General features: G+C 40.8%; 1 protein-coding gene across 1 annotated transcript; it reads right to left on the bottom strand.

Annotated features, from left to right (window-relative positions):
• Positions 1 to 40,120: 40,120 nt before the first annotated feature.
• On the bottom strand, positions 40,121 to 40,654 carry LOC126419436 (uncharacterized). Its single transcript, XM_050086624.1, has 3 exons — positions 40,493 to 40,654; positions 40,327 to 40,449; positions 40,121 to 40,228 (listed from the first exon to the last, which is right to left on the bottom strand). The coding sequence occupies exons 1-3, from the start codon at positions 40,652 to 40,654 to the stop codon at positions 40,121 to 40,123; spliced, it is 393 nt and encodes a 130-aa protein (XP_049942581.1).
• Between the last annotated feature and the right edge of the window lie 31,435 nt (positions 40,655 to 72,089).

Genomic DNA, 72,089 nt, shown 5'->3' with positions numbered 1-72,089 from the left:
TTTAAATCACGAAAAAACTTTTCAGCATGTTTGATGGTGTTAGTGATTTCGCCTCTTGATTGTTCATTCAACTCCTCTACCTCTGTTGTATCTTCTTCTGGCTGCACTTCTGTATACACACTGGGTCATCCATTTCACTGTATTCTTCGAACATGCACGGCACTAACAACACATTGCAAGCAACGGATGTTGAAGACAAATGCAAACTAGTGGTTTAGGAGCTAGGTCACTGCTGTTTGTTTGACCATGGTGATACATGTTCATAATACACAGAGGACTGTCCACATGAACTCTGTGTATTATTAAATTATATTGCTGTAGCCAAATAACAGGTGGTGAGCAGGGCAATACACAGTGTTCACACAGGATGTGTGCGCGGACAGTTCGCTTTCTGAAGTTAAAATCTCCTGGGTTATTAGGCTGCATCATATTTCCTCTAAAATGATCGACGTTTTGACCCCTCTGATGGATCTTCCTCAGGATCTTCCAGTGTCCACTACTGCTAGAACACTGTCAGAGATGAGTGTCATATCCCCTTATAAAGGGGAGTTCTCCTGTGTTCATGCTGGAGAAGTGGTAGTATTCGTTAAAATTCTTATGGCTACCATTAGTGGGCCACAGTCATAGGCTAATACACACACACTGATGAAGAAGAAGGGCGTAGTTGGCTAAACTTCTGTAGATACTATTGGTGGCCCATTGGATAGAAAGGCACTATTCCACACTTATGCTGGAGAAGGGTTAGTGGCTGAAATTCCTCCTACTGCTATTGATTGGCCGTCATCATTGGCTAGATTTGAAACGGACAGAGCAAGAGAAGGGGGAAGAATTTCAACCAATAACCCTTCTCTGGTGCAAGTGTGGAATAGTGTCTTTCTATCCAATGACGATGGACCACCGATAGTATCCACAGGGTTTTAGCCCCTTCTTCTGCATCAGTGTGGGAATATTAGCCTATGACTGTGGCCCACCAGTGGTAGCCATAAGAATTTTAACCAATACTACCACTTCTCCAGCACGGACGCGGGAAAACTCCCGTTTATAAGAGGACGCGACACTTGTCTCTGACAGTGTTCTAGCAGTAGTGGACACCGGTAGATGCTGAGGAAGATCCCTGTAGAGGGGTAAAAATATCGATCATTTAGAGGAAATATGACGTGGTCTAATAACCCAGAAGATTTTAACTTCAGTGACAACGGCCACGAAAGCCTGCAGACTTACATAGTCTGCTTTCTGTTTGACCGAGCCTACACAATTTACACTTCTTAATAATTTCACACAATTTACTCTGATTGTTGATATTCTGTAAAATAAAATGGAATAATGTCAAACTATTGTGATTTTTAAAAAAGCAAAAACACGGAAGGGATGCAAACACCGTACCTCCAGTGTGTTAGCTTTAGACCTTAACCGCTGTGTCGCACTCACTTGGTTGGAACATGGCTAATGTTATGTGTATTACAACGCGCAGTGAACTTCAAAATCAATTTTCTCAAAAACTAAGGCCCATCTCTAAAAAAGTGAATATCTTCATACTCAGGGTATGGCCCTATACAACATATCCGAGACCCATCAAAATCCATTATTTACACTTCTGATGGTAACCTTGTAAGCTTGGGTTGATGGACATATGTTTATTAATTTCCATTATTTCAAGGTAATTCAGGTACATATTGCCCTGCCCTGCCAGACTGACCTGAAGTGCTGTCTTTACCACTGGAAAAAAAATTGTCCAACACTATTGTACTCTTTAAATAATGTTCTTACATTCGTGGATATAAGCTTTTTGGCTACATCCTGTGAGATTTTTTGTAAGTATGGAATTGTGCACCATTTATTTCATTCTTGATGCGGTGGGTCAAGGAAAGGGCAAAGAAGTGAGTACACCTATTGTTTCTGCTTTTTGTTCTGCCAAGAACTGATGGAAAGTCAGACAGTGCAATTAAATGTGGCAGGACAGCACAGTTATCTATTATTTACAAGAGATTAATAAAACAAAAAGTGAAAGCTAATCAACATATTTGGTTCAACAGTCATTGTATCCAGGAGAATATCATTCTGTAATATGCATGTGTAAGACTAAAACTGAAGACTGCTGCTTCTAAAAGGGCAGTAGACATTGCACAAGAAACATGGATCAAGAAAGAAATTAAATAGTAATACAGCATTTGTGAACACATCCATGCACTCTTGAAATTAATGCACATATGAATTTCAGTCCTTTTACACCCAGTTAAGTTTGGTGTATTGGACAGTGAAGTTAGGAAGTTAATTTACAAAAAATTGAACGCTAAAATTATTAAGCTAATCAGTGATAAACAACTTTCAAAACCTATTAAAAGTTAAAATTTGCAGAACATGTAACTCATCTTTCAGACTTAAAAACTACAAATGAAGAACTCAGTGTACTGGGGAAAGGCTTCAAATACTCTCCACCACAAAAAGTCTCTGAAAAACAACTGGAAATAATAAAAATAGATGTAGAATGTGTGTCAGGTGAGGACATATCGATTAAATATCTCATAGCCCATGAACTGGAATATCTAACCTTGTTTGTAGTGTACAACCAGTTAAGGAACAATAAGTATTGAACAATTTCAAGAACAAAATTATTGACAGTAATGTTATAGCAATCCGATCATACTAAGGAAATGCTGTTGTCTTAATGAACAAATGTGACTGTATTAACAAAGTGGAAGATTTCCTAAATGCCACCAACTTCCAATGGATACGGAAACACCCCACACTCCCCTATAATAATAAAATTACAAGTGTTATCAAACTGTGTAAAAGTATAACATCAGACTCTGATGCCTACTTCCTCACCAATGTGAATCCTGTAGCTCCCAGACTTAAATGACCTCCCTAAACTCTATTAAGATAATATCCCACATCTGTCCTGTGGCGTCTTCATTCTCAGCACCTTGTTACAAATTTGTCAGAGAGTTAGAAAAACTGATCTACTTCAGACCTAGTTATGGGAGCCTTAATTCTTTTGACATAGTGAACAATTTAAAAGACATGCAGATCCCTCCTAGCACCAAGCTGGTTTCTTTTGATGTTATCAACTTATTCACTAATGTACCTGTTCAAGAATGCATAAACTATTCAGAAAGTAAGTTCCAATCATCCATTAAGTGCAAACCCCCGTGGAAATTAAAAATGTTTTACTTGCAACAGTTAGCTACAACTTCCTGTTACTTACCTACGTAGTTGACTTAGACATTTGTCACAGCATTGTACAAACTTTTCAGTACCACCAGTGCTTTCCACAAATTCTCTGCACTGGTCTACAGCTCGTTGTCTGTTCCAAAATGTTGTCTTCATAGTCAGCAGGTCATGTGACCAGAGATGAGCAAAGCTTAATCAGATTTTCACTGTGGTTTCCATTTCACAACTGATCGGAACCTGCTTTCTGAATAGCACCCACATATCAGAGTAAACCCAGCTGTCATGGGTGACATAAGGTGAGCTACAGAAACTTGTCTAACACAGTATTATTTCCATTTCAATGATAGGGTATACGAACAGTTAGATAGTCTAGCTATGGGATCCCCCCTTCGGTCCAGTACTTGCTGAATTCTTATTGAATGATTTTGAAACATAGTTTTTTGGAAAATAATCCACTTTCTTCCAGGGTTGGATACTGGTTTAGGTATGTTGATGACATGTTGTGCTTATAGACAGGTACTACTAAACAACTTCAAAAATTCCTCAAGCAGTTAATTTCTAAACACAACAGTATAAAATTCACAATGGAGTTTGGGGGGTAACTGCTTACATTAGTTAGATCTAACCATAGACATCAGTGATTGTATTCTTATTTTCAAGATTTTAGGATAATATTCCACCACAGGTACAGTAATACCAGCCAATTCTCAACACGCAATAACCCACGAACATGCTGCCTTTCATTCTATGATACAGTGCCTAATATCCATCCCCATGAATGAAGACAATTTCCAAATGAAAATAAATGCCATCAGACAAATAACATCAAACAGTGGCTATCCTCCTACCCTAATGGACTCCACAATACACAAAAAGCAGAAGCAATAGGCGTACTCTCTTCCTTATCCTGAATATGTAAAATTACTTGTAAATGTGGCAAATTCTATATAGATCAGTCTGGCAGGGCAATATGTACCCTCTTGAAGGACCACTACAGAAGTTGGAAACTTAAAAGGAAAACAGACTGTGCTTTGGCAGACCACCTGCTTAAAGAAGGGCATAGTTACAAAGTGAAACATGCGTATCACGTCACATCCACGAAGAAAGGAAGATGAACTATCTTAAAATAATGGAAATTAATAAGAGTATGTCCATTGACTCAAGCTTAGTACCGAATAACTAGACACCGTTCCATACTCAGCACTTCTAACTGCAAATACTACTCATAATCCCATCCATGCCATGTTGTAAATTAGTCCTGTAACTCACATGCCGAGGTCCCGGGTTCAATTCCCAGCGGGGTCAAGGATTTTCACCTGCCTCGAGATGAGTGGGGTGTTTGTGTTGTCCTCATCATGTCATCATCATTCATGAAAGTGCCAAGATTGTACTGAGCATAGGTTGGGAATTTGTACGGGCACTGATAGCCACGCAGTTGAGTGCTCCACAAACCAATCATCATCATCATCCTTTATTTCAGCTACTATAATTTCTCTGATTGTGTTAAAAAGAGTACTTGGTATAATCACAGGTGCTTCACTCCCCTGCTTAATATCAGTATTATATCTTAAATCTTTGTAATTTAGGATGTATTGAAGACCAGATTATTTTGTTCAACCACATCTTTGGAATATGTCACAAAAGTATATTTTTCGATTATATTCTTCTGCACACAACTGTTGTAATTCGTCTATAGTTCATTAGTTAATATGTCACAAATCTTGCCTTAGCTAAATAATCTTACATCACATTTACAGTGAAATAATCCCACTTGTTTTATTCCCAATTCTAACATTCATGTTTTTCATCTTTGGGAATAGAGATATTCTGTACATACACTAGTTTAAAAAATTTGATCCAACAAAATTTCACTTCACTACATACTTACCTTTGTATGTAATGATGGTGTAACAACTGAAAACTGGTTCATGTAACAAATAATAAATATCATAGAATTTTACACCAGTGTTAGGTGTGTTTCTTTCATAATGGATACGTAGTGGTAAACTTGCACACACACCTGAGACAACTGATACAGGCCTGTAGTTGATTGGTATGTCTCTAGTACTCTTTGTGTGTACAGAAAGTATAATTGTAATGTTAAGGTATTATGGGAATGAATTCTGTAGTTGCTGAAGCCATAGCTAAGCTTCTTTATACATTTAGTAGTATCGCTTCTTGAGAATCTTGCCCAAGTGAATCTCTTTCTTGTTGCACACTGTGCTTGTGCAATCACATCAGCATCAGTTGCATCCTAATTGTGTGATGCAAGAGAGCTTGCAAAGTTTACAAAACACTAATTGCTAGCATTACAGTCACTTGGGGTAATGTATTTTGTATTACCCGTGTTTGTTTCTTTTTTTCAATGTTCCATGCCGCTTCACATTTAATTTAAGTATTTAAGATGTTCTTCCCATTTGCTTTGCATTTTGCCAATGAAGTTTCAGATGTTAGATGCAGATTTTCATTTGTGTGGATTGGCTGTGGCTCAACAATCAGTCAGATTAGTATTTTAAGTATCGTAGCATAATATTATCATTAATTTTAATTCAAATGTGTCCGGGGACTTAGGTAAATAAATAACTGTTGTTTCTTGCTTAAATACTCCTATAACTGAAGGAAATAATCGACTGAAGTAATTATGGAGTTAACTAATGTGCTAGCTCCTTGAAGTTAAATTATTTCTTGGCAGGAATGGTTTTCATTAAAGTTCAATTGAGTTAGAATTGTTCATTATTATCTGTTCAGAGAAAATACAGATTTGTTTTACTGTTCTGAATGCTCTTGATTATACTCCCTTGTGTATATTGTTGAAAAGTTCAGTAGACCCCACTGAGAATGGCTTACTTCTGAATCGAATGGAAGGACTGAACCAGAGACTTCTAAGATTCTGTTTCAAGCTAGGCTGTGACTACCGGGACTTGCGGCATAGGGTTGAGAGCTGTAATGTCCCAACAAATAGGTCAGGTGTGCTCTATACATCTGAGGCTGCTACTCAGGTGGCTGACTGTCTGTGGGGTGCACACAAGAGTTTCTTAAATCAGATGACTCTCCAACCAATCCAGATAATAGCTGTAGGAAACCCAGAAGTATCAGTATAAAATTGAAAGAAATGCCTCCACAGGTGAGAGTATTGAAATCCTAATGGTTAACTGCTGAAGCATTCGCAGCAAAGTGCCAGAGTTTGAAGCAGTGAATCTCACATAATACTAGGTACAGAAACCTGGTTGAAACCAGACATTGATAGCAGTGAGATCTTTTTACAAAAATTTAAGTGTAGATCAAAAGCATAGGCAAATAGGAAATGCAGGTGGTGTATTTGTCGCAGTAGACAAGAAACTCAGATCCACTGGGAAAGAAACTGAAGCGGCATGTGAGACCGTTTGGGCAGGAGTTAGTATCAGGGGTGAGCATAAAATGATAATTGGATCCTTCTATTGCTCACCAGACTCATATCCTTCCGTAACCGAAAACCTAGAGAAAATCTCAGTTCACTTATAAGTAAAGTCCCCAGTCATACTGTAATCATTAGTGGAGACTTAAATCATCCAGCAATTAATTGAGAAAATTACAGTTTTGTGTCATAGCCATGATAAGGCTTTAATAAATGCCTTTTCTGAAAACTACCTAGAACAGATAGTTAGGAACCCCACTCATGATGGAAATATATTGGATATAATTGTTATAACCTTTAATCACTAATAAATTGTGTGGATATACAAACGTAGAACAATAGCGAGTTCCATGCTACCAACTCCGAATCTCATTAGACTGCCGTGCCGTGACATGCAACCGGCGCCGTTCATAGCTAGGTGGCGCTCCCGCACTCAGCCGAGTTGCGGAGCGCCTCTATCGCCGTGTTCGCATACTGACGTAGCGGCACTGTTAAATATCATGTCACTGTCACAACACTTTTCCCCCCTTGAAAAAAAAAAAGCACTCACTTCCTTGGAGACAAGGACAGGGCGGAGACATCCATGGCCTCTTGGGAGGCCCCGAGAAGATCCCGCAGAGAAACACGAGAGTATCGTCGAAAATGTCCAGGACGGAAGCTCGTGCGTGGAACGTGCCTCCTGAACGAGATGTTGGGTGAAAACTCTGGAGCAGCATCCATAGGTGTCATGGACCTGGGGGTGTGCTCCAGCGAGATGGGTCCCGGAGAAGGCGGCGTCGCGACTGGGGCCGGTTCCGGCGTACTCGGAAACGGTAGTGACGTCGGCTGCCACAAAACGCACGGGAGATCGGCAGCAGCGACAGGACTGGCTTCTCGGGCTGGTGGAGGCAAAGGAAGGGGCGGTGGCACCGGCATGGCCACCACTCATGGGCTCATCTGGTCATAATGGTGAACAACCATGCCGTCGTCCGTACGTATTTCACAAAGCCGGCTGCCGCGAAGAGCCTTGACCACCCCTGGAATCCATTGAGGGCGAGATCCATACCCTCGTGCCCACATGTCGGTGCCCACCGAGTATTTTCCTGCACTAGGGGACACAGTACAAGGCCTGACAGGGTGAAGCAGGTGCAGGAGAGTGCACGGTTGGCGGCCATGCAAGAGTTCAGCAGGGCTGCGATCACCCAGAGGCGTGAAGCGATAAGAACTCAGAAAATGCAACAGAGCGTCATCTGTGGAAAATTCACTAAGGAATTTTTTCATCTGACTTTTGAAAGTGCGGACAAGGCACTCAACTTCCTCATTCGATTGCGGATGGAAGGGGGGTGCTGTAACATGGTGAATCCCGTGTCCAGTACAAAAATCATGGAAGGCCTGCGCAGAGAACTGAGGGCCATTGTCCATGACGATCGTGGATGGAAGACTTTCTAGCGCAAAGATTTTGGACAAAGCCAGCGTCGTCGCCACAGTGGTGGGCGACGGACATCGAACAACAGACGGAAAATTTGAGAAGGCGTCAATCAACAGTAGCCAATAAGTGTCGAGGAAGGGGCCGGCAAAGTCAGCATGCACCGATTCCCATGGCTGCGCCAGATCAGGCCACGGAGAGGGCATTGTACGGGGTGCAGACAGTTGTTCAGCACACTGACCACACGCAGCGACCATTTGGGCAATGTCCAAATCAATACCGGGCCAATAAACGTGCCTGCGGGCCAGGGACTTAGTCCGAGAAATCCCCCAATGGCCTTCATGCAACAGTTTGAGAACATCTTTGCGAAGAGAGGCTGGCACCACGACCTGTGGAGATGCACCATCCGTGGCCAGAACAACAACACCCTCATGTACAGACAGACGAAGGCGCAAGGCATGGTAGTTGTAAAGGGGATCCGATGCCCAGCCCTTGGTCCTGTCCGGCCAACCCCATTGAGCAAAAGGGATTGACTGATGCAGGACCGGGTCCCACGCAGTAGCCGACGCAACCTGCAAACCTGTAAGTGGAAAACCCTCGACTGCACGATGTTCTTCCTCATCAATGTGGAAACAGAGTAGTTAATCTCGATCTGAAACCGGGTCGGGGCCCATCGGCAAACGCGACAATGCGTCAGCGTTGGCGTGCTGGGCCGTGGGGCGATAGTGAATCTCATATTGAAAACGAGACAAGTATAAGGCCCAACGTTGCAGGCGGTGAGCGGCCTTATCCGGAAACGACGCCGATGGGCTGAACAGAGAGACCAGCGGCTTGTGGTCGGTGATGAGGTGAAACTTAGAACCATAAAAAAAAAAAAATGCTGAACTTTTTTAGAGCATAAATGATAGCGAGCCCTCCTTTTCGATTTGAGAGTAATGCCATTGCGCATCGTTGCAATACTGATGGGCGAGAACAGCCCCTAGGCTATACTGTGACGCGTCAGTCCCCAGAACCAAGTGCTGACCCGGACGGAATGTGGCAAGACAAGGCGCCGACTGCAAATGAGCCTTCAGGCAGACAAAAGCCTGCTCACACTCGTCGGACCAACAGAAAGGAACGTTTTTGCATAACAGCTGATGCAGAGGATCAGCCACCGCCACCATGGATGGAATGAATTTGTGATAATAAGCAATCTTGCCTAGAAACGCCTGAAGTTCTTTGACCGTAGACAGCCAGGGTAGAGCGGTAATGGTCGCAGTGTGCTGACGTAGAGGACGTATACCCTCACGGGACAAGTGGAAACCAAGATACACAATGGAGGGTTGGAAAAACTGTGACTTGTTTAGATTGCACTTCAACCAAGCCGAATGCAGAACCTGAAACAGTGAACGCAAATAGCGAAGGTGCTCCTCAGTGGAGGCCCCCGTGACAACAATGTCATCCAGATAGTTTATGCAGCCGGGAACAGAAGCCGTGAGCTGTTCCAAAAACCACTGAAAAATGGCCAGTGCACTAGCGACGCCAAATGGTAACCGCTGGTACTGATACAACCCACAAGGAGTGTTGATGACGAGAAATTCCTTGGAAGACGCATCCAACGGCAACTGATGGTATGCCTCTGATAAGTCAAGTTTGGAAAAGAACTGGCCCCCAGCGAGCTTGGGAAATAACTCCTCAGGACGGGGAAGAGGATAAGTGTCAACGAGGCTCTGAGTGTTGACAGTGGCTTTAAAATCACTACACAATCGCAGACTCCCGTTTGGTTTAGAAACCACCACAATTGGTGATGCCCATTCGCTGGAGGTAACAGGAAGGAGAATCCCTGAAGCTGTTAACCTGTCTATCTCAGCCTTGACAGATGCACGCAATGCCACCGGAATAGGGCATGCCTGGAAAAACTTAGGGCGAGCTGTAGGTTTAAGAGTAATGTCGGCTTCAAAATCCTTGGCATCACCCAGACCAGCAGAGAACACGGACGAGAATTCAGAACACAATCCATCCAGCTGTTGATACGGAATATCCTCAGATATGAGGTGCACATCATCATCAATGGAGAACCCGAACAATTGGAAAGCATCATACCCGAACAGGTTTTCAGTGCCCGCATGATCCACCACATAAAATGTGAGGGGCCTAACAACAGACTTGTAGGCAGTGGAAGCATTAAACTGGCCAACGATAGGAATTTTCTGCTTATTATAAGTCCTCAGATTTTGCATAACGGGAGACAAGGGAGGGGAGCCCAACTCCAAATACGTGCGAGAATGAATGAGAGTTACTGCAGAGCCAGTGTCCACTTGCATTCGAATGTCTTTATCCAGAACATGAACAGTGACAAACAACTTATTTGTTTGAGAAAGCACACAGTTAACATCCATGTCCGATGCCTCGTCCTCGTCGACAGGAACTTTAGGGAACTGACACACAGAAGCAATGTGGCCTTTTTTTCTACATGAATTACACGTGGCCCAATGTTTTGGACATGCGGCCCTGTCATGCTGTACGAAACAACGTGGACAAGAAGTGCGGATCGAACCTGCTACTGTGGTTGCTGTTTTCGCTGCGAGCATGGCAGCCCAACGCGACGTTGTTGACGCGAGTGGACCACCGCCACATCATCGTTCCCCTGGGAAACAGGCAAATTGTCCGTGTCAAAAGTTGTCTGTATAGCGCCTACATCACACCACACGTCTATTTGCGCACCAGCAGTGTGAGACACTTCAAAAGATTGAGCGATGCTTAGAACTTCCACCAATGACGGGTTTGGCAGTTGTAAGGCACATTGCCGAACTTCTTTATCAGGAGCAAGTAATAGAATAGCAATCCCTAACCATCGAATCAGCATAAGACTCATGATGAGTGTCCGTGACAAACTGACATTTCCGACTCAGACCGTGTAGTTCCGCCGCCCAAGCCCGGTAAGATTGATGGGGCTGTTTACGACACCGATAGAACGCCATGCAGGCGGCAACGACGTGGGTGTTTTTTCGGTAATAGGTAGACAATAAGTCACACATTTCCTGGAAGGACAGAGAGGCAGGTTCCCGCAGAGGTGCTAACTGAGATAGCAGCTGATAGATCCGTGGGGAAATCCAAGATAGAAATAACGACTTACACATAGGAGCGTCAACAACGTCAAAAGCCAAGAAGTGTTGCCGCAAACGCTTCTCATAATCCTGCCAGTCTTCAGCGGCCTCGTCGTAAGGAGGGAATGGAGGCGGAGAAGAGGAAGGCAGACGATGAGTAAGCAACATCGACAACACCTGAATAGCAGCCGTCAACTGTGTTTGTTGTTCAATGAGTGCTTGCATAAGCTGTTCCATGCCTGCCCCGACACGAACACACAATTCCACAACGCAGGAAAAAAAATATCCGACCTCGTCGCCAAAAAATGTTATAACCTTTAATCACTAATAAATTGCGTGGATATATAAACGTAGAACAATAGCGAGTTCCATGCTACTATAATTTCTCTGATTGTGTTGGTATAATCTCATTAGACTGCCGTGCCATGACATGCGGCCGGCGCCGTTCATAGCTAGGTGGCGCTCCTGCACTCAGCCGAGTTGCGGAGCGCCTCTATCGCCGTGTTCGCGTACTGACGTAGCGGCACTGTTAAATATCATGTCACTGTCACAACAATAATGGCAACAAATAGACCTGACCCCTTTGGGGATGTCCACATTGAAACTGGTATCAGTGATCATGTCATGGTTGTGGCAGCAATTATTACCAGAGTACAAAGGACAACTGAAACAAGCAGAAAGATATATATGTTCAGTAAACTAGATAAGAATTCAGTAGTATCATATCTCAATGAGAAACTTGAAACTTTCAGCACAGGGCAGGAGCATGTAGAGGATCTCTTGCTCAAGTTTAAAAAAATAGTTGACCACACACTGGATAGATATGTGCCCAGTAGAACAGTTCATAAATGGGAGGGAACCTCTAGGGTATACAATCACTGCAAAGAAGCTTTTAAAGAAAAAGAGATTACTGCATAATAGGTGTAAAACACTAATTGTGTTTGCATAAGGCGGATTTTCAAAACAACCCAAATTTTCAGTCGCAAACACTGAACAACATCAAGAGGAGCTTCAATCTTAGTAAATTGAGCAAAGTGTAGGTCTATACATAGAGAGATGCTGAGTGAAATGTGTTTGATTGATAAGAGAGCAATGTGTGATGCCTTCTATGACTACCATAGCAGAATATTATCAAATGGTCTTTCACAAAACCCAAACAAATTCTGGTCGTGTATAAAGGCTGTGAGTGGTACCAAAGTAAGTGTCCAATCCATAGTGAATGAGACAAAAACTGAAATTGGGGGTAGCAAAGCTAAAGCTGAAAAGCTTAACTCCATTTTCATATGTTCCTTTACAAAAGAAAACCCAAGAGAATTGCTCCAATTTAATCCTTGTACCACTGAAATTCCGCAGCTCGTGGTCTTGCGGTAGCGTTCTCGCTTCCCGCGCATTGGGTCCTGAGTTCAATTCCCAGCGGGGTCAGGGATTTTCCCTGCCTCGAGATGACTGGGTGTTCTTGTGTTCTCTTCATCATCACATCATCATCATTCATCCCCATTATGGTCGGAGGAAGGCAATGGCAAACCACCTCCACAAGGACCTTGCCTAGTTGGTTGTGTGGATCTCCCGAATTGTTCCCTACGCTCCTCAGAGTAAGAGACTTCATCATCATCACCACTGAAAAGATGAATGAAATAAATATTAGTGTCAGTGGTGTTGAGAAGTAACTGAAATCATTAATACTGAACAAAATTCCAGGCTAGAATGGAATCCCTGTCAGATTCTATACTGAATTTGTGGCTGAGTTAGCTCCTTTTCTAACTATAATCTATTGTAGATCCCTCAAACAAAAAACTGTTCCCAGTTCTTGGAAAGAAGCACAAGTCACACCCGTCTGGAAGTAATAGAAGTGATCCACAAAACTGCCATCCAGTACGCTTTATATTGATTTATTATAGAATATTACAACATATTCTGACCTCAAACATAATGAGGTATCCTGAACATAATGACCTCCTCATTGCCAACCAACTTGGATTTCGAAAACTTGGACCATGTAAAACGCAACTCGCACTTTTCTCACATGACATACTGAAAGCTTTGGATCAAGGGAGTCAGATACATGCAGTATTTCTTGATTTTCAAAAAGCATTTGACTCAGTACCACACCTTGCTTATTTTCGATAGTACGATCATATGGGATATTAAGTGAAATTTGTGACTGGATTGAGGACTTTTGGTAGGGAGGACACAGCATGTTATCTTAGATGAACAGTCATCATCAGATATAGAAATTTGTTTGGGTATGCCCCAGGGAAGTGTGTTAGGGCTGTTGCTGTTCTTGTATATTAAAGAACTTGCAGACAATATTAATAGTAAAAATCAGGATTTTTGCAGATGATGCAGTTATCTGTAATGAAGTACTATCTGAAAGAATCTGCTAAATATTGACTCAGATCTTGATAAGATTTCAGCATATTGCAAAGATTGGCATCTTGATCTAAATGTCCAGAAATGTAAAACTTTACACTTCACAAAATGAAAAAATGTAGTATCCTATTTCTATAATGTTAGTGAGTCACTGTTGAATTGGCCAACTCATGCAAATACCTAAATGTAATGTTTCCTAGGTATATGAAATGGAATGACCACGTAGGCTCAGTCATGGGGAAAGAAGGTAGTAGACTTCGGTTTATTAGTAGAATACTGGAGTAGTGCAGTCAGTCTACAACGGAGGTTGCTTACGAATCACTCGTGCAACCAGTTCTAGAATATTCCTCAAGTGTGTTGGACCTGTACCAGATAGGACTAACAGGGGATATTGAACATACAAAGAGAACGGACCCATGAGTAGTCACAAGCTTGTTTAATCTGTGGGTGTCATAGAGAGAACTGAAGTGGAGGATTCTTGAAGATAGACATAAACTATCCCGCGAAAGCCTATTAACAAAGTTTTAAGAACTGGCTTTAAGAAATTACTCTAGGAATATACTAAAACGTCCTATGTATCACTCACACAGGGATCATGATAATAAGACTAGAATAATTATTGCACGAACAGGGGCATTCAAACAATCATTCTTACCACATTCCATACATGAATGGAACGGGAAGAATTTGTAATAACTGGTATAATGGGGTGTATCCTATGCCATGCATCTCACAGCGGTTTGCAGAGTATAGACATAGATGTAGAAATGGTAAGACAGTAATTTGTGGTGCTCGATGATCTCATTGTGTAGGGGGCAGTTGCAAATCTCCACTAATCATGTGTAAACCACTAGTAATATTTAGGGCTTTTTTCAGAAGCTTCAAAAACTGATCCAGTGCAATTAAGTTATCATTTGGTTTGACAATACATAACCGGATAACACATTATTTCAATTAACTGTAAAAACACCTCCTGATGTATCCTAACCCGTGATGCAGATTCGTCAGCAAACATCACAAACCAGATATCAGAAAGTTGTGCAAAAGCCATGGTCATTCTTGGAAATGCACTGTATTATATCCTTGAGGAAAATTATAGTCTCCTTCTCTTCAATGCTTTTAACACATTCGTCACAGTAGCAAAATAAATCAAAATTGCCTTTAATGGCAGACAACAATGAGTTATAATTCTGTTTAAGATTTGTATACATCTTTTCTCATTCACATGCTGTAACAGAGTGTGTCATCTATCTCTGCATTTTGAGTTAGCCTTATCTCTCCAAGATGCAACTACAATTCGAAAAGTAAACACATCTCTCTCACAGGTGGAATGCGGTACATAGCTGTATTTCACAACTTATCATTAAAACGACAGAGAGTTTGTTGAACGCATCAAGTGACCAGGTTCCTAAACAGATTTACATAAAACATCGTCTGTTAGCACAGACTCAGGAGTCAGGATATTACATGGCCCTCTGGAAACAAAAATATTCTATAATGACGTTTCCGATCCACATTATATTAGTTGCTTTACTTTTTCTTTTCATTTGATTACAGAATGGATTTTTGTTATTCTACTTAAGATAACAGAGGCAGCTTAGCTATCTAGTAGCAATTTCAGTGCTGCTGATGAAACAATGTTGGAATATGATTACCAAATGCTCCTTAACAATAAACGATCAATAAGTCTGTTTCCTAATATGGTGACTGATATTTCCATTCAGGCAAAGACTCCAAGGTAAACCTGGAGTAAGGTCATCCAACCTCATTTTAGATTCACCAATTACGGGTTCTCCAGGTTTAGATGGAGTCAGTTATGAAAGATACATTTACATTGCTTGATTGTTATGCAATTTACCGAAACTGAACTGTTTAGAACTTCCTCTGGATAAATTTCCAGGTTTACAACTACTACTGATACACATTATTGTATGTTACTCATTGTAAGTTACTTACTTTCTATTATAATTGCTTGCCGTAACCTATTAAGAATGACGCTGTCTGCATTGTGAAGCTGGGTGATGCAGGTTGCAATCAGTGGCAGTATATGTCGTTCTGGATCTGTGCCTGGACAGCACAATAGATTGACTGGATTGGACAAAATCATCAGTTGAACCACATAGGTATTTGCTCTCATCAGGATCAGGATGTGGAATATTGTGTACATTAAATAAAAGGAAGGTATGAATGTTGATGATCCTGTACCTTTACATTTCTTCGCCCTGAAAGTAAAGGGGTTTATGCAATGGTTTGCTAACTTGTTTTTGCACTGAAGTGATACATTCAGAAGGATGATTCCAATCTCTGTTACCTTTCCTTCCTTTTGTCACAATTTTTTCAAGACTTAACATTATGCACTGTAGTAGCTCTTCCACAGACACAAATTGTCCGTCAGGCATTGACAGATATACTACTTGAAAAATACTAACTTCGCAATAATTATTGTGCACTGCTTGTATTCTGTCAGCAGTCACACGTTGTCCTTCTGTCACTAACAGACAAACGCCATCCTTTCTGTGCACAGTTCACTTCTTAATTGCTTTACTCAGGAATTTCCACTGTTCTTGCATATTCATAACACATGTCCATATAATTGCCACTATAATTCGCTTCGAATTGTACTGCTTCTACTGAAGTCCACATTTGTAATGAACCATATAATATTAATTGTATTTAGTGGGACCAAACTGAATCTAACGAATTTCAGCTCAGCCACCATTAATTCACCTTTTTACAGTGAATAAAAATTTAAGCTCATGAAATAACTGTACACCCATTGCTATACCGATTGCCTTTACCATGCAGAAGCTATTAACTTTTATTATAGCCTTCATTTTTCTTTATTGGGAAAATAGTCGAATTCCTGTGCTTATCATATATCAGGAATGAATATTTCCTCAAGAGACTTCTATAGTCCTACTATCTTTAAGTTCTAAAGCTTTTTATCTCTACTAACCCTTTTGCACCTGCATTTTTGTAGCAACTCAGCAAAGATAATTTCTTTGCTGTCCTATCAGAATTGTGACCAATCATCCATATTAATTTTTTTATAATTTTATTTCTGTGATTTAGGACCAAAAATTATGGTGGTACATATATCTCCACGGCACCTTTGTGAGGTATTAAAACTATGGTGGTAAATGAATTTCCCTCTTCCCTTTTGTGAGCTGTTATGTGTTGCCATTACACAATAAAAATATAATGAACAGTGTTTTCCATTTTTATTGTTTGTTTTCTTTCACTTTATTTGAAAAATCAATATTAAAGCATACTTACCACTAAGTGAAAACAATCCTAGGAATGTTATCAAACAGTAAAGGTATGAGCTGATACAGGTCAAAATAATGTATATTGCAGAAGTGTAACAATGTGTTCTGACAATTGTAGTGATCCCATGACAAACAGCAGTTTTCATACACCTGGTTCAGTGTACTATCACAAGGTGTCAGGCATAGACAGAGGTGGTAAGACATATTCCCAAAAGCTTTATGGTACACCAAAGTTGGTGTAAGTATATTTCCCAGGAACTACAAATGACAGATTAATTCTACGGTAAGTATAGTTCCCAAATCCCTCCCAGAAACTACTTTGGTGGTAGCCATACTTTTCACGAACAGCAAACAGAAGCTAGAAACTGCAGATGGTGCAATGGACTGCCACTAGATGTCAGGAATGTACAGAAGTGGTAACACATATTCCCTTAAACACAGTAAAGAAATACATTTAGTGGTAACTATATCTCTCAAGGCCCATGAAATTGAATATTGAATATTGAATTGTTATTATTCAAACAACTTAGATGAATTCCAAAATATTTTCTGTAAAGAAGCATATTAACACATTTATAAACAAACAATATTTACAGGAGTACTGACAGTGATCAGCACTATCAATACTTGAAATAAATTCATCATTAATAATTTACAATTGATAATTTAATATACTAATCTGGAAACAATTCATTTTAATTTCTTCTAGACCTGTCGTCAACATTTCATTGTTTGCAATATAGTTCACATCTTCTGAACAATTTTTTCCTTTCATGAATAATATTCCTTAATATCCCATCACTCTTCCTGTTCTTGTTCCAGGGTATGCTAATGGGTAGGCACCTGGATGTGGTATTTTTGTAATTTCAGGTGACCCCACATATAAGACTTGCCATTTTTTATTTCATCTAATGTAGCCTGTGGATGAGTACGCAACAATAGCTCATTGCTCACATAAAAATTTTGGATCCTTTTTCAATTTTTGTCATATTGTCACTTATGTTGACTAGCACCATTCAAACCTTTTCTTCCCAATTAATTCCATTATTAGGTACCGTCATTAATTTATTAAGCCACTTGTTACTTTCTTCCATTTTGAACATAAGTTCTGAAGGAGTGAACTCTGTTGACGTGTGTGGCAGATCATTTATAATTTCCTCAAAATATTGCAAGTAATCAATCAACTGAGACTGACACTTTAGACATTATACCCTCATGAACCCGTTCAGCTCACAAAGTACTCTCCCTATTGAACTTGCCTAAGGATAGTACCAATATTTGTTTAATGCAAGCCTGATCAAGTGTTCTCCTCCATGCATAACTTGTAAAGTTTGCTACATTGTCAGATAATATCACCTGTGACTTGCAGTATATAATCATTGACTAATTTTCAAATAATGCTTTACTTATAGCTGTTTTAATGGAATGCAGTTTCATAAATTTAGTGAAAACATCAAGCAAACCTACTACATATTTACGTCCACTCCTAGTTCTGGGTAATGTTCCACATACATACTGGTATTAGGGCCAAGGGTTCTTGTGGTAAGATTGAATGTCGCAATCTGTGGCTGATGTTATTATTTGGCTTGGTTCTTTTTTTTTTTTTTTTTTTTTTTTTTTTTTTTTACTCAGACTGTAATGTCTTAATACCCACTGGATCTTTGTATGGAGGGTGAGGAAATAACAATATAACCTGAGTTTGTTCGCACATTTAATAACTTCAAAATGTCCCAAGATGTATGCATATATTTGATTAATCTGGTTATCCCTTGGGAATGCACACACACACACCAGTTATTATTCATATTATCATGACAGTGGAACGAGTGACCATCTTAAAAGTACTGGTTTAGTGTCTCATATTCCTGTTGTTCTTATTTCTGTTGTATCTCAAGCCACCTCAGTTCTCTTCTTTGTGGCTGTGCCATATTTCTGCATAATTCTACAAAATATCATCGTGCTGTTTGCTCTTCCATCAGTAATATTTGGAATTCTCCCAGTTCATCTGACAGCTCTTCCTGTCCCAGTCCTTAAGGCAGTCTTGATAGAGCATCTGAAATTAGGTTTTCCTCCCCCTTGATATATTCTGTATGAAATTTATATTCCTGCCGCACTGACATCCATTGTGACAATCTTAGTGTAAGCAGTTTGCACATTTGCAGAAAGGTGAATGCTTGGTGATCACTATATGCTATAGTTATGTTCACCATATAAATAACAGTTGAATTCTTTGAACACCCATATAACAGCTAATGTTTCTAACTCAGTAGTTGTATACAACCTTTCACAACTAGATAATACCCTTCTTACAAATGCAGTTGGGCAAAATGTTGGTTTACCTTCGGTTATCTTGGTTTGTTACAAGCAGATGCCCAAGCCTTCACTAGATGAGTCCATAGTTAATCCATATTCTGGCTCCATATGTGGGGTGATGTAGTAGTTGGGCATTCACCAAGGAGTATTTTATTGCCTCAAATGTGTCTTGACTTTCTTCTGTCCAGTGCCAAAGTACATATTTCCTAAGCAGACAGACTAATGAGTCTGCATTCATGGACTAGTTCTTAGTGAATCAATGAAAAAATTATGCTAATCCTAAAAATCTGTTTAGCTGCTTGGTGGTTTTGGGCACTGAAAAATTCTTTGTTGCACTAATCTTCGTGGTATCAGGTAGAATGCCCTATTCGTCGATCAGATGCCCTAAAAACTTTTAACTTCTTCAGCCCAAAATGTGATTTTTGCAAATTGGCCATTATTCTTGATGCCTGGAAGACTTGCAGTAGTTGATTTAGCAGTTCTAAATACTCTTCCCATGTCATACAAAAGCTGTGTATTTTCTTGACTGTTTATCTAATCTAATGTGACAGTGTGAGGGGCGAAGATCTATGGTTGCAAAGTACTTGGTCCCATCACATTTGTGTATCAGTTCCTCAGTGAATTTTGGATGGGTCCTGACTGGAACAATTATTATATTTATATATTGGCATCTAACACTAACTCTCACTTTTCCTGCTGGTTTAGGCACGACTAAAAGAAGACTGCAGTATGGGCTTGTTGATGTTTCAGTTAAGTCCCAGTTCATCATCCTTTCTGTTTCTTCATCTACTGGCTTCCTCTGTCAAGACAGGAAGTTCTTGTTGAATCCATGACCAGGGATGAGATGATGAACACTGAGCATTACTGTGAAACAGTGCACAAATCTGTGGAAGGCAATTTACAAAAAACAGTGCAGGATGGTTAGTGCTTGTGTTGTCTTGGTGCACAATAACACTTGGCCATAAAGTTGACTGACAACAGATATCCTTCTGACATTTGATTGGCAGGTGTGTGATAATGCGTCCTACAGTCTGGACCTCACTCCCAGGGATTTCTATCTGTTCCGGAACCCAAAGAAATTCCTGGCCAGTAAGAGACAGTATTTTCAGACTTGATAGAGAGCCAGAGAAAGTTACCAAGCAGTGGTTTCAATCCCATTTGGCAGACTTCTATGGCACAGAGATACAAAAGCTGGTCCCATTGTATGAAATGTCTGAATTCTGGTGGTGAATATCTTGAAAAATAGCTCAACACTTCCTGAATCTGTTCCAATAAATTTTTCAAATACATTGTGTTTTTTTCTGTTCATGGTCCAGAAAAATTTACTTTATGGATACACCTCATTTTATTTGAAGTAGTCACTTTATATTGGCAGAAACTATATTTTGATTCCCTTACCAGTTCTTGCAAGCTGTCTTTTTTATTTGCAGACACCATGGCTTATCTACATTTTTTATTTATTTATTTATTTATTTTTATTTGGCAACTATCACATGGTATTTTAAATTTGTCTCTTGCCTCCATACCATATGTTGTTATATATTCTTACACTACAAAATTCCTAGTTACATATATCTATGTATGACTTGATGTACCATACTTATATGGTAATTCAGAATTAAATAAAAATGTTTCTATCACTCATCTACATTTTTCGCGTGGTGCACAACCCTACAGTCTTCAGATACTTCTAATGTTTCTACCATTTATTACCATAGCTACTTCGTCGTCGGCGCTCAACACTGGATAGGCTGCTTCAGTGTTACAAGGCTAAGACTGAACAATCTTATATTACAAAAACCAATTAGTAAAAGTATGCATAATATATACAGAGCAAATTTTTGTAAGTAGAGCATAACACTTACTGGCATATAGAGTGAGAAATTTTAAACAAGTACACATTCACTTCAGTTCATATAGCAGTGCACTGTTTAGGGAGTCCAATTTGCTGTTGCACTCTCAAAGAAATCATTTAAACTGCACAGTGGTTCTTGGCATAGGTTTTGCAATATTTTTCCTTGAAATTTCATGAAGCGCAAGGAGTGCATTTTAGAGAGTTGAGAGCTTGTGATGTCTATGTCTTGCTTACTGTGCATGTTATAATTGTGTACATCACTTCTTTTGGTGAATGTTGTGAAGGCATACTGAATGAAAATTGTTGTCACTCCTAGATGTGTGAAGATGGGCCGCAATTATCCAGTTTTCTGATTGATATTATAACCCTTATCGATTTTTTTGTAGTAGCAGCTTTTTCTTGCAGCCTGTAGAGCAGTGGTTCCCAACCTGGGGGTAATTACCCCCTGAGGAGTAAAATGAAATGTTCTGAGAAGTAAAACCTAAACAATTCAATTCTTTTTCAGTCATGAAATCAAATTATTTTCAGAAGCTCATTATTATCATCGTAGTTGTGTTAAGACTTTAATATTGATTATATAAGTTATCAGTAATTACCTTTTCTCAATTAGTAGCTTTAATGTGGTGGAGGTTACAGGTTCCTCACGTAGTCCACCCACTACACAAATGTGTTGTGCTTTGTCCTGTACATTACTGACGATAAAAGTGTGACATATACATAACAAATGTTAAATATATCTCGAAAATGTCTTCTCCAAGTTGTAGAGAGTACCTGCAGTAGTCCACATAGCAGTAACTACATAAGGGCTACTCTAGTGCTGTACACATTATTATTATTATTATTATTACTACTATTGTATTGTGTGTGTATTGTGTATTTAAGCGGGGACCTAGAAATGATGGAGAGGCTTCATCCTGCCGTAGCCCTCAGTGGTTCACAACCCCACAATAGGCCACAGCAGTCCACCCACCTCACTGCACTGCTGCCACACACCAAACCCAGGGTTATTGTGCGCGGTTTGGCCCACAGTGGAACCCCCCTCCCCCCCCCCCCCCCCCCCCCCTCCCTTCCCCAGGAAAGTCTCATACCAGACAAGTGTAACCCCAAATGTTTGCATGATAGAGTGATCATGGTGTACGCGTACATGGAGACAATGTTTGCGCAACAATTGCTGACATAGTGTAATTGAGGTGCATTCGCATTCACTGAGGTAGATCGAAAACTGCCTTAAAAACTATCCGCAGGCTGGCCGGCACACCAGACCTCGACACTGATCCACTGGGAAGCTCAAGAAGCAGCGGGTTAGGCAGCATGGTTAGCCAGGTGGGCATTATTACTATTACTATTATAATTAGTAGCTGTGGTCAGAGACAAAGTATTAACAGCCTGAAGTCTTCCAATTTCTGCCAGTTCAGAAGTAAGGAATGCAGCAATCAAATTATTTACGAACAGTAAGTATAATGCACATAATTGATATAGAGTTGCAGTGTGCAGATCTAGCAAGTGCTGCTATGTAGAGGAGTAATACAGGGGAAGTAGGTTTTGTAACCCCTGATGAACCATGGACCTTGCCATTGGTGGGGAGACTTGCGTGCCTCAGCGATACAGATAGCCATACCGTAGGTGCAACCACAATGGAGGGATATCTGTTGAGAGGCCAGACAAACATGTGGTTCCTGAAGAGGGGCAGCAGCCTTTACAGTAGTTGCAGGGGCAACAGTCTGGATGATTGACTGACCTGACCTCGTAACACTAACCAAAACCGCCTTCTTGTGCTGGTACTGTGAACGGCTGAAAGAAACTACCACCGTAATTTTTCCCAAGGGCGTGCAGCTTTACTGTATGGTTAAATGATGATGGCGTTCTCTTGGGTAAAATATTCCAGAGGTAAAACAGTCCCCCATTTATTCTCCGGGCGGGGACTACTCTGGAGGACATTGTTGTTGGGAGAAAGAAAAGTGGCGTCCTACGAATCGGAGCGTGGAATGTCAGATCCCTTAATCGGGAAGGTAGGTTAGAAAATTTAAAAAGGGAAATGGGAATTAGGGAAGTTCAGTGGCAAGAGGAACAAGACTTCTGGTCAGGTTATAAATATAAAATCAAATAGGGGTAATGCACGAGTAGCTTTAATAATGAATAGGAAAATAGGAATGCGAGTAAGCTACTACAAATAGCATAGTGAACACATTACTGTGGCCAAGATAGATATGAAGCCCACGCCTACCACAGTAGCACAAGTTTATATGCCAACTAACTCCACAGATGATGAAGAGATTGATGAAATTTATGATGAGATAAAAGAAATTATTCAGATAGTGAAGGGAGACGCAAATTTAATAGTCACTGGTGACTGGCACTCGATAGTAGGAAAAGGAAGAAAAGGAAACATTGTAGGTGAATATGAAATGGGTGTAAGGAATGAAAGAGGAAGCCACCTGGTAGAATTTTGCACAGAGCATAACTTAATCATAGGTAACACTTGGTTCAAGAATCATAAAAGAAGGTTGTATACATGGAAGAAGCCTGGAGATACTAGAAGGTATCAGATAGATTATATAATGGTGAGACAGTTATTTAGGAACCAGGTTTTAAATTGTAAGACATTTCTAGGGGCAGATGTGAACTCTGACCACAATCTATTGGTTATGAACTGTAGATTAAAACTGAAGAAACTGCAAAAAGGCGGGAATTTGAGGAGATGGGACCTGGATACATCGAAAGAACCAGAGGTTGTAGAGAGCTTCAAGGAGAGCATTTGGGAACGATTGACAAGAATGGGGGAAATAAATACAGTAGAAGAAGAATGGGTAGCTTTGAAAGATGAAATAGTGAAGGCAGTAGAGGATCAAGTAGGTAAAAAGACGAGGTCTAATAGAAATCCTTGGGTAACAGAAGAGATATTGAATTTAATTGATGAAAGGAGAAAATATAAAAATGCAGTTAATGAAGCAGGCAAAACGGAATACAAATGTCTCAAAAATGAGATCGACAGGCAGTGCAAAATGGCTAAGCAGGGATGGCTAGAGGACAAATGTAAGGATGTAGAGGCCCATATCACTAGGGGTAAGATAGATATTGCCTACAGGAAAATTAAAGAAACCTTTGGAGAAAAGAGAACCACTTGCATTAATATCAAGAACTCAGATGGAAACCCAGTTCTAAGCAAAGAAGGGAAAGCAGAAAGGTGGAAGGAATATATAGAGGGTCTATACAAGGGCGATGTTCTTGAGGACAATATTATAAAAATGGAAGAGAACGTAGATGAAGATCAAATAGGAGATATGATACTGTGTGAAGAGTTTGACAGAGAACTGAAAGACCTAAGTTGAAACGAGGCCCCAGGAGTAGACAACATTCCATTAGAACTACTGATGGCCTTGGGAGAGCCAGGCCTAACAAAACTCTACCATGTAGTGAGCAAGATGTATGAGACAGGCGAAATACCCTCAGACTTCAAGAAGAATATAATAATTCCAATCCTAAAGAAAGCATGTGTTGACAGATGTGAAAATTACCGAACTATCAGTTTAATAAGCCACGGCTGCAAAATTCTAACATGAATTCTTTACAGGCGAACGGAAAAACTGGTAGTAGCTGACCTCGAGGAAGATCACTTTGGATTCCGTAGAAATGTGGGAACACGTATGGCAATACTGACCCTATGACTTATCTTAGAAAATAGACTAAGGAAAGGCAAAACTATGTTTCTAGCATTTGTAGACTTAGAGAAAGCTTTTTACAATGTTGACTGGAATACTCACTTTCAAATTCTGAAGGTGGCAGGGGTAAAATACAGGGAGCAAAAGGCTATTTATAATTTGTACAGAAACCAGATTGCAGTTATAAGAGTCGAGGGGCATGAAAGGGAAGCAGTGGTTGGGAAGGGGGTGAGACAGGGTTGTAGCCTCTCCCCGATGTTATTCAATCTGTATATTGAGCAAGCAGCAAATGAATCAAAAGAAAAAATTCGGAGTAGGAATTAAAATCCATGGAGAAAAAATAAAAACTTTGAGGTTCGTTGATGACATTGTAATTCTGTCAGAGACAGCAAAGGACCTGGAAGAGCAGCTGAACGGAATGGACAGTGTCTTGAAAGGAGGATATAAAATCAACATCAACAAAAGCAAAACGAGCATAATGGAATGTAGTCGAATTAAATCAGGTGATGCTGTAAGAATTAGATTAGGAAATGAGATGCTTAAAGTAGTAAATGAGTTTTGCTATTTGGAGAGCTAAATAACTGATGATGGTTGAAGTAGAGAGGATATAAAATGTTGACTGGCAATGGCAAGGAAAGCATTTCTGAAGCAGAAAATTTTTTTAACATCGAGTATAGATTTGTGTCAGGAAGTCATTTCTGAAAGTATTTGTATGGAGTGTAGCCATGTATGGAAGTGAAACATGGACAATAAGTGGTTTAGACAAGAAGAGAATAGAAACTTTCGAAATGTGGTGCTACAGAAGAATTCTAAAGATTTGATGGCTAGATCACATAACTAATGAGGAGAGAAAACAAATTTGTGGCACAACTTGGCTAGAAGAAGGGATCGGTTGGTAAGACATACACTCCTGGAAATTGAAATAAGAACACCGTGAATTCATTGTCCCAGGAAGGGGAAACTTTATTGACACATTCCTGGGGTCAGATACATCACATGATCACAATGACAGAACCACATTCACATAGACACAGTCAACAGAGCATGCACGATGTCGGCACTAGTACAGTGTATATCCACCTTTCGCAGCAATGCAGGCTGCTATTCTCCTATGGAGACGATCGTAGAGATGCTGGATGTAGTCCTGTGGAACGGCTTGCCATGCCATTTCCACCTGGCGCCTCAGTTGGACCAGCGTTCGTGCTGGACGTGCAGACCGCGTGAGACGACGCTTCATCCAGTCCCAAACATGCTCAATGGGGGACAGATCCGGAGATCTTGCTGGCCAGGGTAGTTGACTTACACCTTCTAGAGCACATTGGGTGGCACGGGATACATGCGGACGTGCATTGTCCTGTTGGAACAGCAAGTTCCCTTGCCGGTCTAGGAATGGTAGAACGATGGGTTCGATGACGGTTTGGATGTACCGTGCACTATTCAGTGTCCCCTCGACGATCACCAGTGGTGTACGGCCAGTGTAGGAGATCGCTCCCCACACCATGATGCCGGGTGTTGGCCCTGTGTGCCTCGGTCGTATGCAGTCCTGATTGTGGTGCTCACCTGCACGGCGCCAAACATGCATACGACCATCATTGGCACCAAGGCAGAAGCGACTCTCATCGCTGAAGACGACACGTCTCCATTCGTCCCTCCATTCACGCCTGTCGCGACACCACTGGAGGCGGGCTGCACGATGTTGGGGCGTGAGCGGAAGACGGCCTAACGGTGTGCGGGACCGTAGCTCAGCTTCATGGAGATGGTTGCGAATGGTCCTCGCCGATACCCCAGGAGCAACAGTGTACCTAATTTGCTGGGAAGTGGCGGTGCAGTCCCCTACGGCACTGCGTAGGATCCTACGGTCTTGGCGTGCATCCGTGCGTCGCTGCGGTCCGGTCCCAAGTCGACGGGCACGTGCACCTTCCGCCGACAACTGGCGACAACATCAATGTACTGTGGAGACCTCACGCCCCACGTGTTGAGCAATTCGGCGGTACGTCCACCCGGCCTCCCGCATGCCCACTATACGCCCTCGCTCAAAGTCCGTCAACTACGCATACGGTTCACGTCCACGCTGTCGCGGCTTGCTACCAGTGTTAAAGACTGCGATGGAGCTCCGTATGCCACGGCAAACTGGCTGACACTGACGGCGGCGGTGCACAAATGCTGCGCAGCTAGCGCCATTCAACGGCCAACACCGCGGTTCCTGGTGTGTCCGCTGTGCCGTGCGTGTGATCATTGCTTGTACAGCCCTCTCGCAGTGTCCGGAGCAAGTATGGTGGGTCTGACACACCGGTGTCAATGTGTTCTTTTTTCCATTTCCAGGAGTGTTTTCTGATGCATCAAGGGATCACCAGTTTAGTATTGGAGGGCAGCGTGGAGGGTAAAAATTGTAGAGGTAGACCAAGAGATGAATACACTAGAACAGATTCAGAAGGATGTATGTTGCAGTAAGTACTGGAAGATGAAGAAGCTTGCACAGGATAGAGAAGCATAGAGAGCTGCATCAAACCAGTCTCTGGACTGTAGATCACAACAACAACATGTTTTGTAACAAGTGTATCCCCTCACTGTGGATAGGTAGCTTTGTTATCTGAGAAGTTAAGTTAGGTGCTAAAATTGGTGATAATGTGCAGGAGGAGGGGAGGCCGGGCTGCTAGCTAATGTGTGATTGTACTCAGGGACAATGCTCTAAGAAAGTTTGGGAACCGATGCTGTATATTGACCCCATAGTAACAAGCTGTAGCCGATATGTGGCTGTCAGCAGATATTGATCAGTTATCACGTGCTTCAGTTTCCTCAAGAGGTACATGACTAGTGACAGTTTCTCACTTACGTGTGCAGTTTGTTTTTGCCAAGTGAGTTTACTATCCACCATGAACCCCAGGAGCTTCACAGTTCCTGCACTTTTTAGATATCCTTTGTCACTGAGCATACAAACCAATGTTTGCATTTTTCTTCATTTATTTGTTGGTGCACATCAAGCAGTGCAGAAGGATACGTATATAGCTTCTCTTCTGTGTTTACTTCGTAGATTCTTACTTAAATTGCGTGTGAGTTTGGTATTGGAGGTGTAATTTCAAGTTTAAGTTACTGTAATCGTAAATTCAGGCAGATTGTAGCACAGTCGATAGGCATTTGTACAGGTTAGTTCATACATTCTTTGCATGTTTCCCTTGCGTTATATAGGAACGGACTCGTGTTTCAGTAACTGTTGTTCAACGTCGATTAGAATGGACAGGGACTGTGATTGCTGTGTTCAGATGAGGGCTGAGTTGGCATCCCTTCGCTCACAGCCGCAGGCGGTGCTGACTTCTGTTGCGCAGTTTGAGGCTGTTGCCAATGGGCGCCACTGTGGGGAGCCGGACTTGAGTATCACGGGGATGTCAACCGTGTCCCATCTGTCCCCAGATCAGTCTGCTGCTGTGGTTGCCCCGGTTGCTGGCCGCAGTGGGGCTGAGCCCTCGCCTGTGGTTGATTGGGAGGTCGTTCCAAGGTGTGGCAGGCAGCGAAAGACATCCCCGGAGGCTGATCAGAAAGCCTCCCTGGTGCGTTTGACAAACAGGTTTCAGGTACTGTCTCTGGCTGAGCCAGACGCAGCTGTCTGACCTGTTTCAGAGGATGATTCTCAGCCTTCAAGGTCCAGGCAATCGCAGAGGGTGGGCTTATTGGTAGTTGGGAGCTCCAATGTTAGGCACGAAATGGGGCCCCTTAGGGATATGGCAGCCAAGGAGGAGAAGAAATCCAGTGTGCACTCCGTGTGCATTCCGGGTGGAGGCATTCCTGATGTGGAAAGGGTCCTTCTGGATGCCATGAAGAGCACAGGGTGCAGCCAGCTGCAGGTGGTGGCACATGTTGGCACTAATGACGTGTGTCACTTTGATTATGACGAAATTCTCTCTGGATTCCAGCGGCTATCTGATTTGGTGAAGGCTGCTGGTCTTGCTTACAAGATGAAGGCAGAGCCCACCATCTGCAGCATCGTTGACAGAACCGATTGCGGACCTTTGATGCAGAGCCAGGTGGAGGGTCTGAATCAGAGGCTCAGACGGTTTTGCGACTGTTGGCTGCAGATTCCTTGACTTGCGCCATAGGGTGGTGGGGTTTCGGGTTCCACTGAATAGGTCAGGAGTTCACTACACTCAGCTGTGGCTACACAGGTAGTGGAGGCTGTGTGGTGTGGACTGGGCGGTTTGTTAGGTTAGAAGGCCTCGGGAAAGTACGGGGTGGGCTGCAATCTCAAAGGGCGCATGGCAAATACAGGACATGCTTGTATCAAGGAACAGTCAGAATTGTAGTTGTAAATTGTTGTAGTTGTGCTGGGAATGTCCCTGAGCTTCAAGCACTAATAGAAAGCACAGAAGCTGAAATCATTATAGGTACAGAAAGCTGGCTAAAGCCTGAAATAAGATCTGCAGAAATTTTTACGAAGTCTCAGACGGTGTTCAGGAAAGATAGATTAGGCAGAATTGGTGGTGGAGTGTTTGTGTCTGTCAGTAGTGCTTTATCTTGCAGTGAAGTCGAAGTAGATACTCTGTGCGAATTGGTATGGGCGGAGGTTATACTTAACAGCCAAACTAAGTTAATAATTGGCTCCTTCTACCGACCCCCAGACTCCGATGATATAGTTGCTGAACAGTTCAGAGAAAATTTGAGTCTCGTAACAAATAAATACCCCACTCATACAGCTATAGTTGGTGGGGACTTCAACCTTCCCTCGATATGTTGGCAAAAATACTTGTTCAAAGCCTGTGGTAGACAGAAAACATCTTCCGAGATTGTCCTAAATGCTTTATCTGAAAATTATTTCGAGCAGTTAGTCCACGAACCCACGCGAATTGTAAATGGTTTCGAAAACACACTTGACCTCTTAGCCACAAACAATCCAGAGCTAATAGAGATCATCATGACTGATACAGGGATTAGTGATCACAAGGTCGTTGTAGCTAGGCTCAATACCGTTTCTTCCAAATCCACCAGAAACAAACGCAAAATAATTTTATTTAAAAAAGCGGATGAAGTGTCACTAGAAGCCTTCCTAAGAGACAATCTCCATTCCTTCTGAACTGACTATGCAAATGTAGATGAGATGTGGCTCAAATTCAAAGATATAGTAGCAACAGCAATTGAGAGATTCATACCTCATAAATTGGTAAGAGATGGAACTGATCCCCCATGGTACACAAAACAGGTCCGAATGCTGTTGCAGAGGCAATGGAAAAAGCATGCAAAGTTCAGAAGAACGCGAAATCCCGAAGATTGGCTAAAATTTACAGACGCGTGAAATTTGGCACAGACTTCAATGCGAGATGCCTTTAATAGGTTCCACAACGAAACATTGTCTTGAAATTTGGTAGAAAATCCGAAGAAATTCTGGTTGTATGTAAAGTACACAAGCAGCAAGATGCAATCAATACCTTCGCTGCGCTGCGATGGTACTGTTACCAACGACTGTGCCGCTGAATCGGAGTTATTGAACGCAGTTTTCCGAAATTCCTTCACCAGGGAAGACGAATGGAATATTCCATAATTTGAAACACGAACAGCTGCTAGCATGAGTTTCTTAGAAGTAGATACCTTAGGGGTTGCGAAGCAACTCAAGTCGCTTGATACGGGCAAGTCTTCAGGTCCAGATTGTATACCAATTAGGTTCCTTTCAGATTACACTGATACAATAGCACCCTACTTAGCAATCATATACAACCGCTCGCTCACCGATGGATCTGTACCTACAGATTGGAAAATTGCGCAGGTCGCACCATTGTTTAAGAAGGGTAGTAGGAGTAATCCATCGAACTACAGACCTATATCATTGACGTCAGATTGCAGTAGGGTTTTGGAGCATATACTGTATTCAAACATTATGAATCACCTCGAAGGGAACGATCTATTGATGCGTAATCAGCATGGTTCCAGAAAACATCGTTCTTGTGCAACACAGCTAGCTCTTTATTCGCACAAAGTAATGACTGCTATCGACAGGGGATCTCAAGTTGATTCCGTATTTTTAGATTTCCGGAAAGCTTTTGACACTTTTCCTCACAAGCGACTTCTAACCAAGCTGCAGGCCTATGGGGTATCATCTCAGTTGTGCGACTGGATTCGTGATTTCCTGTCAGGAAGGTCGCAGTTCGTAGTAATAGACGGCAAATCATCGAGTAAAACTGAAGTGATATCAGGTGTTCCCCAGGGAAGTGTCCTGGGACCTCTGCTGTTCCTCATCTATATAAATGACCTGGGTGACAATCTGAGCAGTTCTCTTGGGTTGTTCGCAGATGATTCTGTAATTTACCGTCTAGTAAGGTCATCCAAAGACCAGTATCAGTTGCAAAGCGATTTAGAAAATATTGCTGTATGGTGTGGCAGGTGGCAGTTGACGCTAAATAACGATAAGTGTGAGGTGATCCACATGAGTTCCAAAAGAAATCCGTTGGAATTTGATAACTCGATAAATAGTACAATTCTCAAGGCTGTCAATTCAACTAAGTACCTGGGTGTAAAAATTACGAACAACTTCAGTTTTGAAAGACCACATAGATAATATTGTGGGGAAGGCGAGCCGAAGGTTGCATTTCATTGGCAGGACACTTAGAAGATGCAACAAGTCCACTAAAGAGAAAGGTTACACTACACTCGTTCGTCCTCTGTTAGAATATTGCTGCGCTGTGTGGGATCCTTACCAGGTGGGATTGACAGAGGACATTGAAAGGGTGCTAAAAAGGGCAGCTTGTTTTGTATTGTCACGTAATAGGGAGAGAGTGTGGCAGATATGATACGCGAGTTGGGATGGAAGTCATTAAAGCAAAGACGTTTTTCGTCGCGAGATCTATTTACGAAATTTCAGTCACCAACTTTCTCTTCCAAATGCGAAAATATTTTGTTGAGCCCAACCTACATAGGTAGGAATGATCATCAAAATAAAATAAGAGAAATCAGAGCTCGAACAGAAAGGTTTAGGTGTTCATTTTTCCAGGTGCTGTTCGGGAGTGGAATGGGAGAGAGATAGTATGATTGTGGTTTGATGAACCCTCTGCCAAGCACTTAAATGTGAATTGCAGAGTAATCATGTAGATGTAGATGTATTTTCATTTCTTTTATAACTAACTGTTCCTTTTTTGCATCAAACAAAGCATCAATTTCTTCTTGAGCCTTGCTGGCTTCCGTGCCTTTCGAGTACAGAGTTGTGTCATCTGTGAATTATAAGGACTGTCCATGAGAGCCTAACCATTTACAAAACCTAGGAATAGAAGTGAGCCAATTACTGATCCCTGTGGCACACTGTATTCCAACTTATGTTTACATGATAGTGCTTCTTGGACTGATACAATCTGCCTTCTTATTTCCAAGTAATATTTTAGGGTTATTAGAACAGTGTGTCCAACTCTATATTTTCTGAGCTTGTTCAGGAGTACCTTATGAGGCATACAGTGAGACACACTACTAACATCGCAGAGTGTCAGTGCTACTCTCAAAACAATGCTTTATCCTAGTAACAAGTTCTAGTGCTGCTGTTGTTGTAGATTTGTCTTTCCGGAAACCATACTGTGCATCTGTGAAAAGTTCATTAATTTCAAAGTAATTTGATGTTTGGTCTTTCATTGCAGTCTCAATAATTCTAGCGAAGATTGGGCTGAAGCATGCTACCTTGTAAATATCTGCTGTCAAACACTTTCTTTGCACTGGGATCCGTTACTGTTTTGTAGGGATTGTGTAATAGCAGTACAAGGAATTTTAATGCTTTCAATTCATCAATATACCATGTTTGTTCTTTCATTCTGTGCCAGTGATGTGACATGCTTGCAGGACATTTTTTGGTCTTCTGTGGAAAGATATAGTTCAATTTGGCTTTGATGATCTGACAAAATTATTTAAATGCATCAGGCTGCCACTTTAGTGCAGATACTGCTGTATGAAAAACATTCAGTGTTTCCTTATTTGTGATCCTTTTTGTGAATACATAATTGGAATGCCGTGTAACATTTGATTGAGTTTTATCTCTTTTTATGTAGTTACATATTTAATGTGCCGTGGCCAGAGGTCATCTCATAGTCCCAAGTACATAGATTTGTGATCACAATATCAAGATAGGCACCACCTCTGGTTGGTAGATGGTTTGCTAGAAATAGCTTATAACTGGCTACTGGGTACATAAATTCTCTCTCCTTAGTGCTCTCTTCACCAAAGTGTACACCAAAATCACCACACAATGCAGTTTTAGATTTCAAGCACATTATGTACCACAGGGTAGCTTCCATCTGGTTGAGAAAATTTTCAAAGTTGCCATTTGGGGAATACTATACTGAGTCAACAATTATATTAAGATCTAATAGCTCCAAAGCAGCCAATTATAAATGTAGGCTGGCAGAGTAGCTTTACAAATCAATTTCTTTGACACTGAATTTTCTGCTGGCATACATCAATACACCACAAAAGGAAGCTGTTGTTCTATTCCGTGTACTTACCAAGTGTAAGCACTGAATACAGCTGTAGTACTCGCCTTCCTGTGCTGATAACCAATGTTCACATAGACGCAGAACATCTGGCTTCACTAGTTCTATAAAGAATGACAGCACACCACGTTTAGTCCTAAGATATTGTACATTGGAACTGCTGTTAACTATAGGAGTGGCATTCTGTGCTGTGTGTGATCCATTTTCACCTAACTGCTATTTCTACCTGTTTATCATAGAGGAATCTATTTCACAGGAATATCGGTCATTCTTTGGAATAAAACAAGCTTTATCATAATATATTTTGGCCATGTAGTATTATACATTACTTTAATTATACCTTACTTTAACCCTTAGTCAAAGTCAACACTAACTTGGAAAAAGTTGTTATGTTTAGGAAATGTTTTTTGCAGGAAATTAATGGCATCTTCTGAAGTTGTCCCACTTCTGACTGCTCAGATGAAACCAAGCCTTTTTGTCACCACACATTACTTTATCCCTTAGTCAAACTCAACACTAACTTTGCAACTAAGTCCCTTAGTTTCAAGTGCCTCAGCTGTAAAGCTGTTATGTTTAGGAAATGTTTTTTTTGCAGGAAACTAATGACATCTTCTGAAGTTGTCCCACTTCTGACTCTGTCCAGACGAAACTAAGCCCTTTTGTCTCCACACAGCGTTCCTTGTTCTACTGTTGCACCAACACTTGCTTTAGTCATGCCTTTAGTTTTGTCATTTCTAGATGCAAACAAATTGTGTGATGGTGATCCTGCATTATGTTTGGTTCTTTGTAGTGCAGTATTGTATGAATGCTTATGTTCTTCAGCCACAGCTTCAACACTGACAAACTGTACCTTCTCCTTCTCCTTTGCACTTCTTGAAAGGGTGCCCCTGCATTTTTTGGCAAGTTTTAAACTGTGAGATTTACAGGAACTTTAGGAATATGTAGATTGGAACACTGGTTCGTTTCCATCTCATTAGATGACTTGCTAATTACATTTGGAGCGAAAGTCTCTGTAGTGGCATGTTTTTGTTTATTTCAGAATTTATTCATATGTATTAAGTCACTGTACACATTTGACTTAATTTTGTTGGTTTGTTTACTGTTTAAATTTGAACTGCAGCTTTCTGTAGCATTTTGTTGTTGACTTTCAGGGCAGATCACTTGCAGTATGCAGTGAGCTGTTGTCTTCAGTTTCTCATTTTTTCAATAACTCCAGTGCACAGCACTCCATTTGTTTACTGTTTACACTTCAGTTGTGGGAGTTCATGCCATTGTTTTGTTCACCTATTGCTGTTTTTCATTTTCTAGAATTAATGTCCACCAAGTCCTCACTGCTGACATTGGTTTCTTCACTAAGCTTTTCTGTGCATATTGATGACTGCAATAAGTATTTTTTTCTAACCTTGGATTTGAACTTAGAACTGTTTTTAATTTTGTATTTATTTCTGAGTTGTCATTTGATAGTTTATCTGTTAACTTGACTAGATTTTGTACTAACTCTAGTAAGTTGATGCAATTATTTACACAGTCCACTCACTGTTGGCTCATGTTCCTTTTCCTTGAAAAAATCTGATGCCTAAACTGTTCTCACATGCTTCACAGAGAAACTCGATTCAGGTTTTTGAACACATTGCACCACAAGCTTCACTGTTACTCAGGCCTACACAGTGGAACAATTTTCAGCACCAAAATCCACACGTTGTAACTGTCTCCATGCTTTTAACTGCTTTCTTGCACTTCACACGTAATTTACTATAGTCACTCTCCACCATCTTGTTATCAAGTTCCTAGTATGCTTAAATACTCTGGACTTGTGTACCTTAACTCTGTTAGCACATTCTTGAATTATTATTATTGTATAATATTTCAAGACTTTGTTGAAAGTGGTTTCCTAGGGCAACATTCCTCACTGGCAGTAGTTTTTGTCAGTTCTAAGCAATATTTCTAGTACATGATATAATATTGAATTTAATGTTTCCAGTACATGATATAATATTGAATTTAATGTTTACTTGTCTTGATTTACTCTTGGCTAATAACTTTAAATAGAAAGTGTTGATCACATCACAACATAATTGGTAATGATGTTCCATTATATTAACACTGTTGCAACCCAACATTGGTTGAAGTGTACGAAATTTGAATCTCAAAATCAGATTGAAGGTGACATGGGATTTGAGGTCATTGAACAGAGCAGCTGTGTGCAGGACAGAAACACTGACGGGATCAAGCTCAGATTTCTTAGGTCTCTGCGGTTGGAGACAGTACAAAGTGATTCGGATGTCAGGTTAAGGAGGTTGGTTTGGTGTCAATTAAGAAATGAGACTTTGGTTTGGCTTTTAGTCTACATGTAATGCTTCTTCGTGTGTGTGCATGAAAATGCCAGAGAGCATAGACACTGGTTTATCACTTGAGTAGTAAGACATACTTGACACATGTGTAATACATAGATGAGGCTAGTAACCTCACACCCTTATTAACCAATTACTAGGTCAAATAGTAAGACAGGGTTGTAGCCTCTCCCCGATGTTGTTCAATCTGTATATTGAGCAAGCAGTAAAGGAAACAAAAGAAAAATTCGGAGTAGGTATTAAAATTCATGGGGAAGAAATAAAAACTTTGAGGTTCGCCGATGACATTGTAATTCTGTCAGAGACAGCAAAGGACTTGGAAGAGCAGTTGAATGGAATGGGCAGTGTCTTGAAAGGAGGATATAAGATGAACATCAACAAAAGCAAAACAAGGATAATGGAATGTAGTCTAATTAAGTCGGGTGATGCTGAGGGAATTAGATTAGGAAATGAGGCACTTAAAGTAGTAAAGGAGTTTTGCTATTTGGGGAGCAAAATAACTGATGATGGTCGAAGTAGAGAGGATGTAAAATGTAGGCTGGCAATGGCAAGGAAAGCATTTCTGAAGAAGAGAAATTTGTTAACATCCAGTATTGATTTTAGTGTCAGGAAGTCATTTCTGAAAGTATTCGTATGGAGTGTAGCCATGTATGGAAGTGAAACATGGACGATAAATAGTTTGGACAAGAAGAGAATAGAAGCTTTCGAAATGTGGTGCTACAGAAGAATGCTGAAGATTAGATGGGTAGATCACACAACTAATGAGGAAGTATTGAATAGGATTGGGGAGAAGAGAAGTTTGTGGCACAACTTGACCAGAAGAAGGGATCGGTTGGTAGGACATGTTCTGAGGCATCAAGGGATCACCAATTTAGTATTGGAGGGCAGCGTGGAGGGTAAAAATCGTAGAGGGAGACCAAGAGATGAATACACTAAGCAGATTCAGAAGGATGTAGGTTGCAGTAGGTACTGGGAGATGAAAAAGCTTGCACAGGATAGAGTAGCATGGAGAGCTGCATCAAACCAGTCTCAGGACTGAAGACCACAACAACAACAACAGGTCAAATAGCCACCACACCCTTAGGCCCTGTGAGAAATAGGGTACACACATTCAATGTTGTTATTCCAGACCATGAATAATGAAAGGAACCAGTGTCTATTGTTCTAACTGAACCCTTATGTTCAGTTACATCTTACAATGAAGTGACAACAAGGTGTAGGTACATATCGGCAAATGTACAAAGGAAACCACTAGTCACAGTCGAGAGGTACACACAGGCAGGTTTTAAAAGCAATTTTTAGAGTACAAGCTTAAATTAGCGTAATTCTCACTTATAAAATTCCTCCTGTCAGATAGTGAAGTGATATGTGGTCAAGGAAGTGTGATTTGTGGAAATTATGAGGTGTCATCTCTTGACCTCAATGATGACATGACTTTGTACTAATAAAAATTTTTACTGTCGACTATTTTGATGTTTGGCTGAGTCACGCCTGCAGGGTAGGGCCAAATAACAATGTGCCAGCAGCAGTTTATGAACTTCATCTCCCCTTGCATTGTTTGGGTGCTCAGTGAGAGCACAGATTTTCTTCCAAATTATTGAAACAGTTTAGAAGATTTCCACATTTAACTCCTGTGTTACTTTTCATAATATAATAACTCATTACTTCTATTCACAATAATTTTCACAGTCTTCAAAACATGTTATTATGACTGAGTGATCTGTACATCATTTTAGTTCAGACGAGATTCGACTAATAGTGCATTAGATTTTTGCTTGTTACACTGTTCACATTGTTGTCATCACAACCCTTTTGTCTGTGGCTGAAAAAACATCTCCAAGCAATGATATCAAGAAACAAATGGCCCCACAGCAAGTGGAGACACTAACTCACCGTTCTGCCATGTAGATGTGATGTGATGTGCCCATGTCCTTCATCACATGTGCACATATCGCAAAGCGTTTCTCCCAAGCAATGTGTGATGTCCGAAGGTCAACTAAAAAAAAAAAAAAAAAAAAAAAAAAAAAAAAAAAAAAAAAAAAAAAATAAATAAATAAATAAACTCTTGAAATCTCATGAGCATCTGTCATCATTATGAAAACTCAAGAGATGTGATATATCTTTATATCAAAGCTGACATGTCACATCTCACTGATGGTCATCTGCGACGCTGGTTTCAATCAACAATGAGGTCAGACTTTGCTGCTTAGTGGTACTGTCTCCAGCTTGTCAATTGGTGGCCTTTGTACATTGCATCTGGGCCTGTTTGCCTACAAACAATATGTCATTGCATTGCCTTTTGCATCCAATTCTCAATCAGTGAGTGTGAAATCAGAGGTTTCTTAAATGTGTGAACATGTTATCTGAAAAACTTTGTCAGTTATCAGTTGTTGTGAGTTGAGAACTTATTTGAATATAGAAGAATTAAAGAAGTCATGTTTTGTTATTTCATAGTGAATTGTTTAAATGTAGAAGCTCTCTTACAGCCTTTGCCCCTTTTCAATCGGAAAATAAGTCAACGGTGAAATATGTGGCACTGCATAGCAGCACCACAACATCTAGAGAAAACATAGAAGTGACCAGAAAATTTGGAAAAGAAGGTAACTGTTGTTATAGGGAACTAGTAAAGACATGGCATCTTGCAATATATCGATCACTTAAATTCAACCTAAAACAAGAAAAACCACCTCATGTGGTGTCCTAAGTGAAGGATGCTGATAAGAGGAAATAAAATAAAAAACTGTAACAAAAAATTAAGACTAAAATTTAATGAAAAACGGGAAGATGTACATTGTTGCCTAGGGCAACGGAAGTAAACAAGCCATCAAGAACTGTATTGCAAGCATATATGCTGTAACGGTACAAGCAACAGAAATGTTATTCAAACATAAGAGATTGTGACTTTAATTAAACCCAAACCATTTAGATTGTCATGTACTCTAACAAAAGGAATACCAGTTGGCTGTAGCAGCCAGGTGAACAACGAATATTATTTATGTGTTGGAGTACATTCTCGGTACATAAATCACAAGAAGATAAGTCGACTACAGAGAAGATTTTCAGCAAGTAGTTTCGCTGATGAAGAGTACTGTGATGGCTTCCAATGGCAACAATGGATCGCTTCACAGTTGGCAGCAGTGCAGCTGAATGCAGCAGTGGCTACACAGCAATGCTCTACACACATGTTCCCATTGGTAGGGTGCTACAGCAGCTGGTTTGGCAAATTTCTGAATTTTTGTGTTGTTATTTAATCTGAAACAATTGTGTGTAAACAATCTTGAATAACATTTGGTTATGGTGTAAATACATTGATAAACAATGAAGGTTTTTAGTGTGATATAAGCTTTAAGTTGTGTGTAATTCACATAACAAAATGGAGCAACTAGATGACCGCTCTCAAAATAATAAAAAATTAGATGATGTAGCCACAAAAATAGATAAAATTTCCAAATTAAAGGATATATTATCTAATTTACCTAAGGAGTTCAAAACGAAAATAATGGAGCATCGTGATATAGTTAGACAAGAAAGAAACTACAGTTCAAAAATGTAAATGATAAGACGACACAGTTAGAGAAATCATCTTCAAGCAGTTACGAAACTATATGCTATCAAATATCAGACTCAAGATAGGGTAGAAATATTATAACTAAACCAAAGGAACCTATTGAAATTTCTAGCAAACTAAAGACTTTAACTGACATGGAGAAGCATCTAGAAGAAGTGATAGAGCAAAAAGTAATGAAAAAGTAGATACCAACAGTCTCCAATTCTATGCACAATACTGTTAATAATAAGAGTGAGTTAGAGAAATTATGTGAAGAATTAGAAGACACTAATTGGGAACTTAGAAGCAAAATAGCTACATATAGCATAGGATTATCACCAGAATTGTTAGAAGAATTACAAATAGGAAATGGAGTTAGCTGTGCTAAGCAGTTTCCAAAGTTGAAGCTGGAAGAAGAAGAAGTGTGTTTTCTGACCTATGCTTTTCAGAAATGGTATGATACTTTAAAAAATTTGCACTATATCATTTACTGGCTAATGCAGTGGAATGGTGAACAGCTCATTCAGGGGACTTTAAATTGTGGGAAGATTCTCAGGAAAAATTTAAGAGAAAATATTGGTCCACAGGCATACAAGAAAAATTGGCACTAGAGTTATTAAATCCTAAGTACTATGACTGTTCACATGGTACATGTAAGAAGTATATTGAGTGTATCTGTCTAGGTGCATATGAAGAATGTGACTTTAATTAGTAGTAGAGTAATGAGCATCTACTATCCCCAGGTTTGTTGGAATTCATATGCTGATATGAGAAAGAAATGGGCCTGATGACAGTGATGGGGCACTAATGAAAAATGAATGTTCTTATATAAAACTCTACACTATGCTATCTCATGTGAAGTATGAACTTACAGTTTTGCTCAAGCATTGAAGAATCATGTATGGACATGTCTGAAAAACTTTGTTAATTATCAGTTGTATTGAGTGGAGAACTTATTTGAATATAGAAGAATTACAGAAGTCTGTTTTGTTACATTGTAGTGAGTTGTTTGAATGTAAAGCTCTCTTATAGCCCTCATCCCTCTGCAATTGAACAAGAATCCAGTGGTGAAGTACATGGCAAGGCATAGCAGGACCACAACATCCAGAGAAAACAAGACAGTGAGTGGGAAATTTGGAAAAGATAGTAACTGTTATTACAGGAAACGAGTGAAGACTTGGCATCTCACAATATATTGATCACTTGAAATCAACCCACAACAAGAAAAACCCCTCACTAGCTGCTACAGTGTTTCATGATTTGTTTCTGCATATAATCTCAAAAGCATATTCTGCCAGCATAATTCTGAATTTCAGTACTCTTAACACTTGATCACGTATATGCACCAACCACTTCAAGGACTTGTGTTCAGTACATACAATAAATTTTTTAGTTTACGCATAATGTCTGTAGTGCTTCAATGCCCACATCATAGTTAAGAGTTCTTGCTCAATCATACTATATTCTTTTCTGTGCAGTTCAGCATTCTGGATGCAAAGGCTACTGTTAAATCCTGTCCTAGTTCTCCTTGACTCAGTAAGGCACTGATCGCTTCCTTGGCATCATTTGTTGAAATTATGAACTGTTTCATAAAATAATGATACTGTAAGGTCAGGGAGGCTAACTATTATTCCTAACAATTCTTGGGAAGCTGCTTCCTGCTGTGTGGACCACTTATAGTTTGCTCCCTTCAGTAATTCACGTAACTGTTCCATTATCCAGCTGAAGTCCTTGATAAGCCATCGATAAAATGACACTATTCCTAGAAAATTCTTTAACTGCTCCATAGTATGACACTGTTGTATTTTATCAAGTTTGCTATCTGTGGGTCATGTTTCGATCCTTCTGCCATAATTATGTGCCCTAAATAAGTTACTTTCTTCTGTAGGAATTTGTGTTTGCCTTCATTCAATTTTAGGTTATGCGGTCAGAACCTCACACACACTTGTCCACGTTTGGCATTATGTTCCTCTAATGTACATTCAGCACAACCACATCACCCTACATCTTGTGTCCTTGAAGTCCAGTTAGTACTGTCTTCATCAGGCTCTGAAAAGCTGCCCTGCTATCTCTTATTCCCATTGGTAATCTCTTGTACTTGTAATGTCTTTCTGGAATACAGATAGTTGTTTTCTCTCTATCCTCCTCATTCAACATTGTCTGATAGCAAGCCTTTCCACAGTCTAAAATGATGAAGTATTTGTCTTTTCCTAAGCTACCTAAAATTTCATCCTTACATGGGAGCAGAAATACTGAAGTAATCTTTAGCCAAGTAGTGTAAGTGCCAGTACTGAGATACACACTTCACAATAACAAATACTTATTAACAATACTGAACTGCACAAACTTTTGAGAATGAATGTCCACACAGCTTGATAATATAAATGTTGACCCTCAACAGTGTCTAACATGGACCACTGGGATGAAGTGCTGAGATACTGATGTGGCATGGAGCAGGAAGGATAAATAGAAACACAGTCCAATGAGGCTGGGAGCTCCTAGGCACTCCACTGATGAGCAACGAGGCGCCATTATGACATGGTTCCAAGAGGGGATGAGCTTATGCATAGTCACACGCAGATACTGTGAAGTGGTGTCCTCAGGAATGGCTGACGGAAGTACAGCGTCATATGGAACTCACGGGAAGGGCAAGATGGCACCTTGGCGGGCAGTGGCAGCATTGGATCCATATTGGAGATGCAGATAGGTACCTGTGACTGCCACACTGTGTACCATGACTTCCATGCCAACCATGTGACAGAAGTACAGCAACCAAGGCAGCAGGCACAACACAGCCACCAGTGCAGACTGTCCCAACAACTGGAATAAAACAACAGTACAATCAACCAATGTGCAAATCTGTGCCTGAGACATGACAAACAAGGTGCTGATCACTGCAACCCAAACTTTTATTCTACAAGCATTGAACAGAACCAAAACACTATACTTAAAAAGAACTCCAAAACAGGCATGAACATCTGAATAAGAATGCAAGAGACAATTAATAAGACTGCTGAACATGTGGTACAAGACGCATAATATCTGAGACACAAGAATAGAAAAAGCACATAACCGTTTCACAAGAACTTTCTAAATCTCAACCAAAGACTCACAAATGTACTGAACTAAACAGCATTCAAAAAACTGACACCCAGAAAACAAGCGAACCGTGTTCACGTTGGAGAACGGCAACTGGACATCAAAGGTGACATAGAAGGCTGGGCATAGACATGGCTTGATGCAAAATTTCCATGAAAGCAGGACCGCAGGCCTGGAAGAACACACAACTGGATCGGTGGCACCAGCATGGATGGTAAGACTGGCAACAGGGCCAGCAGCTGTAGTGGCAGTAGAGGTGGCTGGACCTGCTGCAGAGGTGGCCTCAGTGTCAAGGTATCTGATTGTTAGAGGACTAGTGATCAATACACTGACAAGAGTTGACATCAGCTAGGCTGCCAGCGTCAGGAGGGCTAGCTATAAGAGGGTTGGCAACAACAGGAGGGTCAGCCACAACAGGACTGGCAACAATAGAGTGCTAGTCCAACAGGTCCAGCCACAACAGAGTAGGCGTCAAGAGGACGGCCAGCATTGACAGGAGACTTGGTGTCAACAGGGCCTGCATCTGCTCTGTGAACATGAAAACAAGTGCCTCATGGCTTGACAACATTGCAGCCAACTTGAGTGAAGGTGGAATCAACTTGCCACATGCAAATCGGCAAATTCTTAGGATGCTTAGTCTGGACAGTGTTCTTGATCCAACTCACTCCAACACTGTGGGGAAGATTGTCAGTCACTAACTCACAACGAGGCAGGAGCATGGCTCAGACAGAGGCTACTGTCACTCCAAAAATGCACGTCTATCTGTTCCACTAATAAATTACAATGTATGCCCTGTGGACAAGAGACTGGTAAAAACTGACAGCACAAATAAAAGATGCCATAAAGTGCATCTTCAACTGTTGACAATATGTGGCCATGTGGCCCAGTACTCTGTGTGACCAGCTTGCCAAGAGGTGTCCTTTGCAGTCAAAACCTCAGTGAGCTGAGTTAATCTCTGCAGCAGTTTCTGAATTTGCTACTCGCGTAACTGAACAACTAGAGACAGACAGCTCCGACGACTGGACAATGGAAAAGGACACTCAACCTTACGGGAAATTAGACTAGCACTAAACTGTAACTTGAACCGTCAGAGAAGTACAAAAAATACACCAAATAAAAAATGAAAAGAATGTGACCAATAGCATCAGATAAGAGAATTCACCCTTATACAACACTAATGGATCACCTAACTACACAGAAAATAGAACAATCCCCAAGAAATCAAATTCACAACCTTGCAACCATTAAAAACTTTGGCATCATTCACAAAATGAACTTAAATGAACACCTAACAAATGAAGATGGCCAATTCGAAAATAGCACAGTACACATGAATATGTTGACCTATCAAAACTAACTATTATACAAGCTAAAATCCTCTTGGTTTAAAACTACATGACAGACTTGAAAACGAAATCCAGTCCCTACAAAATGAACTAATACTCATCAACAAACAGAAAACTCACATAAGGTGGAATCAACTTGCCACATGCAAATCGGCAAATTCTTAGGATGCTTAGTCTGGACAGTGTTCTTGATCCAACTCACTCCAACACTGTGGGGAAGATTGTCAGTCACTAACTCACAATGAGGCAGGAGCATGGCTCACCTTAAACTCACTGATATATATGGCAGGTGAGAAAATACATTTTACCACATGCGGAGAAATACTTGTATCCCCTGAGTATGATGGATGACAGACAAGCACAAAGAAAATCACACAAAATAGTTTTCCTCATGTCATTGAAGCATCCATTAGCTGAATGGTGTAATTGGCAGCATTGAGATACAGACTTTATGATAACAAATCTTTATTAACAAGACTAAACTACATACAACTTCTATATGAATGATTACACAATTTGATAACAGAAATTTTGATCATTGACAGTACCTAACAGGTGGACACTAGGACAAAGTGCCAAGATGTTGAAGTGGTGTGGAGTGGTGCCCTTAGGAGTAGCTGATGGAAGTGCAGTGTCATATGGATCTCAGGCAGCAGCGAGCATTGGATCCTTATCGGAGACTTGCTGCGGCTGTTGGTTGGTCAGAACCCAGAGCATAAGGGTCCTTGGAGTGCTGACCTAAGTACGCACCCAGTGGATGACTACACGTGTCCAGTCACATGTGGGTGCCTTTGACAGTCGCACTGTGTCCCCAACTTGGACACTACATAGCATTGCGAATGGTGCTGCCAAATGCTGTAGTGGCTGCAGGAGGCTTGACGGTACAGAGCTCAGTGACTCTTGTTGACAAACATCCTCCAATGTAATGCAAAGCATATCCATAAGTGTGGTGGCCTAATATTCAGGGATGCAGCCCTGCCTATACCACAACTGCAGTGCTAATGCAGTTGCCATTTAACTCCTAATAGTATGCAATTATTCTCCCATTTTCTTCCTTTAAACCATTTAAACTTTGGAATCATCAATAATTGAAAATTCCACCCATTTGTGTCCAGTGTAATGATATCTTCCCTCAACATTGCGTCTATCTCATTACAGAGGGCTTCCTTTTGCCCTTTGGTAGTCAATATGGCCACATATTTATCACTTTTCCTTGTGCCTCTGTTATCAATTTAATATCATGCTTCATCATCTCAATTTACATTTATCTATCTCCAGACAAGTGAAGTATATTGTCATACGCAATACCTGGTTCAGTAATCAAAGTCCTTTCTTATTTGTTTAAGTGATCCACTCAAACCATTTCTTTAATGTGCTACCTCTTGTCCTCGTCTCTTGGTCTACTGAAACTATGCTACGTACAAGGTGTGATAAAAAAAATACAATGAATGAATTTTTGTAGCAGCAACTACTCATCCTCCAATGAAGTCTGATAGCCCGATGTACTGAGGCAGGCAGAGTTAGAAAATAGACTTACCAGTCACCACCCAGAGATGCTAGAGTGAGGTTGTGTTTACTGTATCTGTCATGCATCATGGATTTTGGACAATGTGTGAACATGAAGTTTCATTTTATGTTGCAGAAAAAGTGCCAAAGAAACTCATGAAATGTTAAAATTGGTGTATAGCAATAATGGTGTAACTCTGAAGTCTGTTTACAAATGGTATGAGTGATTTAAAAGCAGAAATGAGTCAGTAGAAGATGAGCAATATTCAGGACATCCATTAACTCAAAAACAGAAGAGAACTTGTAAAAAGTGGCAAAAATTGTTCATTCAGACAAGCGAATAACTATTTGAGAGCTTACAGAGGAACTTAGTGTCTCATACAGGTCCGTGCAAAGTGTTTTAACCAATAATTTTCAAATTAGACAAATGAGTGCAGAATTTCTTCCCAAATGTTTGAGTGATGAACAGAAGGAAAAGCATGTATCAGTTTGCATGGAACTGAAAGATAGTCTTGATTCACATTTGAACTTCATGTCCAAAATTGTAAATGGAGATGAGACTTAAACCTATGAATATGATCCTGAGATGAACATTCAGAGTTCCCCTTGGAAAATCAGTGAATCTCTTTTCCCTAAAAGGCATATCAGTCAGAATCAGGTATCAAACTTGTGTTCTTCTTCCGCCCTGCCCCCCCCCCCCCCCCCCCCCTAGTATTGAGGGGACAATGTGATAGCGTGATGAAAGTTGGTTTCGAGAAGAAGAGCTGTAAATGCCGAAGTTTACAATGGTGTACTGCAACATTTGCGAAACTGTGTATGAAAGAGACTAGAAAAGTGAGTAAATGGCTTCCTTCTTCCTCACAAAAATGTGCTGTGACACATCTCTTATGAGTCATGAGTTTATGGTTGGAAAAAGTGTTCCTGTCTGTCTACATCTGCCTTACCTTAAGGGGGGAAAAAAGGAAAAAAGGACGGGTATACACTCGCACACACACACATATCCATCCACACATATACAGACACAAGCAGACGTATTTAAAGTCTGCTTGTGTCTGTATATGTGTGGATGGATATGTGTGTGTGTGCGAGTGTATACCCGTCCATTTTTCCTTTTTTCCCCCCTAAGGAAATACTTTCCGCTCCCGGGATTGGAATGACTCCTTACCCTCTCCCTTAAAACCCACATCCTTTCGTCTTTCCCTCTCCTTCCCTCTTTCCTGATGAGGCAACAGTTTGTTGCGAAAGCTTGAATTTTGTGTGTATGTTTGTGTTTGTTTGTGTGTCTGTCGACCTGCCAGCACTTTCATTTGGTAAGTCACACCATCTTTGTTTTTAGATATATTTTTCCTATGTGGAATGTTTCCCTCTATTATAACCATATATATATATATATATATATATATATATATATATATATATATATATATATATATATATATATAAATAGAGGGAAACATTCCACATGGGAAAAATATATCTAAAAACAAAGATGGTGTGTGTTTGTTTGTGTGTTTGTCAACCTGCCAGCACTTTCATTTGGTAAGTCATATCATCTTTGTTTTTAGATATATTTTTCCTACGTGGAATGTTTCCCTCTATTATAACCATATATATATATATATATATATATATATATATATATATATATATATATATATATAGGGAAACATTCCACATGCGAAAAATATATCTAAAAACAAAGATGATGTGACCATATATATATATATATATATATATATATATATATAGTTATAATAGAGGGAATCATTCCACATAGGAAAAATATATCTAAAAACAAAGATGATATGACTTACCAAATGAAAGTGCTGGCAGGTCGACAAACACACAAACAAACACAAACATATACACAAAATTCAAGCTTTCGCAACAAACTGTTGCCTCATCAGGAAAGAGGGAAAGAGAGGGAAAGACGAAAGGATGTGGGTTTTAAGGGAGAGGGTAAGGAATCATTCCAATCCCGGGAGCGGAAAGACTTACCTTAGGGGGAAAAAAGGACGGGTATACACTCGCACACACACACACATCCATCCACACATATACAGACATAAGCAGACATATTTGAAGACAAAGAGTTTGGGCAGAGATGTCAGTCGAGGCAGAAGTGCAGAGACAAAGATGTTGTTGAGTGACAGGCGAGGTATGAGTGGCGGCAACTTGAAATTGGCGGAGATTGAGGCCTGGTGGATAACGGAAAGAGAGGATATATTGAAGAGCAAGTTCCCATCTCCGGAGTTTGGATAGGTTGGTGTTAGTGGGAAGTATCCAGATAACCCGGACGGTGTAACACTGTGCCAAGATGTGCTAGCCGTGCACCAAGGCATGTTTAGCCACAGGGTGATCCTCATTACCAACAAACACTGTCTGCCTGTGTCCATTCATGCGAATGGATAGTTTGTTGCCGGTCATTCCCACATAGAATGCGTCACAGTGTAGGCAGGTCAGTTGGTAGATCACGTGGGTGCTTTCACACGTGGCTCTGCCTTTGATCGTGTACACCTTCCGGGTTACAGGACTGGGGTAGGTGGTGGTGGGAGGGTGCATGGGACAGGTTTTACACCAGGGGCAGTTACAAGGGTAGGAGCCAGAGGGTAGGGAAGGTGGTTTGGGGATTTCATAGGGATGAACTAAGAGGTTACGAAGGTTAGGTGGATGGCAGAAAGACACTCTTGGTGGAGTGGGGAGGATTTCATGAAGGATGGATCTCATTTCAGGGCAGGATTTGAGGAAGTCGTATCCCTGCTGGAGAGCCACATTCAGAATCTGATCCAGTCCTGGAAAGTATCCTGTCACAAGTGGGGCACTTTTGTGGTTCTTCTGTGGGAGGTTCTGGGTTTGAGAGGATGAGGAAGTGGCTCTGGTTATTTGCTTCTGTATCAGGTTGGGAGGGTAGTTGCGGGATGCGAAAGCTGTTTTCAGGTTGTTGGTGTAATGCTTCAGGGATTCCGGACTGGAGCAGATTCATTTGCCACAAAGGCCTAGGCTGTGGGGAAGGGACCATTTGATGTGGAATGGGTGGCAGCTGTCGTAATGGAGGTACTGTTGCTTGTTGGTGGGTTTGATGTGGACGGACGTATGAAGCTGGCCATTGGACAGGTGGAGGTCAACATCAAGGAAAGTGGCATGGGATTTGGAGTAGGACCAGGTGAATCTGATGGAACCAAAGGAGTTAAGGTTGGAGAGTAAATTCTGGAGTTCTTCTTCACTGTGAGTCCAGATCATGAAGATGTCATCAATAAATCTGTACCAAACTTTGGGTTGGCAGGCCTGGGTAACCAAGAAGGGTTCCTCTAAGCGACCCATGAATAGGTTGGCGTACGAAGGGGCCATCCTGGTACCCATGGCTGTTCCCTTTAATTGTTGGTATGTCTGGCCTTCAAAAGTGAAGAAGTTGTGGGTCAGGATGAAGCTGGCTAAGGTAATGAGGAAAGAGGTTTTAGGTAGGGTGCAGGTGATCGGCGTGAAAGGAAGTGCTCCATCACAGCGAGGCCCTGGACATGCGGGATATTTGTGTATAAGGAAGTGGCATCAATGGTTACAAGAATGGTTTCTGGGGGTAACGGATTGGGTAAGGATTTCAGGTATTCGAGAAAGTGTTTGGTGTCTTTGATGAAGGATGGGAGACTGCACGTAATGGGTTGAAGGTGTTGATCTACGTAGGCAGAGATACGTTCTGTGGGGGCTTGGTAACCAGCTACAATGGGGCGGCCGGGATGATTGGGTTTGTGACCCACAACTTCTTCACTTTTGAAGGCCAGACATACCAACAATTAAAAGGAACAGCCATGGGTACCAGGATGGCCCCTTCGTACGCCAACCTATTCATGGGTCGCTTAGAGGAACCCTTCTTGGTTACCCAGGCCTGCCAACCCAAAGTTTGGTACAGATTTATTGATGACATCTTCATGATCTGGACTCACAGTGAAGAAGAACTCCAGAATTTACTCTCCAACCTTAACTCCTTTGGTTCCATCAGATTCACCTGGTCCTACTCCAAGTCCCATGCCACTTTCCTTGATGTTGACCTCCACCTGTCCAATGGCCAGCTTCACACGTCCGTCCACATCAAACCCACCAATAAGCAACAGTACCTCCATTACGACAGCTGCCACCCATTCCACATCAAACGGTCCCTTCCCTACAGCCTAGGTCTTCATGGCAAACGAATCTGCTCCAGTCCGGAATCCCTGAAGCATTACACCAACAACCTGACAACAGCTTTCACATCCCGCAACTACCCTCCCAACCTGGTACAGAAGCAAATAACCAGAGCCACTTCCTCATCCTCTCAAACCCAGAACCTCCCACAGAAGATCCACAAAAGTGCCCCACTTGTGACAGGATACTTTCCGGGACTGGATCAGATTCTGAATGTGGCTCTCCAGCAGGGATACGACTTCCTCAAATCCTGCCCTGAAATGAGATCCATCCTTCATGAAATCCTCCCCACTCCACCAAGAGTGTCTTTCCACCATCCACCTAACCTTCGTAACCTGTTAGTTCATCCCTATGAAATCCCCAAACCACCTTCCCTACCCTCTGGATCCTACCCTTGTAACTGCCCCCGGTGTAAAACCTGTCCCATGCACCCTCCCACCACCACCTACTCCAGTCCTGTAACCCGGAAGGTGTACACGATCAAAGGCAGAGCCACTTGTGAAAGGACCCACATGATCTACCAACTGACCAGCCTACACTGTGACGCATTCTATGTGGGAATGACCAGCAGCAAACTATCCATTCGCATGAATGGACACAGGCAGACAGTGTTTGTTGGTAATGAGGATCACCCTGTGGCTAAACATGCCTTGGTGCACGGCTAGCACATCTTGGCACAGTGTTACACCGTCCGGGTTATCTGGATATTTCCCACTAACACCAACCTATCCGAACTCCGGAGATGGGAACTTGCTCTTCAATATATCCTCTCTTCCCGTTATCCACCAGGCCTCAATCTCCGCCAATTTCAAGTTGCCGCCACTCATACCTCACCTGTCATTCAACAACATCTTTGCCTCTGCACTTCTGCCTCGACTGACATCTCTGCCCAAACTCTTTGTCTTTAAATATGTCTGCTTATGTCTGTATATGTGTGGATGGATGTGTGTGTGTGTGCGATGTATACCCGTCCTTTTTTCCCCCTAAGGTAAGTCTTTCCGCTCCCGGGATTGGAATGATTCCTTACCCTCTCCCTTAAAACCCACATCCTTTCGTCTTTCCCTCTCCTTCCCTCTTTCCTGATGAGGCAACAGATTGTTGCGAAAGCTTGAATTTTGTGTGTATGTTTGTGTTTGTTTGTGTGTTTGTCGACCTGCCAGCACTTTCATTTGGTAAGTCACATCATCTCTCTCTCTCTCTCTCTCTCTCTCTCTCTCTCTCTCTCTCTCTCTCTCTCTCTCTCTCTCTCTCTATATATATATATATATATATATATATATATATATATATATATATATATATATATATATATATAATGGAAGGAAACATTCCACGTGGGAGTATGTCTGCTTGTGTCTGTATGTGTGGATGGATATGTGCGTGTGTGCGAGTGTATACCTGTCCTTTTTTCCCCCTAAGGTAAGTCTTTCCGCTCCCGGGATTGGAATGACTCCTTACCCTCTCCCTTAAAACCCACTTCCTTTCGTCTTCCCCTCTCCTTCCCTCTTTCCTGATGAGGCAACAGTTTGTTGCGAAAGCTTGAATTTTGTGTGTATGTTTGTGTTTGTTTGTTTGTGTGTCTATCGACCTGCCAGCGCTTTTGTTCGGTAAGTCACCTCATCTTTGTTTTAATATATATATATATATATATATATATATATATATATATATATATATATATATATATATATATATATATAGAGGGGGAAACATTCCACATGGGAAAAATATATCTAAAAACAAAGATGATGTGACTTACCAAACGAAAGCGCTGGCAGGTCGATAGACACACAAACATACACACAAAATTCAAGCTTTTGCAAGCAACAGTTGCTTCATCAGGAAAGAGGGAAGGAGAGGGAAAGATGAAAGGATGTGGGTTTTAAGGGAGAGGGTAAGGAGTCATTCCAATCCCAGGAGCGGAAAGACTTACCTTAGGGGGAAAAAAGGACAGGTATACACTCGCACACACACACACATCCATCCGCACATACACAGACACAAGCAGACATATATATTTTATTTTTATTTTTTTATTTTATTTATTTATTTATTTTTTTTTTTATCGTGTCTCATATGTCGCATTCTTCATCCTCTCTTATGACAGGTACTAACCTACCCTCACCTTGGCACATTCCGATATCATTTGTTCTTCCATGGTATTCAAAATACTCATGATGCAAGTGCCTCTCTGCATGGTCACCTATGCTAAAGGCAAATCCACACCTGTTTGAAGTTGCTGTTTTTCCATTACTTCTTCGGTCGGATCTATGGTTTAACCTTAAAATCTTCTCCCCGCATGGACCTGTTCCTATAAAGTCACACAGGCTCTCTTTCCTTTCTACCTGCTGCCTGATTTTGAGCCTTGTTTCCCTTAGATCTGGCCTTCTTCCAGTTCCTCCTTCCGGCAGTCCCTCTTCCTTCTTGGATCTGTATCTAATTCTACCTGTATTCCTGCTGATGCCTACAGTTTCACATTTGCCCTCATGATCCTTCTCTTTCAGGTGCCAAGTGCCCATGAAATACACACTGGTTGCTCGTGTTTCACATTTTCCCTCAAGACCCATCTTTTTCAAGTGCCCAATGCCTGTGAAATACCCACTGGTCTTCTCTTCGCAGCTCCACACCAATCCACAAGATTCAATGGCTCAGCTCCTATTCTGTCTGTAACAACACTAGTCCGCCCGTGACTCCTAGCATCTTTGTTGCATAATCTATGAGTAACCTTAAACTGTTGCATAATTATTTGCCAAAGATTTCTTCATACGGGACACCTCACTTGTTTCCTACTATATGGAACTTGTGTTCCACACAGGCTGCACTACCTATTACCAACATTAATACTGCAGCTCTACATGTCCCTATTATTTCTTTTCTGATCCCTTTGAGTTTTATTATTTCCTCAGTGTTACTGCCTGTCATACTCTTCAGTGCAGATTATTTTACACTTATGTATTACATTAATCTTAACAGCACTATCTACTATGAAGCTAGTGGTTCCCTCACTTCCCTGTGTGCATTTATGTTCATGAAGTCATTCTTGCCCTTGCAGTCTGCTGAATATAACTTTTTGGTATGGGGCAACTGCATACACATGCCATTCTTTCATTTCAGGTCAGCAGGATTCACTCAACTTTTTAATACAAGAGGCGATTGAAGCTTCCTCTGTTAATGCTAGACCCATCGCTAATGGTAAATCCTCGCATTTCACTCTCACCACTGTTTTAATCCTTTCATCCTTGATTCCCTGTATGAATACAGCCATTATCAGCTTTCGAATTAGAGCTTGGCTATGCAGGATGTGCAATTCCCTCATTACTTTATGGACAGTTTCCCATAATTGGTGCTGCAGTGTATCAACACAGTCTTCCCATGTGGCCATACTTCCAGCCATATTCTATTTACTAGAGAATAACAGACATGCATGGCAGTCCGAATTCCATTTTAACTTACAGTCCTCCCATATAAATCTGATATGAATAGATTAGTTCATTCTGCTCCCACAATCCTAATTTTTAACAATTTTTAAATGCATATTTTGACTGTGGCATGGCAGTAGTTTCAATGCTAAGTCACAGTTGTCTGAGTTCAATTTTATTCCTATCAAATGCTCTAAGAATTAATTTAAGTGCATCAGATAAGACTATTTGTTGGATGGGGGTCTCACTGTCCTATGTATTCATATTAGGAGATTTTTCATCCTTTGTCAGAGCCTAAGATCTTGTTTCCATGCTATGTTGTGATTGACTCACCACATTTGTCAGTTAAGTTGGCATTGCAGCATTTCATATCATGAAGGTCCTAACGTTTGAACTCGGTGTTGTGAGTATGCACATGCTTTAAATCAGTTGTCAGTAACCTCAACCTTGAGTGGTATAACTGTTGCATCCTCTGTTATTTACTGCAGCAGGCTGCTTGCAGTGGACTTCTAACTCCACATCTTCCTTCCTTCCTTCCTTCCTTCCTTCCTTCATTTCTTTCTTTCTTTTTCTTGCTATGTTCTTCCTGTACACTAAGAAGAAGTGTTCTGCCTGTTTATTGTACCTGATTCCATGATAGCTCAAGCCAGTTTGTCCTAAGACTAGGCTTGTTACATGTCCTCAGAAAGAACCTTTCATACTCTAAGGCATCTTATTTCTTAATTAAGGTACTCAGCCATGTATCAAAGCCTGGACCCCATATCTGAGACAAGTTTATACGTTATACTCCAGTGTGGGTCACAGCATAATTACTTTGAATCTCACAATCACATGAGATCTAAGGTCATCCATTTTTGCACAGCTGAGCAGCTTCGTGCAGGGGTGAGACAGCGACAGGGTCAAGCGAGATGTTTTAGGTCTCTGTGGTTGGAAACAGTAAAAAATGACTCAGATATCAGGTTGAGGAGGTAGATATGGCATTAATTAGGAAATGAGACTTAAGGTTTGCTTTTGGTTTGCTTTTGATGCTTCTTCACGTGTTTAAATTGAAATGAGCGTTTGGCATCATTGGCTGGGAGGCCCCTGACAGGGCAGGTCCGGCCGCCTTGGTGCAGGTCTTATTACATTTGGCACCACACTAGGTGACCTGCGTGCCAAATGGGGATGAAATGATGATGAAGACAACACAACACCCAGTCCCTGAGTGGACAAAATCCACGACCTAGCTGGGAATTGAACACGGGCCCCTTAGGATGGCAGTCCATCACGCTGACCATTCAGCTATCAGGGCAGACACATGTTTACATGAACATGCCAAAGAGCACAATCATTGGTTTATCACTTGAGCCCTCAGTGTACATGTAAGACACAGACGAGACTTGTAACCTCATGCTGTTATTAACTAATTACTAGAACAAATGGGCATGCAGGCTTGGCATTCTATTAGGAATAGGGTACACACCATAACACCTGACAATGGTATTCCAGATCGTGTCATGAGAGGAGCCGGTTTCTATTGCTCTAATCAAAATCCTTGTGTTCAGTTACGTGTCACAGTGGAAGTGACAACCACGTATAAGTACATATTGGCAAATATACAAATGAAACCACTAGTCACAGTCTAGAGATAAATACAGACAAGTTTTATAACTTATTTTAATGTAAAAGCTTACTTGAGTGTAATTCTCATTCAAATAGTTCCTGATGTCAGCTGGTTATCGTCTGAGGTGCCGGTTTTGATGGATGGCAGGGCTGAACATTGTTGCTGGCTGGAACTGTCACCTGCTTGTCATTGGTGGGCACTATATACATGATTTGGGCCTGTTTGCTCACAGACGGTGCATGGCTGCATCTCTGTTTGCTCCCAGTTTGCAATCAGCAAACGTGAAATCAACAGTTTTGTAATGTGTGTGATGTCATACCAAATTGCAAAAGTGACTGGCACTGCATGGCTGTTCAAGTTACAAGACGTATTGCTAATATTCCTACCTAGATGATTTTTTTCTTTATTATTTTTCTGTCAACCTTCCATGGTTCAGTCATTGCAACAGTTACTGTCTCCAACCACTAGTTTGTATGGGAATTCTGTAATAGCTTCAGTTGGTTCAGATGATGGGAGGGGTGTTGTTGATGGGTTTGGTAGTGGAGTGTCACCCTTTACCTTATGAACTATAAGGCAGCGATACTGTGTTACTGCTGCCTCGAGGTGGGAGGGGGGACTCTGCTGTTCGCTATTGACCACGATAATAGCATTTTGTATTAAGTGTGGTATGTGTGTACAAAGGAGCACCCCCATCCCCTCCCCCCAATCACCTGCCATCATCGCTATAATATGTTAAACTAAGAAGACGTCTTTTATCTATTTCTCTATTTTAGGATCATTACAAATATTCTGAAGTGAAAACCGTACTCAATGGCTCATGTTCCCTCCCAATACGATTTACACATTCCACGTTTGGTTTAATAAAGTTTGTTTATTATTGATTATCTTATGAGTAAAAGTTGTGTAATTTTTCAGGTACCAGTGTACCCTTTAGATCCAGAAAGAGCAGCAAAAACGTTACCTAGTATCTTCCGAATAGGGCCATCTGCAATACGAAAAGCGGGTTTGGGCATGTGGACAACTACTTCTCTTTTACCGCATATAGTATTTGGACCTTATGAAGGATGTCTTACAGATATTGCTAATGAAGAAGGCTACTGTTGGTTGGTATGTCCATAATACAGCTCATGTGACTAATATGATAATTAACTGAATCATTTTAGACTGCAGGTAAGATGATATCTACAAATGACAAATTACTGAAAATAGTATTACTGTCTGAAATGTTATCTGATTGCAGACAGCAAGTTAACTATAATCAGCATAAGCATTTCACAGTCGTATGCCTTCTTTACAGCTTATTCACTTTTGTCTTCCTTGAGCTACAGTTGATGATTAACCTGATCTTAGTTTGGCAAAATGAAGCAATGTTCACTTTACAAAGCCATTGCTGTTGACAACATCAAAGTGAATTTATTTAAATGTGACATTATGGCAATACTGTGGGAAGGGCCCATGCAGTTAAATACCAAAGCCTGTCCAGATTGAAGTGTGCTGTATTCCTTATAGACATACTTTTTTTTCCTCTGGTAGTAATGTCCACTATGGTTTCAGACTAGTGTCAGGGGTTTTGGAAGTTGTCTAGTACAGGTTCATTCATAATATCTTCATGTTCTGATGTTCTGGAGCCAGGAGCAAGACACATGCTATTCTCATTCGTCCACAGTCTCAACACCTTCTCTCCCATTCGCCTCACTTAATCCTCCTCAGCCCAATGTGACACCTTCCTGAATGTCGACTTTCACCTCTCTGATAACTCTATTCACACTTCTGTCCATATCAACCCTACTAACCATCAACAGTATTTGCATTTTTACAGTTCTCATCCCTTCCTCACCAAAAAATTGCTACTATATAGACGGGCCATTCGTGGAGGGGATATCTGCAGTACTGAGAATTCCATTGCACAGTATGCTGAAGGTCTCACTAAGAACTTCACAGGCACTGTCCCTAAAACTTAGTCTACAGAAGATTTGCACCACATTCTCACACACTCCTTATACTTCCACCACCCCAAAGAACCAGTTTCAGCTGCAAAGGAGCATCCCTCCCATCCACCCCCCCCCCCCCCCCCGCAAAAAAAATCACCCCCAGGCAGCACTTCAACTACAACTATTTGTCATCATGTTCAGAAATGAGGAATGTTCTATCTACAATCCTTCCCACAGCTCCTAACCAACTGATATTCTGCAGCCACCTAATCTAAGCAATATCCTGCTTTATCCTGATGTCACACACACTCTCAATACTTTGCTGATTGAGTCACATGCCTGTGGAAGACCCAGGTGCATCATCTGTCTGCAACCTCTCCTCCCCTGCGCCACGTCCTACTCCAGTATTGTCACAGCTTATCCAATCCGATCAGAGGTAGGGCCACCTGTGGAAGCAGTAAAGTCAGATACCAGCTCTGCTGCCATTTCTGCACACCGTTTTGTGTGGGCATGACACCAACTATCTGTCCACTCTCATTGCCAAGAAAAAAATGACCACCTAATGATGGAACATGCTTTTGGGCACAGTATGCTCAGTTTCAATGGGGGCTTCACAACCTGTGATATTTGGATGCTACGCCTCCACATCAGCTCCTTCGAATGACGTAAATGGGAGTCATCTTGCAACACATCCTTGAGTCCTGTAATTTTGGTAGCCTCAATCTCTGCTAGAACCATACCTCATACCAACTTCGACCCTGCTCTAGGACCATAGCTTCACTCATCCTGCATCCACATCTACATACATACTCTGCAAGCCACTGCATTGTGCATGATATACGGTACATTGTACCACTGTTAGTCATTCCATGTCCTGTTCTACTCACAACTGGAGTGATGGAAAAATGAGTGTCTCAGTGCTTCTGTAGCAGCACTGATGACCTCAGAGTCCTTATGCAAGATTTCTGTCAGTGGTACTAATATTGTTCCAAAGTCAGTCACAAATGGCGGGTCTCTAGACTTCTTATCAGTGTTTCACAAAAACAATGGTTCTCCCAAGGTTTACAGTTTGAGTTCCCAGAGCATTTCCCAAAAACACTCACATGTTGATCAGATCTGCTGGTAACATAACTGAATTGCTTCAATATCTCCCTTTAATCCAATCCAGTGTGGGTCTCAAACACTATATCAGTGGTAAAATGTAAATTTCATGGTTGTAAATGTCACAATGTTCTGGGCTATTATGCCATGGTCAAATGGATTTGTCGAATGTCCGATTCACATCCTGACTCGATACTGACTACAGCAAAATTCCGCTTCCATGAGCTTCCGTGCAGTGGCGTGACATCACGTTTTGAATATGTGGGTGCAATTGGCTGTTTTCAACTGCTGTTATCCACTGCTGCTATTATCCCATGGTGGAAGACCGGTATACATCTTCTTCAGCACAGGAATCCAAATGTCATTCCATTTCATGCCTTCCTCCTTCCTATTGAAATCCCTGGGATGTTTTGCAATCTCTATGGCCTCTCTGTATAGCCTTTCATGGTATCTGCTTTTTACTACCATTACTTGAGTCCTATCAGAATGAATGTGGTGGTCTCATGGCTGTAAGGCATGTTCGCAACAGCCTCAATTTCCCCTCTTCTGCAATTGCCCTTGTGCTCTTCGAGTTGTTGTTTGATAGTCCTTTTTGTAGTACCCACATACACCTCTGCACAGCTACATGAAATCCTATAAATTCCAGCTATTTCTAGTGGTTGGCAAGCATACTTGGCCGATTTTATGTAATCTTTTATCTTCCATGTAGGTGTGTAGATTACCTCGATATTCCGCTTCATCAGGATTTTTCTTAAACTTTCTATTTCACTGGCGCTTGAGCATCGCTATAATTTCCATGCAGTGGTCTTAATGCTCTTTTCTCCTCTGTGAATGAATAACCAATTTTGAGCAATCCATTGGTGAGATGTTTTAATTCTGAGTCAAGCAGCTCTGGTTCACAGATTTTCCTTGCTCTATCCTCCAACGTTTTTATGAGGTCTCACTTTTGTTGTGGGTGGTGGTACCACTATGCTGTTTAATTTACAAATAAAATGTGCCGAATTCTTGATGTATGAATCTGATTGGCCCACATATGGTCATAATAATGTTGTCAAGAACTTGGCAATCGAATAGGTTGGTGAACTGATAGCACTCCCTATAGGCTTTAGGGGAACATGTTCTTTGTGCACCTTTGGCAATTCACAAAATCTTGGTGCCAGTGCAACTGAACTGAATAGATTTTTCTGAATGCTCTGTTTGATAGAGGACTTCTTTATCAACAGCATATCAGTTCTAAGAACTTTGTCAGTGGGGTCTTTGCTTAGTTTCCTATGTATTTGCAGATCTAATAAGTCATTAATCTTACTATAATAGTCAGTCACATTCAAAACAACTGTTGCATTTCCCTTATCAGTGGGGAGAATGATAACACTACCGTTCTCATTCAGGCTTTTTATGGAATTTCTGCCATCCATAGTTAAATCACTTTTTGGAGGCTTTGCTCAAGACAATAAAACTGATGTTTTATGGGATTGATGGTATAGCCAACCAATGAATAAAGTCACATCTAGCCAGGACAATGCAAAAGTTGTTCTTACTAATTCAACCAGTGTAGTCCAGGGATATTATTGTGACTGGGGAGAAATTTTTTATGGGGTTTCCCAAGGCTTAATTTTAGATCCACGGTTGTTTCTCATACATGTATATGATCTTCCATCTAATGTACAAAAAGCAGAATTAGATTTCCCCCCCCCCCCCCCCCCCCCCACTTGTATTGTTATGAATCCCAGCATACATACAGCAACAGAAGAACTGGTAAACTATGTTGTTAAAAGTTAAAAGTGTCATTGACTGGTTTTCTACAAATGGTCTCACATTCAATTTCAGTTCTGCACAGCTAGAGGAGGAAGTAATAAATAGGGTGGAACCTTGAAAATTCTTAGGTGTTCATACTGATGAGAATTTAAACTGGTAAAAGCACGTTTTGGAACTCCTAAAACAACTTAGTTCAGCCACTAACAATCATTAAAAATCTTGGAGAGAGACAAATCAGTAAGTTGACATATTTTGTATATTTTCATTCAGTAATGTCATTTGGAATAATGTTTTGGTGTAGCTCATTTTTAACAAAGAATGTCTTCATTGCTCAAAACCATGCTATAATATTAATATTTGGTGCTCACCCACATTCATCTGGTAGACATCTGTCTAGGGAGTTGGACATTCTGACTACTGCTTCACAGTTTATTTATTCCCTCATGAAGTGTTGTAAATGACTTGCCAGGTTAGCCGAGAGTGCTAAATGCGCTGCTTCCTGGACTCGGGTAGGCACGCCGGCTCCAGATCAAATCTGCCCAGCGGATTACTGACAACGGCCAGTGTGCTGGCCAGCCTGGATGTGGTTTTTAGGTGGTTTTGCACATACCCCTAGGTGAATATCGGGCTGGTACCCAAGTCCCACCTCAGCTCCATAGCTCACAGACATCTGAACACATTCACACTTTCCCCACACTTTTCCATGGATTACACTAGTCGCAGACAGTTGGGGTACACTAATTCCATCACCGGGGGGGTGGGGGGGGGGGGGGGGGGTACGAGGTGGCAGCAGGAAGCTCATCTGGCCACCCCTTAAGGTAAACTTGCCAAATCTGTTCAACCTTGCCAACCCTGCATCACTGTGGGACAATAGTGCAAGTGATAGCTAGAAGTTTGTTGTAAATAATCAACTGCAGTTCAAAAGGAACATTGATTCACTCTTTGACATAAAATCTGGTTGGCAGCCATGTGCTGTAGAATCTTAAGTCTCTGTCAATCATGGCATGGGAAAAATAAGATAGCCATGCTGATAAGTCTGTAAGTCCAGTTATCTGCACAATCTGGTAACATTGTGGATGGAGGCAGTTTCTGGAGGAAGTCTTGTCTTCTCTTCGAGTTGCTATGCTAATCTATGCATGTAGTCTAGTGTTAAACCACATGCCACCTGAATGCAAGGTCTGGCGATCGAGACCATTTTAGACAAAATTTTTGTACTGCCTTTCATCTGAACACTAAAGTCATGAGTGTAAAGATAGGACAGTTACAAAGTATTTAACTTTACGACACACTGGTAATACAAGTTCTGCCCAACAAACATTTCAATGACTGACTTCTTAGCAGACTACCTGCTTGTGAATGCTGTATGCGCCATGCCTCTTTGGGCCCTGATAGCTGGGGACAAGTACAGGCTGCAGTGGCGGCACTGTACTCCCTCGCCCTTGTTTATATAGTGATGCCCTTAGCATTCGTAAAGCAGAATTCAGTGACCATTAACACAGCTTACTCAGGCGTACTTCTTAGAAGACTTAAACTGTAAGGGTTTCTTTCAGATTTTGTTGAAGAACTTCATCTAGCAATTTGCTGCTCCATTAAATAAAATGAAATCTAAGAACTGTAATTGCACTTGCCACCATTGCAATTAGAACTGACAACTAACATTGCCCTTGCATCGCAAGATGTTTAGAACCTCTGTACAAACAAGACACTGCCAATAGCAGGTTGTTCTCATCACAATATTGCTTGCTAAGGCTTGTAACAATATTAAAGACAAGAATACTTCAAAATTTTGTCACAATGTGGAATATTTCTGATATCAGCTGTATTAGCCATGGAAATCATAACTATTGGAGACGCGTGAAAATTTGTACCGGGCCAGGACTGAAACCCAGATTTTCAGTGTATCGCAAGCAGTCACCTTAACTTTCTCAGCTATCTGTGCACACTTCCAGGAACGGTCCAAACCTCCCTGTGCCACAGTGTCTACACACAATTGCTTGCAGCTTACCTACATTCCTGCAACAAGGTTATGTCTGAAGGAATAGACATTGGAATGATAAGCAGTGAAATACGGCATTCATTGAGTCCACAAATACATTTTCTACCTCAATGTTTCATGTTACAAGAGGATTATGCAGCATAAGTCATCAAAGTGGAAAGGGAATACCAAGTGAATTTAGCAGGGATAGGAGGGGGGGGGGGGGGGGGGGGAGAAAGAAAGAATGTATAAATTACACTACTTATACATTGGCAACATTTCACACAATCTTGCAAAATAGTTAAAGTCTTGCAACTATAGACCTGCATTTTATAATACCAGTAACATATCAAAATTTTTATTCAGTAGTAAAGATGAAATGCAACCATTGGCACTGGGTGATGTATATAAAGTCACTTGCAAGCAGTGTGAGAAAGTGTATATTGGCCACTCAGGTAGAGCTGTGGGCCAGTCAGGTAGAGCTGTGGTACTGGCAGTGAACATGAGAGAAGCTGGTAATTGAGAAAGTATGATTCAACCTTTACTGAACGACTTTTAGCAAAGAACAAGCCATATGAAGTAAAGTGTGAAGTTTTACATTCTGTTTAAGGGGGAAAAAAGCAGATAGATGACGCTACTGAAAATAGTGAAGATCAACAAATACTTGACACAGAATGCTGGCCTAGTATTAAAAGATCAGAGTCAATTTCAATTTTCCCTCTTGTTCAATTAAGATTTTGTTACAAATACTACATTGTAACTGTAAATTCATTTTATTTCTCATGATTTGTTTTATGTACCACAACTGAAAAACTTTGTTTACCCCCCCTTTTTAGTTAATGTAATTATTGTAATATTTTCCTGTGTAAACACTTCATAATTTTTGTATCTTCTGTACAAATAATATCTGTGTAAGGGGCACATCATGTTTATCTGTGTTTGTGACAGTCACCTGCAGATGTCCTGAGAAACCGACACCCAGTTTGTGACCAAATAAATATAAATTGCAGAACATAATGAAGTGTTATCCTTTCTAATATTATCATCATTTTTCGCCAAGCACTGATGGAAAATTCAGTTAATGTTAGTGGAAGAATTCGGGACCACATGTGGAAGTAAATGCCTTATCACAGGGTTGTCAAATATTTGTAATGGTTTAGATTTTATCAGCATATAACTGAGTGCACATCAGGTACAGGATGATTATCCTCAACACGAGTATTGCCTAGAGGGAGAAGAAAACTGGTGCTAGTGGCAGAAACGAACAGCCCTTGGAATGGGACATGAACTGCACCCTATTCCATTGCACCCTGACGTACAGAAGGAAATATACGAATATTTATCAAGGGATGAATTATTGGAGTAATGTTTAGGTGGCCACACACAAAATGTGGATGGAAGTTTTAATTCCACTATTTGGTGATTAGCTCTAAACACTTTGCACTCCAGACTAAAAGTCGTATAATTGGCATCATATTTAGCAGCGGGCTTATTCAATCAAGGAAATTCATCCCTTCTTATGGTGATGAACAAGGCAGGAATTGTAACAGGCACGCAAAGCTTGAATTATGCCGAACAAATGGATAACCAGCACGTGAGCCGGCAGAATCGATGTAGTTCATTGGAATCGAAGGGAGGTTGGAAATCACTGCTGCAAGTGCAAAATGAAGCCTATGAGGAAGGAGAATTATTACTATATGGTACTGGAATTGCAGATTAGTCAGTAAGCATTTTACATTATTGTTAACTTCCTTGAATTTCTAGTTTCTGAGAATGTATTTTTCAAACGTGTTTATCTCAAAAGACTTTTTTCACATATGCATGCAGTCTAACTCAAAAAGTATAGAACTGATCATTATGAAAATTGGATAGTATGATTCTGTATAAAATTACAAATTATATCAACCAACTTGTGAGATGATACCATGATTTTAAGGGTATTTTTCTTTGCTTAATTAGAGAAAAAATCGTGAAAATCAAAGTAAATTGTTCCAACTCCTGCAAAATTTTTAATTTTCATTATTTTCACTTGCATTGAGGTTCATATTAATGTAAAATCAAAACCATTTTCATTTCGGATGAAAATCAGAATGGCTACACTGCATGCAATTGGAGAAGAAACAGCCTCCTAATGTGGTTTCCCCACCTTAAGGCATACAATATGCCAATTTATATATTTTTAGTGCAGGGGTAGCAAAGCTAGTGATATTAGTTTGCACTAGTGCCGCATATAGCATATGAAATATTGAGGTATATAATTTTCCATCAAATTTCAATTTCTCCAAAATACAAACAAATCAAACAGTTAATACTGACAGTTTGCAGTGAAAGCTTATTTCAATTGGAAATCAATCTTACATCACACATCATGAAACAGTAAGATATCACACACTTTGCACCTCTAAATTAACTGTTGTTTGCGTGTAATCTTGTACCACATACAAATCCAAATCCATGACTACTACAAGAATGCAGAAGTATGTAGGTGGAAATGGAAGGAAGAAGAAACATAGTCAACGAATTTTTCAGTGCCAAACATTAACCATTTTATTTAAGAATTCAGAAGGGAAGAAACAAAGTTATGTTCATTAACATGCAAACAATACAAGATGTGGGCAATGAGCAATTCTACACCTTTATTCATTTTTCACCTTGAGATCTATACGTGTAATGCATACTAACTAGCCTGTTCATTACTTTCATAATGTTTCCCTCTTGTTTGGTCGCTAAATTATGAAAGTAGTCCAAATCCATCTCACTGATGATTCCTTCGAATCATTCCACTGACTTCTTTTTTTGTGTGTTGTTTCTTGGATTTTGTGAGGCAGACCACTGTTCCTGTTTCCACAAGCTACTGGACTGAGGATGCCAGATAGCTTACAAATTCTATTCGAAGTGGAAAGTCACAAGTGAAACACACATTTGATTACTTGAGATCTATACGTGTAATGCATACTAACTAGCCTGTTCATTACTTTCATAATGTTTCCCTCTTGTTTGGTCGCTAAATTATGAAAGTAGTCCAAATTCATCTCACTGATGATTCCTTCGAATCATTCCACTGACTTCCTTTTTTGTGTGTTGTTTCTTGGATTTTGTGAGGCAGACCAATGTTCCTGTTTCCACAAGGTATTGGACTGAGGATGCCAGATAGCTTACAAATTCTATTCAAAGTGGAAAGTCACAAGTGAAACACACATTTGATTACTCAGAATTTCCATGTTAATTTATGTAGTTGTGCAAATGAAAACAAGATGAAACCATAATTTATCCATTGGCATAACCTATTCAAAAAGAAGAAGAAGGAAATTATTAAACATAGTCTTTCATTTACAGTTGTAACACTATAGCCACAGCTGAGCCAATGGTATAACATGGCCCTGGTGACAAAGTTATAGCTTACTGTATCTGTGGCATAGTCCATACCACATATTCGAGTGTTGGACAGTATACTGTGATGCAAAACTATCTGTCATCATAGCACTCAATCAATAAAAATTTTTGCAGAATTCTGCCAGAGTCCCTGGACTCCTGTTGCCGTTATTTCTTATTGGGGTTTTCCTATTGCATAGAAAAGGAGATGCTGAGGTAAATGTGCATTTTCTGTGTTAAAAAACATCCAACATTCAATTATTCCAGATTCATTGGTCATGTGCCTCAGTACAAAACGATGATTGGAAAGCTCTTATGATTGAATGAATAACATTTTAGTAGCAATAACAATCTGATAATGAAAGAAGTCTATTGCATTACAGAAGAAGTCTGATGATTAAAAATAAATATAAGCTGATCAATTGGTTGGTGCAATTCAAAGATTATCTTGGCATTTTGTTACCGATTCTGTTCTTAACCTTGTCTTAGATCATCATATGAGCATGGTGCCAAGGAGCAAACATGACACTACTTCCTTTAGCTCTTTGCCATTGCTCAGAAGGTAGTTAATGAGAATATTTCACAACATGGAATAAAAATACAGTTGAAATTTAAACATGGAATGACCTTCCTAGAGTTGAAAAATTTAATTCACAATCTCAGTGTCATATAAATGCAGTGACTATGCAGTTTACTTCATCAGTATGAAAAGAGAATATGATGAGAATTTAGCTGGATCGTTCACCACCAATCCCAAAAGTGATCAAATGAGCATGAGGTGTCAAATATCATCAGCTATATAGCCAAGTCTCAGCTGCACTGGCAATATGGAGAACTTCATGCACAGCTCGCAACACCCTCACTTCTATCTACAGCCTGCTCCAGCCAGGCCTCAGTGGAGCTGCACTACCAGATGCTTACCTGATGGAAGGCTTCAAACGAACAGCAGAACACAAGTGAAAAATAAAAATGAGCTCCACACTTATTCTGTTCAGCTTGCAGCAATAGCTTGTTTTGACAAAACTAAAAATATGTACAAAATGACCTTGTCCAAAATGTCAAGAAACAGTAACATACTGCCCACAATTGACCTCGAATGGACTGTATCTACATCTGGTCTTGTGACATACAGTACCAAAATGTGAAGATATTTTGGATAATATCACATTGATGGCATGGAGGGATATATCAAATTGTGGATTCACAAGAAAAAATTAAATATGAAGTGAACTGGCAGACACCGAGCCGAACAGGTGCGTCAGCTGCAATGGCAGCAGCAGTTGTCTGATATACACTAATTTTCTTTTTTCTTCCCAAATGCTTCTGCAAAGAAGTGAACTTTACCTGTGTATTTTACTGTGTAGACTAGTGGCTAGCAGAGTACTCTAAGTTTTTGGTATTGTGTAAATCTTGGTGCATATCCTTGCATAAGGCAGCTTCCTAGTGTAGTTTACCCCATGCCAAAAGCTCCATGTCACACCACTAAGTTTAAATCTCGTGCTGGTACACAGCTTATAGTTTGGATCAGTGCATTCTAGTTTGCATACTTATCCTGTGTAGTAGCTTTTGGGTAAGCAGAGTTTCTAGTAACAGATAACTGTAGATATATCCACGTCAGCAGAGAAATTTATTTCTGTTTAAGAGCTTGCCATCTCAGCATATAATGAGAAATTTGAAGAGAAGGTTTTAGTGTTTCTTTATTCTCCACATTATATTTTGTATACGTTTCAAACTCAGTAGTGCCATTTGAGGTCTTATATCTAATTTTTACACACTGTGATATGGCTATGGACCGTGCTTGTTGTGAGTGGACAGAAGGATAATTGGCTGCTGTCCATAAACCACTGGAAGCTGTGTCGGCTACCGTCAACAAGCTTCTGACCAATCCTCAAACTTGCGGCGACAGCGGGGAGCTGGTGACGAGACCTGTGACACCTTTGGTACCATTGGAATCTCCTGGTGACCCAGGTGTCACTGCATCTTCTGATACACAACATCTGATTAATCCATCCTCACTCAGGAGTGGGTGGCAGATTGTGCTTGGTTTGCATGTCACTGGGCAGAAGGCGAAAGAGGGAGCAGGTCACGTGGCTGGCTCCCTATGCCTTAGAAACAGATGATGTCCAGTGTTGATGCCAGCATGGATGCCTCTCCTGTTGGGCCGGTGGCCGATTTTCATGCACAATCCAGACAAGTGCAGAGGGTGGATATGCTTGTCATTGGAAGCTCCAATGTTAGGCAGGTGATGGAGCCCCTCAGGGAAATAGAAGGCAAGACAGGAAAGAATGCCACATGACTATACAGGAACTCGAGACACTCGAACAATCCTTTCATCCTTACTCTGGGAAACTGTGATCACAGATGGAAGCATAAGCTGCCAAAGACTCTACAATGAAACCTCTTTATAACATTCCTTCATATAATGTTTTCCTCTATGTTACGTCCGTTTTTTTGGTCCTGACTAAAAGCCCATATAAACAATGTTAAATTTTCCTCTTTACATCGTTTCCCCTATATTACAATTTCCTTCATGTAACACTCATATTTTTGGAACCCTGGTCAATTATTTACCTGTACTAGCTAGGGTATAACCACCTATGGCAAGCTAACATACATCCAAAAGCGACAACATCAGCAAGCCCTTGCATAACAGCAACATTTACTGGGTGCAACCAGCTGCATATAGTGGCACATGGCAGCATGAATGACACCTCCACTTGGGTTCTGAGGTCATCCTCAGCTCCTTTCAGTGGATAGCTGTTTTGGTGAAGGCAACTAGCATTGCACGTGGGGCACAGGCTATTTGTAGCATCATACCCAGGCTTGATCACAATCCTCTGGCTTGGAGCAGCATGGAATGTGTAAACCAGAGGCTCAGTCAGCTCTGCTTTGATATTGGATGCAAATTTCTTGACCTTCACTATCAGTTGCAGAACTGTTGGGTTCTCCTTTAGTTCATGCATGCACTACACACAGAAAGCGACTACTAGTGGGACAGAAAGTTGGTTGAAACTGGATGTTAATGACAATGAAATCCTACCACAGATTGGAATATTTATTGTAAAGATAGGTGTGCTTATTGTAGTAAAGAATTTGATAAAATCTAGCGATGTTATCACGGATTCCGATCGTGAATTAGTCTGGGTGAAGCTAAGTATCAAAGATCGGATAAAGATGGTAATGGGATGCTGTTATAGACTGCCTGGATCAGGAGCACTAGTGATAGAGCACTTCTGACAGAACATGCAGAATATCATTAATAATGTTCCTGATCAAGCCTTTCTAATGAGGGCTGACTTCAGCTTTCCATTTATAGATTGAAAGTGTCATATTTTCAAAACTGGTACCAGAGACAAGGATTCGTGCAATATTGTTCTGGATGTCTTCTCCAAAGATTACTTTGAGCAGGTAGTTAGCAAAAAAACTCATGCGCGTAATATCTTAGACCTCCTGGCAACAAACAGGCCTGAACCTATCGAATCAGTTAACGCAGAGGAAGGTATGAATGATCTTAAGGCTGTGATAGCTTATATGACAACAGCTCTTACAAAGAATATTAAGAAAGATAGGAAGATATTTTTGCATAGCAAGACTGACAGAGTATCTGAGCACTCAGGATCAAATATTCAGTGATGAGGACAAAGCCATGGAGAACAAATGGAAAAAATTCAAAGGAATCTTGTGATATGCCCTAGACAAGTATGTTCTGAGTAAGGTCTTAAAAGATGGAAAAGTCCCACCGTGATTTAATAGCTGCGTTAGAAAACTGATACATAAACAATGAGAACTTCATCTCAGATTCAAGATAAGTAAAAACCTAGCAAATGAAATCTGAACAAAGCAAAAATGAGCATAAGGAGAGCAATGAGGGAAGTGTTCAGTGTCTTTCAAAGTAAAACTTTGTTAACTGATCTGAGTAAAAGTTCTAAGAGGCTTTGGTCTTATGTAAAATCAGCAAGTGGGCCAAAATCATCTATTCATTCACTCAGTGACCATACTGGCACCAAAACAGAAGATAACAGAGACAAGGCCAAAATACTGAATTTGGTCTTCCAAAATTGTTTCATCATGGAAGATCATAACAGGGTCCCTCCTTTCAAATGTCATACGAACATCGAAATGGCAGATACTGAGATAACAATCACTTAGTAGTGGAAAGGCTTCAGGACCAGATGACATACCTATGAGATTCTACAAAAATTGTGCGAAAGAACTTGCTCCCCCTCTAGCAGTAATTTATCATAGATGGCTCGAGGAATGAATGGTACCTAGCAACTCAAAGAAAGCGCAGGTCGTTCTCGTTTTTAAGAAGGTCCATAGGGCCAGATGCACACAATTATAGACATATATTGTTAATGTCAGTATGTTGTAGAATTATGGAACGTATTTTATGCTCAAGAATTATGATGTCTCATCTATAAAAATCAACATGGATTCCACAGAGATCCTACAAAACTCAGCTCATTGTGTCCCTCCGCGAGATCCACAGTTCCATAGACAATGGCACTCAGGTTGATACCATGTTCCTTCATTCCAAGAAGGCATTTGACACTGTCCTGCACAGCCAATTAGTGAAAAAAGTACGAGCTTATCAAGTATCGGAGCAGATATATGACTGGATTCAAGACTGCCTTGCAGGTAGAACTCAACATGCACTGTTAACAGAACAAAATGAACAGATGTAAAGGTAATTTCTGGAATACCCCAAGGAAATGTGGCACTGTTTACAATATATATAAATGATAAGGTAGAAAGTGTCGGAAGCTCTTTAAGGCTGTTCGTAGATGATACAATTGTCTATAACAAAGCAGTAACTTCAGAAGATGGTAACAATTTGCAGAATGACCTCCAGAGAAATGACGAATGGTGCATGCTCTGCCAACTAACCCTGAACATAAGTAAATGTAACATATTGGCATGCATAGGAAAATAAATAAACTACTTTACAGTTACACTATTGATGACAAACGCTGGAAATGATATATGCCATAAAACGTCTAGGAGTAACTATCCAGAGTTACCTTAAGTGGAAATGTCACATAAAATAAATATTAGGAAAAGCACATGACAGACTCAGATTCATAGGAAGAATCTTAAGGAAATGTATCTCATCCGTGAGGGAAATGGCTTATAAGGCACTTATTTGACTGATTCTTGAGCATTGTTCATCTATCAGGGATCCCTAGCAGATAGGACTGATAGAAGAGGTAGGTAATATCCAACAAAGAGCAGTGCATTTCATCATGGGATCGTTTAGCTGGCACGAGAGTGTTACAGAGATAGTCAACCAGGTTTGCCACAGGTTCTATAAATCAGGGAATATCAGGAATTTCAAACATCTCTGGGAAATTAGGGGAAAAATACTGGGAAAATCTCATTTTTGTCTCAACAGATGAAAAGGCTTGTTTACTGAGATATCATGCATCATTGTTGGCTGGACACAGCTGAGTACGGGTGCCACTTCCATATTCCCTCATTTCTATTGCTTCTCCTCTTCCTACCAGTCCTGTCAGCTTGCAGTTAGTGCTGCCACCACTTCTTACCACAAGCCTAGCAGCTGCCAACGAGAGGCAGGCAGGCGTGAGGAGTGATTTGCTTGGATCTGATTCTCAGAGGCTGTAGACGCAGCCGCCTAAGATGGTGGTCATGTGTGCACGAGTTGTGTCTGAGTGATTGTGTGAATGTGTGTGTGCTCTCATTTTCTGAAAAAGGCTATGGCTGAAAATTTAGTTGTGAGAGTGTGATTGTCTTTGCTACATACCTATCTGCGGCTCAGTGATCATCTTTATGGCAAGTTGCTACCTATCCTCATTATTATTGATTCTCAGGCTATGTGAGCAATTTATCTGTTGCCTGGATTGATCACCATGGCCTCATTTCATCACCATGCTGTCTGTGACTCATAAATAGCTGGCCACACGAGTGGATTCCCTTGATGGGCCAAAACCGCAGGCTATTTCTGCGAGTATCTCTAACGGATTGGGCCTGACGATCTGAAGCTCTTCAATTCCCACTAATATGCTGGCCCTGCCCGTTGGATCTAGTCTCATTGCTCTGTCTGCAGATCATCATCAGTCTGTTTGTGTGTGTCACAGTGCAGTGTATTTCTGTGTTTTATCCATGGACCCAGGATTGCGGTGCTCCTCAGCAGGGCAAAGGCACAGGCAATGGGTCTCAGGAATTGCAACTCTCTCACTACAAGTATGTTGTACAGTGTGGCATTTTGTAGACATTTTATTTGTTCTAATACATGTTGGCACTTAAAAAGTAGTTTATATACTAGAAAGTATGGATAATAAGAAAGAAGAAAATTGTTTCAGTCACTGGCAGTTTGTATGCTATGTACTCATATATTTATCAAAAGAAAAATCATACAATACCTGTAAAATGGTAGTTACAACACAGTGGGTAAAACTGACAGTAAGTGACATAGCAGAACCAACACATTATTGGTGTCCATGTACAGTGTTGGTTTAAATAATTCTTCGCCACTAATAGACTTCTTTCAAGAGGCTTATATTTTTTGAGGTTATTTATGAAATCAGTGAAGGTATTTTAAATTTTTATTGTGCCTCCAAGGAAATGCATATTTTTGTCATCAAATGTGCTTCACTTTATTGAAATAAAATAACGTCAGTGGTCTTAATGGAACACTTACACTATTTGGCTTTCTTTCTCCATCTAAAAACAGTTTATTACAAAAGATGTTGGTGTTAGTAATTATGAGTTTTGCTCACATCAGGAAACACCGTCTGCTTGCAAGTTTTCTTTTTAGATATTTCCTCATTTGCAGTATTGTTTCTTGTACTGTAGTTGCAAAGAGAGATTGTCAACTTACGTCTTAACTTATCCTTGAGATCTCCAAATTTGTCAGGGAAAAATGCTAAAACGTGTCTGGAAATCAGGGAAATATTAGGGAATTTCACTTGGGGAAACTTGTGGCAACCATGTCAACACCCCATTGGCAGATGTTACAAGAGAAGCATTGTGCATCACAAAGAGATTTACTATTGAAATTTCGAGAGAGCACATTCTGGGAAGAGTCAGACTACACATTAGTCCCCTGCCATATATGATTCGCCCGTCAAAGAAAATTTAAGAAACTAGAGCCAATGCAGAGGCTTACTGACAATCATTCTTCCCATGTGCTATTCATAAGTGGAACAGGGATGGGCTGCTCAGTAAGTGGTACCCCTGCCACAGACCATTAGGTGGCTTGCAGAGTACAGTGTAGATGTATGACTACTGAAGCAGAAACAAAACAGAATAACCTGGCAAAAGTTGCAATTGTGCACTGTCATATGTTTTTCACCTCCAGATCTGCAGTACATAATGCATACTAAATTTTCACTCCTTGTGTAATTTTTTCCACGTCTTGTTTGGTACTGAGATGATGAACAATATTCAGATTTTATCACTCACAGTTGCTTCAAATCTGCTCAGAGACTTTTGTCATTTTTTTGAAAATTTTTGAAATTTGTGGTAACTTCCTATGGGGCCAAACTGCTGAGGTCATGGGGTTGAGTTGGGTTGTTTGGGGGAGGACACCAGAGAGCGAGGTCATCGGTCTCATTGGATTAGGGAAGGACGGGGAAGGAAGTTGGCCATGCCCTTTCAAAGGAACTATCCCAGCATTTGCCTGGAGCGATTTAGGGAAATTACGGAAAACCTAAATCAGGATGACTGGATGCGGGATTGAACCATTGTCCTCCTGAATGTGAGTCTAGTGTGCCACCCACTGTGCCACCTCGCTCAGTGAGGACATGGGTCCCTAGGCTTACACACAACTTACTCTAACTTAAACTAACTTATGCTAAGGATAATGCACACACCCGTGCCTGAGGGAGGACTGAACCTCTGATGGGGGCAGCCGCGTGAACAATGGCAAGGTGCTTCAGACCGTGCAGCTGCCCTGTGTGTCCTTTTTATTTTTATTTTT

Source organism: Schistocerca serialis, chromosome 9 (assembly GCF_023864345.2).
Source record: "Schistocerca serialis cubense isolate TAMUIC-IGC-003099 chromosome 9, iqSchSeri2.2, whole genome shotgun sequence".
Taxonomy (NCBI): Eukaryota; Metazoa; Arthropoda; class Insecta; order Orthoptera; family Acrididae; genus Schistocerca; species Schistocerca serialis.
The sequence above is the reverse complement of the archived record's forward strand: the minus strand, read 5'-3'. Positions and strand labels throughout refer to the sequence as shown.

What these genes read in the sequence shown, in the direction of transcription:
- LOC126419436 (XM_050086624.1), bottom strand. Translation starts at nt 40,654, where the DNA reads ATGGAGCAGTTAAAGAATTTTCTAGGAATAGTGTCATTTTATCGATGG. An exon ending in AAGAATTGTTAGGAATAATA is followed by an intron (nt 40,450 to 40,492) that starts GTTAGCCTCCCT and finishes TTTATGAAACAG; the next exon opens with TTCATAATTTCAACAAATGA. An exon ending in ACTGCACAGAAAAGAATATA is followed by an intron (nt 40,229 to 40,326) that starts GTATGATTGAGC and finishes ACTGAACACAAG; the next exon opens with TCCTTGAAGTGGTTGGTGCA.